The sequence below is a fragment of the Gopherus flavomarginatus genome, chromosome 1 (assembly GCF_025201925.1).
Source record: "Gopherus flavomarginatus isolate rGopFla2 chromosome 1, rGopFla2.mat.asm, whole genome shotgun sequence".
NCBI lineage: Eukaryota > Metazoa > Chordata > Testudines > Testudinidae > Gopherus > Gopherus flavomarginatus.
The window spans coordinates 166,475,512-166,539,323 of NC_066617.1; the positions used below are offsets into that span (position 1 = coordinate 166,475,512).

General features: G+C 39.6%; 1 protein-coding gene across 4 annotated transcripts; it reads left to right on the top strand.

Annotated features, from left to right (window-relative positions):
* Positions 1-1,873: 1,873 nt before the first annotated feature.
* DCBLD2 (discoidin, CUB and LCCL domain containing 2) lies at positions 1,874-60,700 on the top strand. Of its 4 annotated transcripts, none has more exons than XM_050958214.1 (17): positions 1,874-1,979; positions 19,280-19,507; positions 25,422-25,559; positions 27,150-27,201; positions 29,408-29,480; positions 30,516-30,649; positions 32,396-32,436; positions 34,553-34,768; positions 39,177-39,301; positions 40,621-40,668; positions 53,468-53,615; positions 54,056-54,196; positions 55,495-55,588; positions 56,198-56,247; positions 57,444-57,581; positions 59,064-59,502; positions 59,736-60,700. In XM_050958214.1, exons 1-16 carry the CDS (start codon positions 1,874-1,876, stop codon positions 59,489-59,491), a joined length of 2,160 nt encoding a protein of 719 aa, XP_050814171.1. In that variant the 3' UTR covers positions 59,492-59,502; positions 59,736-60,700. The 4 variants fall into 4 exon arrangements, with proteins under 4 accessions (XP_050814171.1, XP_050814163.1, XP_050814180.1 ...); XM_050958233.1 differs by lacking the exon at positions 1,874-1,979 and adding exons at positions 8,249-8,397; positions 9,463-9,614 and having other exon boundaries at positions 59,064-60,700; XM_050958206.1 differs by having other exon boundaries at positions 59,064-60,700.
* Positions 60,701-63,812: the final 3,112 nt, after the last annotated feature.

Consider the following 63,812-nt stretch of genomic DNA (forward strand, 5'->3'; position numbering starts at 1 on the left):
CAAAGTGCTTGCAACCTCTCCCAGCTTCCTATCATCTGCAAATTGTATCAGTGTACATTCTGTGCCATTATCCAAATCATTTATGATGATATTGAACCGAATCAGACTCAGGACTGAACCTGCGGGACCCCACTCAATAGCTTGATTATGATCCATTGATAACTACTTTTTGAGTATGCTTTTCCAACCAGTTGTGCACCCACCTTATGGTAGGTTTGTCTAAGCTATATTAATCAGATCTAGTAAGACTATGTGTAATGGAACATGTAAGCAGTTATATCTTGGAAAAAAATGCTGCACTAATAGTTTTGATACACTCCTTTTTGAAAGCTGAGCATTACCAGTAGAAGTTGGTTCACTCCCTGACACTCTCTAACTGGATGAATTTCTTGGATGCAGAGGTGTTGCCTATAAGGCAAAACAAAAACAGTGGTGTCAAAAACATCAAATTAATTTTTTCTTTCATTGAGGGATATGCAAATCAAAGTGCACATGTTGAGCAGTTTCTTATCAATTATGATATTTTTTAATCCCATGGAGTACTTTGAGGGTGCATTTTCTCCAAATATGTTTTTTTCCCCATTTGGGGAATGAAGTCCAGTGTGTTGCCAACTATTACATTTCTCATGATCTTTTGTGTTTTTCCTAAAGGCCCAGCTCCTGGAGTCACATGATTAGGTTAAACTTTCAGCTTCCATTTTTTTTAAAGGTAAGTTTGTAGCCCTTGTGGTTGCAGAACAATGCTTATAAACATGAACCCTAAAGGCTCAAAACCCAGAAGGCAAATAACAAGAATGGACAATTTAATACAGCATGATTCCTAAGCCAATCACAATTTTTGAATCATGACTCATCCTTTTTGAACACTTGGGATTTGCAATGCTGAGTCCAATTCTCTTCTCATGCAAATGTTTATGTGGCCGCACATTCATATTTTTCTGGGAAAAAATTTAGAAATATTCTTTGTCACAATATAGGAAATTTAAAGGGCATGTGTAAGGCACAGAGAATATATATGAGTGTGGATGGAGGAGACTTTTTATTCCATAGGAGTGTTTGGCCTCAGAGGCCTTTGAATCAGGTTAGGCTACCCTGAGACATGCACATTTTTAAATTTAGGGCATGTATTATGAGCTCCTGGAGCAGTAACGTGTGGACCTTTGCCTGTCTAGGTCTGGTGGAAATCCGATCAGATGGTGATTTGAGGTTTTGTGACCCAAGTAGATGTTTTGGGACTTCTCAAGGGAGCATAGGGAGAAAGCAGGAGCAGCAACTATAGGAGTGCAGCTACTTTAATGGGGTTCACAGTGACAAATTGACTGAAGCCAAGTCTCTTTTGCTGGCATATTGTCTGGGTTTCCTTTCCTACGTTGCCTTCCGTCTGTGATGTATTTCTGCATTGGGGTGTGTTGGCGGGGGGGACACGCGTTAGTATCTTTCTGGTCTCTGTTAATGTTTGCAGGGTGGAAGGTTGCGGGTCTGTCTGGGGGGATTCCTGGTGTGTGTGTGTTTTGTGGTTTAGGTTAGGGGGTTTTTTAATGAACAGCACGTTGGAGGGGGGCGAGGGGTGTTTACTTTCCCGTGGCACCTCCCCGCCCCCGCCGCGGGTGTGGGTGTGTGGAGGGGGCACTGGGGAGCGCCGCAGCCCCAGACTCAGAGGCGGGCAGGAGGGGGCGGCCGGGGTCGGAGCCGCAGACCCGGAAGCGGTTGCGCCCTGGCAGGGGGCGGTGCGCGGGCTCGGCGGCGGCAGGAGGGGCTGAGCCCGGGGGCGGTGCCGCTGGCTGGTCCCATCGCCGGCCGCGGGGCAGGGGAGCGGTGCGGCCCGCGGGATGCACGGGGGCGGCGGGCGGGCGCGCTGGAGACGCCGCGGGGCATGGTGAGCCCGGAGCGCCCGCTCCCCGCGGGGACCCGGCCGGCGGCCGCCGCGCTGCTCCTGCTGCTGCTCCTGCTGCAGCTGCGGGGCGCCGGGGCGCAGAAAGGTGCGTGTGAGCGCGGGACTGACAGACCCCCCCCCCCCCGCTGGGGGATGGGTTTGCCGGGGGGGGGTGAGAGGCAGGGCCCCCCCTGCTGCTCCAGGAGTCCTCAGCGCCCGGAGCCGGGTGTTTACCCTCCGCCCCCGGGGTAACGGGCGAACCAGCGGCGGTGTCTTGTGGGCAGCCTGCAAATCCCCGGGTATCTGGCCGGGTAACTGCCCAGGCGAGAGCTTGTGCCCCCCCCGCCCCGTGTTTGACGTGCCCGCCCTGTCCCAAACCCCAGGGCTGCCCCCATCCCCACTTCTGCAAATAAAGGGGGAAGGAGGTGTCCAGTGTCTGTAACCCGCGCTCTGGGGTCCTCATCGCTACTAGAGGGGGGTCTGGTGTCCTCAGCCTCAAGTCCTAGAGATTTGTCACCCCACACAGCCCTGTGTAGTGGGGATGGAGAAGAGGGGATGCCTGATGCTCCCTCTTCCCAGTCTCAGGTTCCATGAGAGTAGTGATCATCGCTATGGGAGGAGATGTAGCGCCCCCCCCCCACACACATTACCCATCAGTCACTGAGTTGTTCCCCCAAGATTAGGGAGGGAGGTGGGGAAATGCCTCCAGACTTGTCCTAATGTGGGAGGAATTTGGCTTTGGTTTTAATCTTGCTTCAGCCCAAATTAAACATTTTAATGTTGCTTCAGCCCAAATTAAAAGTTGAAGTGGGAGGCATGTAGGAGGATGGTAAATGAAAGTATAGGGAGATGCCTTCCAGGGTTTGGGGAGCAGGAATTTGTTGGCTCCTGTGTTTGCATCATATTGTTGTGTGTGATTTCCTGGTATGTTCTTTTTCTGAATTGTAAGTTACTGTATTTGTGAGGTGATTTCAAGAAACATTGGAAAATGCAAGTTCAGAAGCTGGTGGGTAAAAGGGCAATACTAATGTTGGGGTGGTGTGTATATTTGAAATGTGGTTTCTGTGGGATCTTCAGTATACTGACAACGACTTGCAGGTTTTTCTCTTTCCACAATGTGTGGTGAATTTATAAAACCAGAGTTAGACGCTAGAGACATGTAAGATAATGTGTACAGGGATAAAAGGGACATCTTTGGCAGAATAGCCATAAAATGCACAATTCTTTTAGGAAAGTTGATGAGATGTCTCCTTTTGTCGTGAAATAACTCACTGCACACTTATGTGTGCTGAAATTTACAAGGCAACCCTAATTTACAAGGCAACATTTGGTCTTTTGACAATGGTGAAAGAACCGGGAGTGTAAAATTAACTATCACTTTGATTCTATGCTAGAAAAAAATTGCTGAAGGGAATCATTACCATCTTAAAAATCTCCATTCTGTACCTAAGATTGTAAATAAGAGATTTGAGAAAAAAACATTTTTCAGTTTATTCTGCTTCTGACTGTACATTAGAAATAATGATGCTGACTGTACACAATTTCCTCTGTTTTTGCGTGTCTTTCAGATGGTAACACAGGAGAAGAAAACATTTTTTAAAAGTGTAAACTACAGGGGGACTCAAAGACAGTAGTAGTGTTAATGTACATTTAACTCATTTTTTGACCTGTATCAAAGGTTGCACAAACAGTAGTCTACAGAACATAGTAACCACACAGTTCAGCCTTTCCACCTTGTTTCCAGCTAACTGCATGAAAAGAAATTAAAAATACACAACTTCCCATGTAAAAGTAACATTAGTAGAAAGCAATTGCCATAGTAGCCACAGGAATGCCACATTGTGAATGGGAAAGCTGTTGATCCACAAGACAAACTCTTTAAGATGTCCATCCATGAAAAGGTACACTAGCTTTCAAGTTGACGGTGTCCTTTGAAATCAAACATTTCTCCTAAAATTCAGACATCTCTGTGAGGAGAGAACTAGATTAAATGGCAAATTTTGTGTAAAAGGGCAGTAAAAGGGAAGGTTGTTCTAAAGTTTTGTGGCCCTAGCATTGCTGAATTCAGTGCTGTTCAATATGAGTGATTGTAGAAAAGTGAGATATGTGTTATATTGTTTCTTTGCGAAAAATATTCTTCAGGTTTTTTGGGCAAAGATTAACATCAGTCTGTTTCCAGGGGTGGAGGGTGGAGAGCCTGTTTTATTAAAATCTATAGTAGTCCTATTTTATTAAAGAGTCTCAGAGTAAGATAAAACACTTCCTTCCTGTGTAATCCATGAAAAATTCTATGCAAAACACATGAGAAACTATTATATGCAAAACGCACAAAATGTTTAAAAGAACATTATTGAGATTGCAAAGACTAGCACAAAAAAGTCAGGAAATGCCTATGTAATCTTAATTCAGCCCCCTTGTGCATATGCATTATGATGCAGTCTTTAATTACATGCTCTTACTATTTTTTTCCGAGGACTTGTGCCTCATTCATTGTTCAGAATGGACAGTGCTCACTTCATGAGAAACTGTTCACTATTTTTTTGTGTCATTGTTCAATATGTGACCCTAGATTTTCTAATCTGCACAAACGCTGCTCTGAAGATAGCATGATTAATTTCCTCAAGGGCTTTTCTATGGTGGTCATAACTATAATATCAAAGTGCTTGAAAAATATTAATTATCTTCACAGCATCCCTGTGAGGTGAGTGGGTGCTATGATGGCCCAGAGGAGTAAGATTAAAAGTTTCCCCAATTTGAGACACCAGGATCTGATTTTTCAGAGTACTTAGTGTTATATAGCATTTTATACATTCAGAGCACAGCTTCCATTGACTTCATTTGCAGATGTGAATGCTTCTGCTAATTAGGCCCCGGGGTCTCAAGTCAGGCATGCATAAAATGAAGAACACGCAAACAGTGACCCACTGCCTTAACCATGAGACCATCCTTTCTGTCCCTGCAGTCCTCTGCCTCATTCACTACATACCTTCTGACTCATTCAACAAAGGGGCAGGAGTCCTACAGACAACAGCCTTCTTCATTACACAGTCCTGATTCATCCCCAGTGCAGGTACATCCTGTGCACTCAATGAGGCAGGGGTCCTGTAGAAAAAATAGTACGTGATCATGTTGTTAAAGACTATCGTTGTGCATATGCACAAGGGGACTGATTTAAGGTTGCACAGGTTACTCACTTAACTTTTGAATGCTTGACTTTGCAAGCTTAGTAATGTTCTTTTAACATTTTTTGTACCTGTAATTTCCTAGGTTAAAAATAAAACTAACCCTGAAAAAACAAAAATAAAACTAACCCTGAAAAAACAAATTCCATCATGTGCCATCATATTGACACTCACATGTCCTGAATCTTTAGATCCACTCATGGCCCTCTGCTACTTGAGCAGATAGCAATAGTAATTTGTCATCTTCTAGACCAGAATGAGACACTTTGCCATTGAGTTTCATGGATATTTGCTGACAGCAGAAGAATGGTGAGAATCAGTAATTTTTAGTTCCATTACAGCTGTGGAGAGAAGTGTGTTCTATTGGGTACAGAATCTTCTGCCATTCCCTCCAAACTTGACGTTTTCTGTGCCTCCCCCCATTCCATTCCTGTTGCCTCTCCCTTCTCCCCAGTTCCATTCTCCTCACATAGTCAGTCTCACTCCTCAGGCTTTGCCTCCCCATTGCAGTCTCATTGCCTAGCCAATCCTAGCCCCTTAGTCTGAACTCCCCATCACAGTCTCAGTCTCCCATTCCCTCCCTGAGCCCAGTCTCCACTACCACCTGGTATTTTGTGGCTCCTCTGCCTATCTGTGCCTCTCCTTCTCCTCTGGTGCCCCCAACCCCACTGGGTCCCAGTCTCCCTTATCTAATCTTAGTGTCTTGTTTTCCCCCCTCGCACCCCCACCAGTTTCTTCTCCCAGTTCTTCCCATACACCTGGCCTCTCATCATGTCTATCTTTCCTTTCCCATACCTTGTTTCCTACCCTAGCTCTCTTTGCCTAGCTGTTCCCAGATTCCTCCTTTTCTCCCGGCCAAACTCTAGTCCCTGTATCCCCATTCTTCCCGTCCTCCCCCTCCAGCTCCTAGGCCCAGTTTACTCCCCAAGGTCTGGCTGTTGTCCTATCTACAGTTGAATCAGGCAGCTTCCTCTTCCCTGCTGCCTGGGCCCAGCAAGGGAGTCATTGAGAGTACAGGAGACACAGGTACCCCTGCTCTTGAGTTCTGATGCCTGGCTTTGGCTCAGCTCCCAGCAGTCCAAAGATGGAGTTGCAGGGAAAGTCCTGCTTAGGCCCAGGCTGGGGCATACCGAAGGCTGATGGAAGCTTCAAGGAATTTAGCTATGAAGCTCTAGCAAGTCTTGACTGACCATGTGAAAACTGGGATTTTTCAAAGACAACAACTTATCCACCTTTGGGTGGATTTTCATGGGGATGGCAAAAGATACATTCTGGACAGAGAGGTCGCCCCTTGGCAAATTTCAAGTTGCAGCTCCAAAGTATGGGGCTGGTAGAACTTCTCGAAGGAAATGTCTCAAGAATTGTTTAACATGAGCAAAACAACATATCATACTATCATAGAATATCGGGGTTGGAAGGGACCCTGGGAAGTCATCTAGTCCAACCCCCTAATCTCATTCTCAGAAATGGCAAAAAAGTTTTGTCTGAAGTCTTCCAAAAAAATTCAGCCTGAGGCAAATACCCAGAACAAAATATTTCAGCTTAAAGAGTTACCATTTGGTAAAGTTATAAGCAACTGAAAACAGAGTTTTATAGTGAGAAGTGCTGGGCAACCTTAATAATGGGTTGTGCTGCCAGTCCCATCTATAATAATTTGAACAAGATTTGATAGTTTCCCAATGTGTTTTGCAATATAATTGTATACGAAGAAACAAAAGGTAAAATATGCATGCCATCTTGTAATGTTTTTCATTCAATATGGAAGAATGTACATTATAGATTGCCCACGTTTTAATCAGTATGACAGCAGTTATAAAATACTCAAGAGCATAATAATCTCATTCCACAAATAAGAAATATTACCAATTGCTAGAAAGCTCTTGTGTGTTCTTGGCTGTGTTTGAGTTCTGCTCTCACTTAATGGTTTCTTCCACATTCTCAGTAACAATCAAAAATTAACATACCATTTTTTGTGTTTTATGGACATTCTGGTCAGCTATCATACATTTGTAAAACAGTTGCTGTTTGACATGTTATAAACGTAATAGCGATGGATTCCTCACTAATTCCTCATTATCTAACACACAGTTTCTCAAACTGCTTTGAAGTGAGGACCATATTTTAATACAGAATGTCTCTTGGATCACCACTTATTCTATTCACAGTTGTGCAGAGCAACTCCCTTTGCTCTTGTGATTATATAACATCCTTGGGGCAATGATAGCAGTTGCTTACATGGAAAAGTAATATTGGGAAAGTATCTAATGTAATTTTTAGCTGCTTTTAATACCATTTAGCAGCTGGAAATGAGAGAGAGAGAGCACCAGCATCACGTAATCAGCCAGCTCTCCGTGGACCTCATCTTGGGAACTTCTGCACTTAACAGATGTTCAGCTATTGTCTTGTACTCAGTGTGGCCTATTCATCAGTTAAACCTAAGTTATTTTGGCTGTCCGGTAACAAAACAACCAAGTGAGAAAAGGACGATGCTTACGTTTTTTTCAACTTAGAAATTCAAAAGTGTTTCAGTAGCTTGGAATTTATTTAGATTGTTAGGGTAAGGGCCTTCTCTGCTTTTTATTAATAAAGCAACTCGTACAGTTCAGCTGATGTGTAATGGAGGTATCTGTAGTGACTCCATACTTAAGGTTGTGTTGTAATTTACACTTTAAGCAGGAATAAACTCCTATTGGTTTTTTTTCTTTGAATTTAGACTCCAAATTTGACACAAAAATGGTTGAGGATAATTGAATTTTCTTTCTTTTTTTTTTTCAATAAAATCTTTAACTCTTGGAGATGAAACATCTTAAAATGTACCTCTTTGAAATTTAGCTCCCCCGCCCCCTGTTATGTTTTCTTCTAAATTATCATAACCACCAAAATACCAAACTTCAAAAATACATATTTGGATATAAGCTATTTTGAAATTTCAAAATGAAACACATGAAGAATTATTTCCCTTTACTTCTTATAACCAGGGCGTGAAAAATCCACTTATTCAGATATCCATGATGAGTATGAATCTTCCCAGGATGCATGTCATTGACTTCAGAATGGTCTAATCTTGTATTTAAAAGAAAAAATAAGATTCTAGCCCCTATGGTTGAAAAGATAACCATCCAAATTTGAGCACTTAAGTTCAAAGCAATGCAGCAATGTCATCCCAAGCCTGCAGAGAGACAGCTCAACTGACACCACTGGTGTTGTGTTACAGAGGAGCTCCTGTGGCTGCTGCTGCTGTTAATCAGCCAGTGTGAGTGGGCTGGCTGCCACTGGGGGATACCCTCAAGCTTCCTGGAGAAGGGGGCAGTAGAGGAGTACTTCCCCTTGGAGAAGAGTAATGTATGTGTCCAGTGTAGATTGATTTCAATAATGTAGCAGGAAAACTTGAATTAAATAGTCAGATTTTTAATCTTGTTTTGCATTTATACTTCTTTGTTTTTATGAAGAAAGATTGATTCTTGTTGTTTGGTAAACATTACAAAATGTTGATTTGCAACTGAATATAGCCTTTCTACTAAATTTGGTACTACTTTTTGCTGACAAAGAGGATACATTATACCTATACATTTAAACACTTGCTTAGCTTCGCATACGTTTATTCAAATTCTTATTTTTTCATTGTTGTTATGTTAAAAAGTAGAGAATGATGCATTCCTTATTTACTAGACCATAAATGTTTTAGTTGTAATTTGTGTGAAGTGGAATTTGGATAAAAATTTTAATTGAATAAAAAATTTGCAAAAACAGCATTTTAAAAATTATTATTAGCTGAAGAAAACTACCTTACATGTGCTAGATAAATAAGATTGATCAAAACATGTTTTATATTTAAAACTAACTGATTTATTAAACAAAGAAAGTATTATCAGTAGTCAGTGAATTGAAACTGGTTGTTTCTGCTCACCACATCCTTCAAGATTTCAGAATTAGTAGATCTCATCCTCTCACGCCCAGTTTTTATTCATATCATGAAAGAGAGAAACAAACTTTCCTGCTTTTTCAATTTTCAATTGGTTTCTCAACGTTGAATGAACTAGGCATTGGACTGAACTAGTTGAATAACCTCAAATGAAGACAATATCCTGTCTGCATCTGCAGAAGAGGCTACTGTTGTCAAAAGCTGGTTTAGCATTTTAGTAAACTCTGGCTCCAGGTGCTTAACCAGCAACTTACACTAGTTCAGTGGTTTGACTTCTTTAAAATGGTTAGCAAATGTACTGCTTAATATTAATTATTTAATTTAAATGATTGTAATAGATTATAGTAAGTTTAAGCCTTAACATAAATTGTGGCCATTTCAGATTTAATTATATCATTTTTTAAAATAAATCTGTATTCAATTTAAATAAAGTCTGGGGGTTTTTTAAACAAAATTTAAATACTTGATTTGTATCTACTCTGTAGGGTTCCCAACAAGCCCGGTAGCAGACTGTGTGTGGCTACTTCCTGCGGCTACCCAGTAGAGATCTACTAGGGTGACAGAAGGGACTTCTATAGAGCCTTTTGCTTGGGTGAGTGGCAGTGGCAAGGGGCCACACCCATGCAAGAACCCTCTGGTAAGGTGGAAGGCAGGGCCCTTGCTGTTGCTAGTCCTCAGGTTGGTTGGGGCTTCCCTGCTCTTCACACCATTGCTTTCTCCCTGGTTGGTCTAGGATCTGGTCCAGGAGCAAAACCTTCATCTTCTATTATACCAACAAAGGACTGTGTGTTTGGACAGAATAAAATTTATTGAAGGGAGCAGGGGCTTGTCCAGTATTAATCTGTTTGTCTGTATGTGTGGTGTTGGGGAGCATACATTCTTTTTGTGGGTGAGAGGACAACACTAATGTATTTGATATTTGTATGGCGCCTCTGGCAATAATTAGGAGTACAAACTTCAGCCGTCAGGAGAGTCTGCTCTTTGGGCCCAAGATTTTGGGGATACCTAATCAGGATGGAGTGTAGCTCAGATATTCGGCTTGGCAAGTACCCTTATCGTTGTTGTTGGAGGTATTGAGTGAATTTTTTCAAGTCCTGGTCATAAACTTGGCAGAACTGCATTAGGTTAACTGACAGAGCTGCTGATATCCATCAGCTAATTCTGTTTTGACTCTGCCTGTCTTACTCACCATCTGTGTCTTGTACATTCTCTGGTGAGACATGCTGGATAGCAGGGTTGTGGGATGAGGGGGAGGGATGGAGCTTCGAGGAAGTAGAGTAATAGTGTGGTTAGCAAGGCTGTGCAAGAGTCCTGGGGAGAAACAAGTTTGTATTTGGAGGCTATGGTAGAATGGACTATGGAAGAGGATCCCAGTTCTCCTTTTGTGGGTTAATGGCACTTGAAGGGCTCCCCTGGTACTTCTGGTCTGTCTCTGGCATGCTGAAGCAGCAGCTCTATGGGCGCGCTTTACCCACTGATGTGAGAAATTTTAGAAGAGGTGCCTTTTAAGAGCAGGAATTATAATTGGGTAGTTTTCCTTTTCCTTTTACCAGTTAGTGGTAGCCCTATTGGAGATTTCTGAGGTGTTGGATAGAAAATGTATGTGTTCTATAGGCCCCTTTTGTCTAGGTTATCCCTCCTCCAAGTAGTGATCCAACCCAGCTCTACTCATCTTTTGAGGCCAGATGAGATCAGGCCTCACTAGCTTAGCACAGTCCTCTTTGAAATATTCATCAACTACTACTTCATTTATAACTTCTTGCGATTCTTCTAATTAATCCCAGGATGCATTTTACGGTGAATATAAATGATATAGCAAATGTATACTTCACATCCACAACTCAAAATGTTAAATCAAACTGTTGAGTTATGCTCAAATGAAGTAAGTGAAAACATTCTTAATTTTTTTTGGTCACTGTTGCCATATATCACCTAAGTCATTTGGCCTTTGAAAACATAATTTCCCTCCAGTCTGTTAGTGGCATTGCCTGGGCTGACTTTTGCAGCCTTCTTTATACTAATAACATGAATCAACATTTCCCAGATTTTGAAAGCTGAGTCCTCCCCTTTGGGAAAATGGAAATAATCACCCATCCTTTGCAACCCCACCATGTGCCCTACACTTGGGATAATGCTTGTGTAGATCTTCGTAATATGATCACTACTCATTTGTTACGCGTTTTAAATATGAAATAGCTAACAATGGTGACATTTAAAGTATCATTGGCATCTGTGATAGCATCCACCAGTATCAATGTGGGCTGGTCAGGGAAGGTGCATAACGCTTGCATCTTTAAGAACACAGGACTGCTCAGAAAGCTACGAACAGGGATTTTATTTCTCATTGGTGATGTAGAAATGCCAATCGGGATCCTAGGGGACCCAGCCTCCCCCTTGCTCCCCTAGCTTATGAAGCTGTAGACTCACCAACTTGACAGCATCATGGAGTGATTCAGCTACTGACTTGGCTGGTGCAGAATGACAGTTGACTGCACTTTTGTTGGATTGAAGGGACACTGGTATTGTTTACGTACAAGATTGGATCTCAGTGAGAAAACTGTCCTAATAGTTATAGATGCCTGCTCTGTTCTGCATAACATCTGTGAAGTAAAGAGGGAGAAGTTTCTGCCAGGGCATAGGTGGAACATCTGTCTGCTGAGTTTGAACAGCTAGACACCAGGGCTATTAAACAAATTCAATGCGGAGGTATGGGTACTTTGAAAGAGCATTTTAACAGTGAGCCACAGTAACATATTGTGGTGTACTGTGCTGTACTTGGCCTCCCTGTTTCGCTGGCTGTTAGGAATTGGTGGTGTTTGGTGAACATCTATGAATATAACACTGTCAGTGCACCTATTAATTTTGTCTGTCACTGATCCTGCGAGTTGTCATATTGTACAGTAACAAGTAATTGATTGCTTTCAGAAATGGTTGGCATTCTGTAGCATATGGTGCGAGCTAATAAAGGTGAATTATGTTGCAAGTATTATAATTTTATTCTGTAACAAAATCAGTGAAAAGAAAAATCTGTACAATTTTAAAGCAAATACATCAAAAACTTCAGAAATCCCATTCTTTTAATTTATTAAGGGGAAAGAACATTCATGTCCATTTTAACTACACATACACCAGGCATGGCTCTCACAGGTCAGTGCATGTGAAGCTGTGGTTGTCCTTAATGACCCCTGGGTGAAGTGGGAGGGGTAGTGCAGCGGTCCTTGATACCACATGGAATATTGTGTGAAGAGGTGTAGGGAGTGCTGCAATGGAGTTCTCCATAGACTGCAAAGAGAGGCGAGTCTGGGATTGTTGAACCTGTAGGTTGTCATAGTATAATTCCCAATTCTGAACCTTAGCGTCCAAAATATGGGTACTAGTATGAATTCCCCTAAGCTTAATTACCAGCTTAGATCTTGTAGTGCTGCCACCAATCAGGACTTAGAGTAGAGTGCCTGATAAACTCTGGTCTCCCCCAAAACCTTCCCTGGGGACCCCCAAGACCCAGATTCCTTGAGTCTCACAACAAAGGGGAATAAACTGTTTCCCTCTCCTTCTCCTCCCCTCCAGGTGTTCCCTCCCTGGGCTCCTGGAGAAATATACAGATTCAAGCTCCGTGAATCTAAACAAAGGGATTCCCCCTTCTCCTTTCTTCCTCCCAGATCTTTCCCGCCCTGGGTACACTAGGAGATCACCGTGATTCAAACTCCTTGAATCACAACACAGAGAAATCAGGTGGGTTCCCCCCCCTTTCTCTCCCCCTCCCTTCTCCTTCCCTGTTAAGTACAGACTCAATTCCCTTGAGCCTCAACAAGGGGAAAAATCAGACAGGTCTTAAAAGCAAAACTTTTAATAAAAGAAAAACAAGAATAAAGAAAATCACTGTAAATTCAAGATGGAATATTACAGGGTCTGTCAGCTTCTAGAAACTGGAGAAAAAGTCTCCTCCAGCAGAAATACAATTTAAAATACTTCCAGCCAAATACACGTTTGCAAATAAAGAAAAACAAATAAAAAGACTATACCGCCTTTGTACTTACAAAATTGGAATAGAAGATTAGAGAGCCTATAGGTACGTGTGGTCACTCTCAGAGCCCAGAGAGAACAAAGCAAAACCCAAAAAACACAAACAAAGGCTTCCCTCCACTGAGATTTGAAAGTATCTTGTCTCCTGATTGGTCCCCTGGTCAGGTGTTTGGATCCCTATTTGTTAACCCTCTACAGGTAAAAGAGACATTAACCCTTAACTATCTGTTTATAACATAGGTCCATAAGAGTCTGCAGCATTTTTTTGCTGCTGGAGAAGCCCCATTAAGTCCTAGTGCATCTCCCTCTCCTTTTCCTGCTGGGACTTCTTGGACTTTCTCCTTTCCACTCTTTCCTTCTCCAGACCCTTTGCTTATGGTTTGATGTAGCACTGGCTTGCAGGATTTCATTGAATATGTCATCTCAGGTCCTCTTCTTTCTCTTCCTTTTCTGACTCAGACATTTAGTGGATGTGGCGCAGGAACCCCTTAAGGCAGCAGTGGCAGATAAAACACACACAGGTACCATTGTCACTATATACACAACGGAAAGTGGAAGTTAAGATTCATAGCTCCCTTTCCTTGCTCCCCTAAAGTTTTAAATGACCTGCTCATTGACACGTCTGCTTCGGAGTGCTTGTGCATAGCGCCACTAAGCACCAGCCAGGGTGAGTGTGACCCGCCAGGTATGAGGGTAATGTGGAGGGAATTGCATTGTTGCATGAAACTATGAGTATAGGGCAATGGTACTGAATATTGGCACAATTTTCCAAAGGAGGTGGTGATTTTAGCTCGTATCTCGCTCCTGAGGGTAACAAAGGCAGAGAGAGTGGCATGGGAAAGTGTCTGACTTCAGAGGAAGTTAGAAGTCTGACATCCCTAGAAAGCTTCGGGAGAGGATTGTGGAGTACCCCCATGCAAGTTTCATCAAGAACTCTCAGGAGGATTCAGGTGCCACCCCTGTGTACATAAACTGCTCCGTGTGACCCCTTTGCCTAACTTTACAGGACAATGAAAAGCAGATGATAATTCTACCTCTCTTTGTTCTACTGCTATGTCTTCTAGTATGAGTAAACTAATGAATAGTCAGTAGCTGTATCCTGTTAAGTCAGAGGTGACAGCACAGTAATGGGAAATAAATTTACACACTGACCCCACATTCTCCCCACGCGTTGCCTCTGCTGTGAACCACCTCTGGAAAAACTACCCCATACTAATCTGAGGTTCCTTCCCCTGCATCAGGCTTGTCCGTACTTGGTTTCTGGGACTGAGTGGACTGTGGTAGAGTCTCAGATATGTTCTGGCTGACTTCATAGCTGGACCCCCAGTCGCGTGTCCCTTATCGTCCCACATATTTGGAGACATATTTGCTTCAGATGAAAGGAATGAGAAGCTGACACAGCATCTTTGCTGCATGTAAACAGCAGAAAAATTCTTTACAGAGCATCTTATCAAAGCAAAAGGGATTATGGTAGCCCATCAAAGTAGAGGGTTGCATATTCAGAGTTAAAATGAGCAGCTTGAAATTCCTTTCTTTGCTTAGATTCATCTAAGAACTCTGGTGCTGCTGTCATTCCATTCAGTTAAGAGAGAGTTAATTTTTCATATTCTCCCTTGAATTCCCATTATTTGCTTTCAGAATATAGTATTTTATGCACACAAAATCTCGTCAAGAAGCCTAACAGTTAAATTCTTTCTCCAAAAATACACTGCATATATTTAAAACGCATATCAAAATATGAATGTGAATTTTTACATTTTGCATCCTGTGTACTTTGCAGACAGTAATCAAAGTGTCTATAGACCTGGTCTCATGCTGTTCCCTTCTCCATGTTAGGAATGGGAAGAGTTTTTTCTTGTATTAAGTTTCAGATTTTTAAAAGGATTTTGATAGCAGTTTACTTTGTTCTCCAAAAAAGGTCTCAGAAGAAAATTAGAGTAGGTTAACTGTGTAATGGAGATTGCTTTCAAGGGTGGTCTTTAATTAAACGCCCTATTCCACATGAGTACACTCCTCTAATTTGCTACAAGGGACTTAGCAGGCTTTTCATATTTTGTGTTGGGCCCCATGCACCATGTGGTGGTTATGGTTTTACAATTACTTTGTATTGATTTCACAAATTTCTTCGAGAAGTTGAAAAGTTTAATTGTATTGCAGATTACTTGTTCAATCACTTGGCCTGTGCAAATTTTCTGGAAGATCTTTTCAAATGTCAGAGATGCCACTTATTAAAGACAATAGAACTTGTCAGCTCATTCAAGAAAAATGTGTTATGTAGGACTAGACGTTAAGATTCCCTGTCTGAACTCTAGTAATCCAATGTAATGTCCGTGTGTCCAGCTCACCAGAAGCTCGATCCTATGATAATTGAATTTGATAATGACCTTCAGATCAATAAAACAGATGTCATCGTAGATATGTGCCTGGAATGCAAAGAACATTTGCAATGAGTGTTTCCTCTTTCTTGAAGAAGTGGCTGATGGCTGTAGAACTTTTCCCCTTGATCAGAGATGTCTGTCTGTCTGTCTGTCTGATCATCTGCAGACAATGTTATATAACTTAGAAACAATGACACACTTTTTATGCAGGTGAGGTTCAAGTACTCTCAGAACCAATAAAGCAAAACGATTCCCTTGTTTCGCAAATCTCAGTGGAAGCAAATACAAATAATCCAACTAGTTCCTGAATGATGATGCTGTCCTTGGCAAACTGTGCATTGGGTACTAGACATGCAGCAGTAATCTGTAAATTCTTCAAGCATAAAAATCTGACATTCCCATATTGCTATCCCAAATGAGACACCTAACAAAAAGACAGACATAAAATATGTGACCAGTGTGAGCCACCAGAGAAATTTGACTTTGACGCAATGATCCTAGTTTGGGCTGCACATGCCAGGTGGCATAATTTAGACCTTCCAAGAATACCTTGAAGATCTCCTACTATTTCCACTCCTGTCTAAAGTCTGTAAAGCAACTAAGGCCTGGTCTACACTGGTTAGAGTGGTACAGCTTAAAAAAATAAAAATTTCCCACCCCCTAACCAACATAATTATACTGGTACAAACCCTTAGGTGGACTCAGTTATACTGATATGAAGGTGCCTTATACTGATATAGTTATTCCCTTTCCCATGTGGCAATATTTGTACAGGTATAAAGCACCTTCATATCAGTATAACTGCATCCACACTAGCGGCATTGTAGTGCTTTATACCAGCATAGTTAAAGTGGTACAACTTAGTAGAGTATGCAATGCCTGAGAATGGTTTTGGTTCACTTAATTTTCAGAGACTCTGAAGCAAAACGTAGACTTAAGTTCATAATTCTGTATTCCCAGCAGGTCCTCTACCAGTAAATAGGAAGACGTTACTTCAGGCCACTGTGAAACAAGGCTGAACTTTCCATACTTTGACAGGGTAAAACTGCTAAAACATTTTAACCTGCATTTTTTAAAAAGATTGTGTTTAAAAAATGCATGTTAACATGTTTTAACTGATATATTTTAAAGGTCAACCTAATAATTTTGGCCTCCCTGTTCAAAGCTGGTGCTGGGTGTTAGGGTAATTATGGTGACATATCTATTACTATTTTGAATATATAAATAACTAAGCAATCACCAGTCCACATGACAGAACAGGAAAAATGCAGGTAGGAAGTATAGAGGATCAGCTGAATTGTTCATTACCTTAATTAGAATACAACTTGAAATCAGCTGCCATTATGTTGAAAATTAATTTTTTTTTAATGTCCAGGATTTTGAAATGTTGGCTATAGGTCTGAAATATGATCAATATGGATTGGCTAAAGAGCTAGGTATTTATTATTATAGTTATTTTAACCCACTGAGTTTCATGCTTTTGAACGATAAACATTTTGTCTTTACTTCTCAGCAGAAAACCAGGAAATCTTATGACTTTACTCATTACTAGCAAAGGAATTGGAATATTTTTTCCGAGTTTCTAAAATATTCTTAACAGCCAAGATTTTGACAATTAAGGGCTGTCTTTAGTCTATTTGCTGTAAAGTTTCTTAATAGTAAATCTTGCATTCACGGTCTTACTTTTACTGAGATCCTGAAAAATCCTTTTACAAACAAACGATATACAAAGTATACATACTGACCCCCTCCATGGTAAAATGAGGCAACCATTTACTAGTATACAGCAATGCCTATTAGGGTAGTAAATAAAGAAGACTTTGTCAAGGGGGAATTTAGTTAGAGACAATGTAATTACTGACCTATTACCAAAATGGAAACAACAGTGTTTATGGTATATAGTGTCAACTAATGATGCAACAAACAATTTTCAAACAAAATGCTAAAAATAAGATAAAGCAAAGCATTGTCAAATGAGTGCTTTTATTACAGAACCTGTGACTACACTGAAATCAGTTTTGAACATGTTAACTTTTTTTCCAAAAGAAAATATACACTATTGTTTTAAGACTACTGGCAGAGGCGACTTATAACTACTTTCTGTTTGGAATGCTAATCTGTATACTAGCTCCACCAGCAGCTGGGATTTTAAAACATACACTTATCTTGCCTTTTTGATGTCCTTGGGAGTGCAAAGAAAACAGTTTTTTTACAATGAAGGGTCTCTGTGGGTTTAAATCACCAAATATTATTAGTTTTTTGCAGTCTTTTCAGTGCAGTCAACTTGCTGCTACAATCGTTCTAGCAAAAGGCACTGTCCGTTTTAGGATGAATCTTTTTTTCATTTGTGTAGTCATTACGTAGTTCTTAGACTTTTTAGCATGGATTGTTTTTTAACCTTAGGACACAGAGTAGAAGGTTAGTATATAAAACAATGGCATACCGTGAAAACTGATAGCTGTTGTATCAAAAAGCTCTCTCCAAGGGTAATGTTGATTGTTATGGAGTGCTAGAATTTGGTACCTGAACATACTTTCTAATAATGATGATGTTTTCTGTTAAGAAAAAAGTGAGAGGTTAAATGAATCTCTTGATGAGGAATATAGTGTGTGTGTGGGGGGGGGGGGAAGAATGCTTTTAAACAGAATGTTGAAGGCTAATACTTGTACTTTGAGTGTGATCTTGTGAGCTGCTGAACACTTCCAAAGGGCCCCTCTGGAAGTGCTCTACGGCTCACAGGGTCATGCTCTACAAGAGTAGTGCAAACCCTAACACAGTAATTTGATACAGCTTACTTCAATGGGTTGGCTCCTTTGCTTCAAATGCTAACACAGATTCCAGTTTGCAGGAGGTGGTTTTATTCCAAATGTTACAATTTAGCTGGATTGAAGTCTTACAGTCAGAACTACTTCCTTCCATCTTGGGAACAATGTTCATTGAGTCCTTATTGCTACTTATGTGGCACTCTCATGTTCAAAGCAGTTTACAAATGCTAATTGCATCTTAAATTGACTGCAGTTAATATTCTTCTATTGACTAAATACTCTTAGACTTATTAGTTAGTTTGCCCTTGTTATGGATGTTATGCTAATACATTTGATTTATGCTTGTAAATTTATAATCACATTTGATTTTTCTACTCACAGATTCATAGATCTTCCTTATCATTGTATTATTTATTTATTATGTAGTAAGTGATAGTATTTTTTTCCATTTATACAGAGATGGTGCTTCAGAGGCCCCCTAGGCATTACACAAACATAGAAATTGCCCTAAAGAGCCAGTAGGATTAATACAAATATATTTTACTGGCAACCAAATACTGTCACCATCTTAAAATTAAACAGTTTACGATCACACTTCTCTTCAGCTATTTCCAGGGATTTGTTTTGCTCTCCACTCCCCCAAAAGATCATGTTGTGCTTCTGCTCCTATTGCCAAAATGCTAAGAATTCAGAATCAGCAATTAAACTGATGTCTTCCTATTTAAGATCACAATTACAATAGGGTTGGATATCCTCTCCCCTTTTTGTTAAAATCATTTTTGTGTGTGTGTCCATAAACCTGAAGAAACATTTATCCCACTGTTTGTGCTATGTGCTTTTAAAAATAAATAAATAAAACCATCACAGAGTAATCTTCCCTATTGGGGAAAGTTGTTGCAGCTCCCCATATGCTCAGGAACTTAGCCACTGGGTAAAGTTGGTTAAATCCTATTTTGTTGCAATTATAGTTTCACCATTGCCTATTTTTCTTTTGAGCCTTACCACAATGTAGTTAGTAAAACTTTCCTTTCAAAAATCTTCTGCCATTCCTAAAGACCAGGTTGACTACTAATGACCCTTTAAAGGCACATGCTATATGAATAATTTATTTGTGATAAAGCTTTTCTCTTTTTAAGGTGATGGTTGTGGACACACTGTTCTGGGCCCGGAAAGTGGAACTCTTACTTCAATAAACTACCCACAGACGTATCCCAACAGCACGGTGTGTGAGTGGGAGATTCGTGTAAAATCCGGACAGAGAGTGCAGCTCAAATTTGGTGATTTTGATATTGAAGATTCAGATGCTTGCCATTTTAATTACTTGCGAGTTTACAATGGAATTGGACCCACCAGGACAGAGATAGGTAGGAGCTTTTATGTCCCTTTGTTTTTTAATGTTTGAATACTGTTGTGTGGGGTAGAACTTGAAAAATATTCATTCCCTACTATTTGTTTGCTTTCAGAAATACTTCTTAGTACAGTGTACTGACCATGAACTAATGTGTATTTAATGTAATACAATAATTCTTCCCAAAACGCTAGAGAATTGTTACAATTACATTGAGTTCTAAGCAGGCTGGGACCTTGTCTACCTGTGTGTATGTTTGCAGTACCTAGTACAGTGAAGGCCATCATGTAATAAATTGATGAAAAGGAATGAGATGTGTACTGTATACAAGGATCTCAAATAGGGGGAAGGAGTGAATTTAGTGTAATAGAGCTATGGTATATTTTCTCCTATTCCCAGAGCAAGAAAATCATGCAAAATTTTTCTTACTGTGATGTCATCTGCTCTTCACAATATCAGAAGAAAATGGACTAGAATGCAGTCAATTTGCTAATGATAGCACTGTCCTAAAAGCGCTGTTATGGAAGCGTTAACTTGTCACTGTACTGTATGGTTTTCTGTTAGAAGGAAAGGGAGGGTAGAAGTAAAAATCTAACCGTATAAAATTTAAAAGTAATAACCCAAAGAAAAGGAGTCTCCGGATTTTCTATGCAGATGCATTTTGGCTGTTTTACACTGTATTCTACAGATATTTCTTTCAGCAATAGTGTTTTTGTTTTTGTATAATCCAAGAATATTGAAGTGGCTGAACCAAATCTTGCTGTAAAGGCACTTGTGGAATGCTGGCTTTTTTCAAGCTAACTTGTCTTACTGTTGTTACCTAGATGACTGTGTGAGAATAAGTATGCGCTCTGAGCCCTTGAGCCAGACTCACTCTAAAATAACAAAGCACTGAGGTCCTTAAATGGCAAGAAACGTCCAGTCCTGATCAGTCTGTTACTCACTTGTAAAAGTGAGTTAAGTGACTTAAGTAAATGTTCTTCATTTGTTTCTTTTCTTTCGTCTTTCAGCTGTATCTAGCTGGTGTGAGTATAATACGTTCAGCAGTATGTGTCTTTTTCTGTTACTAGCAGATTAATTTATGGAACTAATAAGGATGCTAAAAATTGCAGCCATGGCTAACACAATTTCTTGAATTTACATATTTGAAACAACAGATAGGGGAGATATTAGACAACTGACTCCCATTTTTGACCCTGTCTCTTGATGTTGTCTCGGCAATTATCTCAGGTAAAAAAAAATAATATAGAGTTAAGGTGGAAGGAATCTCCATTCTGCCAAAAAACTCACAGGAGAATGTTCAAGATTTTTCCTCTTCCCCACTATCCCCTAAAAAACATTCAGGAAATTTCAAGTTAAATTTCAGCTTTGCAAGCTTTGGATTTTGGGTTTTATTTATTTATTGCACAATTAAGATCAGTCAAAGAATCTTAACTCTGAAGTGTCATCTGAGAACAACCCTAAACTCTGAGGCAATTTTCTCCATCCGTGTGTGTGTGTTGAATACCCTTACCTCTAAATAACTTTTTTGGGGTCATGAAAGAGATGAAGATGGATAAAGTTGTCGTAAGGAACTAAGGGATCAGATTTATGGATGTTTGTGACCCTGAATGTATTTTGTGTACTTCCAGGTATTTTGTTTGTTTTGGTTTGGGATTTTTTTGGTAAATTGAATCATTCATTTGCAATTTCCAGGCTTTCAGTGTTTGTCTCTTTGGAAAACTACAAAATTCTCAAGTGTTGTTTAGCTGAGGTGTTAGTTTTTCAAACTTAACTTTCAGTTAACAATCTATTTGCTAGGGAATTCTCTTATATTAAAAAAAATAGCATTATTCAGTGAAAGGAGTCCCTGCACAATTTGGAAGCTCAAGAGGGACTTGGTGAACCTTACAAGCCTTTCATTCTTCCTAGACAACCTTTAATCTTCATGTGGCTTGATATCTCCTATTGCCATTTAGCCTCCTATGCCTTTCCTTTTTTCACCTCTTCAAGTTTGGGTTGCTCCCAGCGATCTATATCTGGGCCATTCACACTTTGCATGTATTATGCATATTTAAAAAGATGCACACATTTTGAAATATGGACGTGTATATAATATGGTTTTAAATGTGTATATGTTTAATGCAATAGTCTTTGCATTCTCATAACTCTGTTCATATCTGTGTAAGTGTATGTATACAAATGCTAGAACTCTAAATGGTAAGATGGGTGAACTCAAGTGCCTGGTGTTAAATCAGGATATTGATATAATTGGCATAACAGAAACTTGGTGAAACAATGATAATCAATGAGACACGATAATACCAGGGTACAAAATATATAAGAATGACAGAGTAAGTTGCGGTGGTAGGATTGTGCACAATATGTGAAAGAAAGCATAAAATCAAACTTTATCATAGAATTTCTATGGACAAAAACTCCATGCTTGGATAATAAGACTATAGCAGTAAGAATATACTCCTGACCGGAATGGTGCCTGTGATCATAAAATGCTCAGGGATTTTAGAGGGGCTACAAAAACAGAAAACCTAATAATAATGGGGGATTTCAACTATTCCCATATTGACTGGATACATGTCACCTCAGGATGGGATGTAGAAATAAAATTTCTGGACACTATTAATGACTGCTCCTTGTAGCAACTAATCCTGGAGCCCACAAGGGGAGAGGCAATTCTTAAGTTTATATGTGGTCAGAAACGTGACAAGCCAAAATGTAACAGGAAAGCCTTAGAAAAGTGAATCAGAGGGAAACTTTAAAAACTGCATATCTCAGAAGACTCTTCATTTATCTTGCTCCAAAAATATTCTATCCTATAATGAGATTTGGAATGTGAAATGTCAGGTGTGTTGATTTATTTTTGGTGGATGTAGGGGTGGGTGGGACCGTTTGAAAATCATACTTATCATGGGAAGTTAGCTTTGTTAGCACTTCTTCATAATAGTGTTCAATCCAGTATATGAGTGCTGTATACCACTAAATGAAAATAAATGTTTCACAAATACATCTTCCTGCAAATTAGGCCCATATGAGTTCCACGTGCATTCTTATTTTGTAATTATTAAAAGATATACAATACTGTTTATTGTGATGAGCTGTTAGTTAATCTCTGCACAATGACAATAAACTTATACTGTGGATCTTTCCATTAACAAGGTAAAATTACAGCTGGTCAGCGAATACTGGGGGCTTGCATTACCTGAAAGAAAGTTATTTTTACAAAAGTCTTCAAACTCAAACCACAGTGGAAATTCCAGTCAGAAATTCCATTTCTCTACTAGAATTTGTGGATCTGTGATCATTTTGCAGAACATCTTCGCCTTGCAGCCAAAGATCTCCACAAAACTTGTGGCATACCTTAAATGGAGAGAATCCTCCCTGAGCCTCCCACCCCACTGAGCCCGAACTAGCTGCATCCGGACCTCAACCCACCAAGTCCCACTCCCCAGCATCCAGACCTCACACCCAGACCACCCCAGTGAGCCCCACCACCTTCACCTTGGACCCCCTTGAAGAGTCTCATTGTCCCTGCATCCAAAACCCTCAATGAGTTCCTGTGCATCCAGATCCCTCACTGAGCTGCCTGCATGCAGATTGTCCCACACAGAAATCTCTCCCCTCCACACCTGGATCCCCAATCCCCACTAAGCCCCTCCACACTTGGATCCTGTTGGGCTGAGCCTGTATAACCATGTCTTGTGCGTCTGATGCAGAGGGGCAGGGCCCTGGGGTATTTCTGGGACAGGGCTAGCCCTTGCACTGTGTCAGGTTCAGGTGCAGTCTCACCGCCAAGTCCCTGTCCGGGAGTGTGGGGAAGGCTGCAGGGTGATCTCCCATCTCCGTGCAGCCATGCTGGAGCTTCCACATGTATTTATTGATTGATAAAATTTGAAGAATTTTGCAGCATTTTAAAATATTATGTGCAGACTTTTTTTTTTTCCTCTGAATTTTTAGGCACAGAATTCCCTTAGGAGTAGATTTTGGAGATGTAATGTAAAGTGTATATTAAACCAAACTACAGAGGGGGCATTATCTGGGGGTTAATGGTCCATTAGGAAGATCTGATAGCCTGAGATGCTCACTGTGGGACATCAGCTCATTCCGACTATGAATTAGTACCCAGATATGGATTAGGTGGCTCTTGCTATTAAATATAAAAACTTGCTGAAAAGAAACTTTCTTCTGGACTTGTTCTAACTTCAGGGCTCTATGCATTTAATATAACTAGTATGATGTAATGTGAGTGGGATGTTGTATCCTTGGTGTCTGCTTTATGTCCTTTAAATAAAAAATGTTGGAAGATAATATCTGAATGCTTCAGATACTGTTCAAGATGATTTTAGTGAACATTAAATGAATTAAAAACTGGATAACTTGTCATCTCAAAATGCAGTATTTCATGGATTCATCCTCAGAATGGGGGAAGAGTTTCTAGTGGAGCCCTAAAGAGATTAGTTCTCAGCCCAGTTCTGTTTAATATTGGTATAAATCACTTGGAAAAAACATATAAAATCATTTCTGAGAAAGTTTGCAGATGGAATCACACAAGCACATGTATTTTTCACCCTGTCTAGTAGGCTTGGCAGAATTTGAGCTAGTAGGTACTGTGGAAATTTTTCAAGCCCTTTTTCTAGGTTCATGGCTGGTCTTGCAGTATACATAGGCTTGGCAGAATTCAGTTTTTATTTTATTTTTTATAATTTTGCTAGATATCTATCTATTTTAAGCATTTTTTATTTTTATCTATTTAAATTTTCACACTTGTGGGAAACTAGGGGGAGAAGGGTGTCAGACAATAATTATTTAATTACCATAGATGTTTAGATTCAAGAAGTTAAAAGCTATATAACTGTTGAAACACAAATTGTCAGCATCACATGTCAAAATATACAAAGTAAATATCCTTAAATAAAATTCTAATAAGTGTTTATGCAGCATTTTTCTTGATTGCCTATCTGTACATTTTGATGATTGATGGAAATATTTTGTCATCACTTTGTGTATGTTTGGTAATTTGACTTTTACTGACATTTTTAATAAAAATCTAATCCTTCCAAGCCGAGGGTATACAGTGTTAACCAGGAGTCTGTGTCTATAGTAAACATTGGACTTTGCTTCCAATAAATGCTTTCTCAGGGCTAAAACCAGACAATATTTAAACCTGTTGTGTGCTCTCCAGGTCTTAATAGTATAGGAACCTGTTGTTTTAGTCTTACTGCTACTGGGACGTCATTCTCATGCAATCTGTCATGTTGTTGTTGTTGTTTCCCATTTAACAGTGGTAAAAGGTTTAGAAAATGTGACCTGAGGAAAGGTTAAAAAAACCCTGGATATGTTTAGTTGTGAGAAGAGAAGACTGAGGGGGATATGATAATTCTTCAAATGTCTGAAGGGCTGTTTATAAAGAAGATGGCGATGGGTTGTTCTCCATGTCCACTGAAGGTAGACAAGTAGTAATGGGCTTAATATGCAGCAATGGAGATGTCGGCTAGATATTAGAAAAAACTTTCTAGCTACGACGATAGTTAAGTTCTGGAATACGTTACCAAGGGAAGTTGTGGAATACTCATCATTGAAGGTTTTTAAGAAGAGGTGGGAGAAACACCTGTCAGAGATGGTCTAGGTTTACTTAGTCCTGCCTCAGTGCAGGGGGCTGGATGATCTCTGGAGGTCCCTTCTACCCATATATCTCTAGGGTTCTCTAATAGTCCTATTTAATTGTTATGCTGTTTAAGCTCATGTTCATAGGTATCCCTGATTGAATCAAGAATTGAAATGCATATGATGTCTGTACTCTATTCATCTCAAATACTGAGCATGTTCTTCACTTACAATCAGTTCACTTTAGCCTCAATATAATTAGAAAACTTAATGTGAGCTTACATTGAACATAAACAGATTTTTTTAATGAGTTTTTTTTTTCTTCCTAGGTAAATACTGTGGCCTGGGCTTTCAGATGGACAGTTTAATTGAGTCAAAAAGTAATGAAGTCACAGTACAGTTCATGAGCGGGACACACCTTTCTGGGCGTGGATTTCTTGCCTCTTATTCAACCACCGACAAATCAGGTATTTGTCAGATTCAGTTAATTATTCTGTCTAGTGATTAAAATTAAAGCTTTATAAGAAGTACAAACTTATTTTTCTGTGTTCTCAACATGAGCAGTGGATATCTAAAAATGCACACTCTTTTAGGTGTCATCGTAACACTTCTCAACTGTCCTTCCCCCTGGATACATTAAGTTACTGTTCAGAGTGGGTTAAGCAATGCTTTAGATAAGACTAAATACGTTTGTTTGGAGAATAACAACCAAGACGCTGGATGAAGGGTCCTGAAAGATTTTTAGTGTAGATCACCTCTTGATAGAGTGGCAGTACCATGGAATTCTGATCCCATTCTCAGTCTCCTATAATCCCTGTGGTAACTGTTGCATTTTTCTACCTTTCTGTTTTCACACACATCTATCAGTTCCAGTCTTTTGTCAAGTATCAGAGGGGTAGCCATGTTGGGCAGGATCTGTAAAAAGCAACAAAGAGTCCTGTAGCACCTTATAGACTAACAGACGTATTGGAGCATGAGCTTTCGTAGGTGAATATCCACTTTGTCAGACGCATGGCTTATGCTCCAATACATCTGTTAGTCTATAAGGTGTCACAGTAATCTTTCTGTCTGATCTGCTGCTCCTTACCTTACCCCTGCATCATATCCTGTTTCCTTGCTCTCTCCGAGGAATCTTATGGCTAGGGCCCAGCTAGTGACTTCTTGTCAGTTTTTGTACAAACAGCATCTTTGTTCCCCTTCCATGCTCTTATGGTGCAATGACCTGCAATGGAGGCGGCTATACATGTTCTTCCTCTTTCTTTACATTTGGTTCTACTTGTGTTCAGCCTCGACACCAGTAGAAGTGGAGGTAGAGCTACACATGATCTCCAGTTCTCTGTGAACCACATGCAAGTGTTCTGCAGGCCACAGTTTGAGAGCCTTGTTGTTTGAGTTAATACTACAAAAAAGTGGATGAGGTCGTCTTTCCGTTCTGACATTTTATTGTGTGTTTTCTAATTTGACTTGCGTAAATGTATGTGTATTTAAACTTGACAGTTCAGATTGACATCGTGGACAAACATGTCAGATTTTAGTTGTCACTCTGATAATGTGGGAAAGGCCCTCCTTGGGTTCAGTACTTTATCCTGCTCCACTTGTGCAAGACTGTCATATGTTAAAACCCAGAACCCAGTACTAATTTCATCCTCTCTATTCAGTTTCCTCTTGTAAGCAGAGTATAAGAATTTCTGACTTTTTAAAATATACTACAGTGCACTTACAGGCATTCTGTGAAGCATTACCAGGAATAATTAAACTTAAACTATGCAAAATAAATTAACAAGATCAATTTTGTAATGTTTACATGCTAAATTCTCAATGGATTTCCAAGTCATTAGTACAAATTATCAAGGTTCTACTGTACCATAAAAGATTCACAAATTAGTATGTTGTTTAACAAATACCTCGTTTTTCATTCAAAGACTTTTTTGTTTGAACCACACATAGCTGATGAGTCTGAGAGATTCAATTTCATGGGCTTCATGTACTTTTTAAAAAGTTGGCTAAAATTGGTTGTCTCTATCTTCTTCTTGACTTAATATTTTTTTTCTTTCCAGACCTAATAACCTGTTTAGACAATGCAAGTCACTTTTCTGAACCAGAATTCAAGTAAGACTGCTCTGCTTGTTTTTTCCCCCCGTTACTATGGTTGTTTTACTGTGGTTTTATTCATACTGTTACACGCATCATCTTCCACTTTGCCACTTCGTTTCAAACAGAGTCCTTTGGATGGTGAAATTTAAATGATTAAATGACAACATCGTAAGTTCTGACCTTGCAGTTTCCAAAAATGAAGATAATCATTTTATTATGCAGTAGAACCTCTCTAATTTGCACTAAATGAACACACAGAAAAACCAGCAGTGTCCTCACTTTCCAGTCAAAATTAGTAGTGCTAATGAGGGCTCATGTTACTAAGAATTCATTGCTTTTACAAAATAAATTACAAAATGTGCAGAAGTATTACCTTTAATACTCATGTCACTGTTTACAGTCTCAATGACCACCATAATCACTCCCCCCGCCCCCCCCCTCTCTTTTTAGTTCCTGGAGAAACTGTGGTAACTCTCCCCCCTGGAATAGAATACAATGCCTAAAGATACTGTGTGTGGTTGCCATATCTGTCACAACTTAAATCTAACATACACTTGTCAGATGATAAAAGCATATTTTGTGATGCATTAGCCCTTGCTTTTCTATTATTTATTCACTTACTAATTTGTAAAATTAATTTGCCATTGGTCTCACACTTAGTGTGAATTAATGAGGTTCTACTGGGACGTAATAGACAGTTGTGTTCTTTCAGGTAAATGGTAGACAAGGCTGGACATCAGGAGACATGTTTTTTCCCAAATACGTGCATCATTTAAAGCTATAAAGTATTGTAAAGCCAATAAATGAATTTGGGTTACATTTTGGAGGGCCTATAAACTCATGGCACCACCACTCTTTCAAGGTTTGGCCTGTGCAATCCAAATCAACAGTTTGCCCCTATTTATTCCAACTTTCTTCCTCAAGTATTTGCTTTTACTTATTTTGTGATAGAAACTGGCACTAGAAGCTGAACATGTGCTTTCATAAGCAATTCAACTATCGTGCCTCCTGCCTTCTATGCTCTAAAAGCATTAGCTGAAGTCAACAAGTTTCTTATGATTAAAGCACTATATGAAGATATTCTGTAATGTACACTTTTCAGAGATACAATTTAAAATATAACATATATTTATTCACTTATATATTAATATTATAAACTTTTAAACTGTGTGTGTGTTATATATATATATATATATATATATATATATATATATATGTGTGTGTGTTATATATATATATATATATATATATATATAACACACACACAGTTTAAAAGTTTATAATATTAATATACACACACACACATACATACACATACCCACACAGTTTAAAAGTTTATAAAATAAAAAAACACTAATGCTAGAGTTCTGGATTCTGATTTGAAAACTTCAGAATTTACAAATGATTTATGTATGCACACCAGCCATGATACCAGACATAGGGATATTTACTTATTAAAAATGTAGTTAAAGCACATACTTTCATGACATTCCTCTCAAATGCCTGGTTTTTACTGTTCTAAATATTTTCTTGAATATATATTTCTGATTTATATGCAGTGGTGTTGTAGCCATTTCAGTCCCAGGATATTAGAGAGAGACAGTGGGTGAGGTTATATCTTTTATTGGACCAACTTCAGCTGGTGAGAGAGACAAGCTTTCAAGCTTATACAGAGCTTCACTTCAGGTATGGGAAACATACTGAGTGTCACAGTTTAAATACAAAGTAGAACAGATTGCTTAGCATAAGTAGTTAACATTTTTCAAGGGGCCATTTTTAAGGGACCACTTCACCTTGAAAGGCCCCTTGAAATATGTTCTCTTCTTATGCTAAACAATCTGTTCTACCTTGTATTTAGCTGTGATGCTCTGAGTACATTTCCCAGACGTGAAGAAGAGCTCTATGTAAGCTCAAATCCTTGTCTCTCTCTCTCACCAACAGAAGTTGGTCCAATAAACAATATTACCTCATCCACCTTGTCTCTATTTCAGACTTGATAGAGTCTCAAATCTATCTACTTGATGGCTGTCTCAAATTATGACGTATTGATAGGTGGTAGTTTTAGACCACATTACGGTACAGTATTACAGTCCTACCAAATGGTAAATTGTCTGTTCATGGTTTGAGATGCAAAACTTTAAATTACAATGTGCTGCTTGCTCTTTTTAAAATGAAGTGTAATGGCATGCATATATTGACTTCATATCTCCTTTTCTTCCAGTAAGTATTGTCCAGCTGGATGTGTGATTCCTTTTGCTGATATTTCTGGCACTATTCCTCATGGATATAGTGATGTAAGTAAATTTAGACAGTACAGTATATTCATTTTAAGTTTGATTAAACTCTGCACTTTTTGATAAAAATCTGCTGCATATGTTTTTCTGTCAGCTCTATTTCCTTGACTCTGGGAGTAGATACTTACTAATGTGACATGCTGCTGATTTTGCTCAGCTGCTTCATGGCTGGAGCTCCAGATGTTGCTGTCTCTAAGAAGTGGTTAAGCACTCCACGCTCTTACATTTTGATATCTGTTGAGAAATGTGGATCACTAGAATAATCTTCATTACTTCCCATTTTATTTCTGTTGGCTGGCTGTCTCAAGTCTGTAATATTCAGCTTCCTAGAGAGGAATCTGTCTTCTTAATGGTGTCCTCTGATTTCATGACACTGTAATGGATCTCAATAAACAGCAGCCATATTTTAGCTCTTCCTCACAGAATGGAGATTGATTGTGTGGACTACATTGTACTCTGGCAACAAAAATAGCTGATTATCTAGTGTTTCCTCTAGTAATGTGTATAAAAACATCTAAGTTGTGTGTGTTTAAGTGCTAAAAAGTGTATTGTGTGCTGTCTGTCAGAGATTAGATAATGTGATGAGTGGTACTCTGTCAACAAATAAGTATGTAGCTCCTCAGAATTGTATAATGAGCAACTATACCCTTCCTGCACTTTCTGTTAAGAGAAACAGGTTACAGTAACCAGTTTTTTCCTACTTGGCTTTTAGCATATGTACATATGTCTATTCTCCTTACCTAGTCTAATCTAAAAGATTCTCAGGAAAATAAACTGAAAGTCACTTGCATCACCTCAGTATGTAAGTTCCAGCTGAAGACCTTATTCGAGCATAATGTTGTATTTCATACACTTCCATTACACTTCTCTTTCAGAAAACAGAAAAATGCATTTCATGTCTTATACATTCAAAAATGAATGGTGCCTGTGGGTAGTGGGGAGACAATTAAATAATAGCAGTTTCTTTATGGCATAAAAATTCTGAAACACTTTGGAAAAAAAGAATGTGGACATTATTTTCTATTTTCTTCAAAGTCCTCGTCACTTTGCATGGCTGGTGTGCATGCAGGAGTGGTGTCCAATATTCTGGGTGGCCAAATCAATGTTGTAATCAGCAAAGGCATTCCATATTATGAAAGCTCTTTGGCTAACAATGTCACCTCAAAAATGTAAGTATATTTGCTCTGTTGTTTTCATATATTTAATGCTTACCTCTTGGTAATAGGAGATGTAAATTTATCTGTGATCATCAATTGTATCAAGGGAAAACTTTAAACTAGTGGAGTTACCCATCCATAGGAATGGTAGATTCTGTTCTAAGTAGGTTCTTATGCTGTACTCATTTTTGTGGTATATGATTTCCTGTCCAAATTATTGTAACATCTAGGCCATAAGTGAAAATTAAGACTTCATTGCAAAACTAGGGAATCTACCTTCAAAAATATATGGAACGGCCATAAACTCCTAATAGTTTTTCTTCTAAATAATAATTTGATTGAATATATGCTAGTCTTGACTGCTATTTTGTAGTTTGTTGTCATTCATGTATATAATGAAACAATATCATTTTTGTAATTCTTTGTTCAGTTTTCTTACAGTGAGGTAACTTTTTTTTTTTCTTCTTCCATTTTAAAAGAATAAATAGCCAGGGAAGGATTTTTTTAAAAAATTCTTACCTATTGCAGTGTAAAACTTCAGTTTGAATCTTAACAGCTGATCCTATAGCACGTCCTATGGCTGATTGATACATTGAGGAAAGAGCAGGTGGCTGCTCTTTTTGGTTACTTGAAACCTGTTTTTAAGGCTGACTGCCCAGACCAACCTGAAACCCATTGTGGTGTGTGTTTGGACTAGTAGATTATTGTCCGTTTTGAGACCCCCATCTACATTTGGGAAATTTTCTGAAAATTTTCTGCCATTGCTAACCCGCTGTTCAGTCCTGTTGATGGCAGCAGTGTTGGGAGCCCTAATGTAGAAAGATTACTGGCTGCTCCTGGCATTTTGAATACTGTATCATGTAAACGTCTTCAGAGCAAGTCCAATTGGTATGGTGTAAATGCCAGTGTCTGTTCTACTCTAGGGCTCCCAACATCACAAATAGCAGTGGAGCTGAACCAGTGTTGGTAACAGTGGGAATTTTTTAGAAAAATTTAGTTTAGACAGGACCTGAATGAGCAGTGAAATAGATTTTTTTTTTAATGGATTCATAGTCATGTTTTCTTCTGAAGCATCAACATACTGTGTTACGGAGTCTGCAGGACTTTGAGTATTAAAGGATTATATATTGTTAGAAGATCACAAACTGAACTGGGTTGCTGGTACCTTGTCTAAATTTGAAGCATCAGTGCTGCAGTGCTCTTTGAAATATCAGAACTCGTAGAACAGAGCTTAGTTTAGTTTGATCTGTTGATGTTTCAAGTGTAGCCGTGCCTGGGCATCTGGTACTTAGAACAAGGATATTGCACAATGCAGATTGTGAGTAACGTGGTGGTCCTCTTGATTTAAAGCCTTCTGGTCTTACAAAACCCCAGTAAATGAGAGAGGGTTTGGGTGGAGGGAGCTGACCGTTGTTTTCTTATTCAGCTTCATCATTTAGATAGCCAAACATTTTTAATTTGCTCTTCTTCTAGATATATCATTAGCTGCACTTTTATATTTCTAGTTTACATCTGAAATCTTTTAAACTAAGTGGTACCTTCTACGCCAGGTTTCAGCCTGAAGCAAAGGTGTTCATACAGTGCTGAAGCCATTATCCATAGTGGTGGTAACAGGTGCTACTTCAATAAGTAAAAGTATTTGGCCATGAATAGGTTTCTGACGGGATGCAGTAGTAGGGGGAAAATAAAATTGAGAACAATTTGCCTTAAATGTTTCTGTGACAGCCACAAAAATAGCTTTCTTTTTGTTTTTTGCAGAGGACTGTTATCTCCAAGTCTCTTCACGTTTAAGACTAGTGGTAAGCATATTATCTATGAACCGCATATTGATTTTTGATATAAACTTAGAGTGGGACACATTTTTTAAAAAATAAGCCTGATGTGCTTGCAATTTACTTTTTTATTTTTATTGTGTTAATCAAATAGTACCATTTAGATCTTTGGATTATTGTGAGGATTGGTCAGAGTTTTAGGACTTTGAGTATACAAATAAGTGATGAGTATGGTTGGTATCAATGCTTTGTCTAATTTAATGAGACCCTTTAATTTAATTCAGTTGCTCTGAGTCATATTTCAACTTATGCATTCCTAAATGAAACCTCTCCATTTCTAGGTTTGAGGCATTTAAAAATGTGTTCCCTCCAGCCTCCAAAGTTATTCTTTAGCCAAGTTATAATTATTTGGCCCTTTAAATCTTTCCCCATATGCCGCTATTCAAGAAGGTTTATCTGTCCAGTTACAAAAAGAGACATTCTTTTACCTTTTTGTTGCTTTCTTAATATAGTTTACAATATAAGAATAAAATTATCTAAGTGTATTCTGAAAAGTGGAAACGTCAGTATTTGCTCAGTCATTCTATATTTATAGCAGTTTTTTACATTCTATTTCTCTGTTCTGTTTTACTTCATCCTTAAAACTAATTTAAGCTTAAAGCTCAGCCTCTTGCTGAGTGTTAACTGAGTTTTAAAAAATATATAATTCTCAAGCCCCTTAATTTCTATTCTTTTTTGTTCTTGTCTTTCTGGTATTTTGATGCCCAGAACTGAATGTAACATGCCAATCCAGATTCTTTCTTGCCAGAGCCTTACTAAGAAACTGTCATATCCTTGCTATGCCAATGCGTAGGCCTCTGCACATAAAGCCACAAATTCCACTGATCCTTTTTGTTGGTGCATTGCACTGAAAACTCTCATTCAATAGCTGTCCAGTATAATCAGTCTTGTACCTTTCAGACCATTATTGCTTTCCATGTTTTACCCTTCCTTCCAATATCTCCTCCAGATTATTTTCTCCAAGATACATTAGCTGATGTTTTCCAAACTGAATATAACTTTTCTGTAGGTCACTTTTTTATTATTTCTTTCTCTTTATTGATATTTGTAACACCTCCAACTTTAGTTTCCTCTGTAAATTTTATTGGTGTACTATTTACCCCCGATCTAACTCCATTAATTAAGTGATTAATGTCAGACTAATGTTACTCAGCAGCCAAGTAGACCAGTGGTTCTCAAACTTTTTTTTTCGTGGACCACTTGAAAATTGCCGAGGTTCTTAGCAGACCACGTAATGATCTTTCCAAATGTTGTTTGTACCGTAAAGTGCTTTGGATAAAAGCATTATATTAAAAAAAAAAACTTAATAATAAACTTTTTTTGTTCTACAAATAAAAGCACAAAACTCATATTTTAATATCAGTAGTTTTACCTTTCTAATGTGATAGATGTGCCCTCTCTCCCCTGCTGTGGCAGCCCCCGAGCTAGGGCTGGGAAGGAAGGGGGTCTCCCCAGCCACAGAGATGGGGCTGGGAAGGAGGGCCATCTCTCCCTGGCAGCCACAGCCCTGGAGCTGGGGGAAGTCGCCTCTTTCTCTGGCCTCCACAGCCCTGCACATCCCAAATTCCCCCCACCCCCTCTTCTTACCCCACTGCCCCCTCCCATCTACCTCCTGTTCCCCCTCAAGGCCACCACATCACCTTGTATGTGCATCTTCTCTAGGGTCCAGGCATCTAATTAGTGGAGCTACACCTGCACGGCTCCACTAATTAGGTGAATGGCCCTTCATTCTCTTGTGTGCAGCTGCCCAGGTGCGCACCTTAGAGGGAACTATCCGCGGACCACCTGAATGGAACTCGCAGGCCACAGTTTGAGACCCTCTGCACTGGACAACTCATCTGTAACTGAATATGTTGCTTTTTATCATTATCTTATGTTTATAGTTTTCCAATTTGAATTTACTTTGTGAATTTTTAGACACTGAGGTAGATAGTTTGCCATGGTATAAAATTAAATATCAGACTTGCAAAAAACAATATACTACACAATATAACTTTAATTTAATAAGGGAGAATTCAGAGCAAGAAAATTTGATTGTGTAACTGGATTTTGCACCTGAGTCCTCATCTCTTATGTTGTTCAGGTTGCTATGGGACACTGGGAATGGAATCTGGAGTAATCCCTGATTCTCAGATTACTGCGTCATCAAGTCTAGAGTGGCCTGACCAAACAGGCCAGGCACACATCTGGACTCCTGAAAGAGCCAGATTGAAAAGGCCTGGACCTCCTTGGGCTGCTTTTACCACTGATGTGTATCAGTGGTTACAAATAGACCTGAATAAAGAAAAGAGAATAACAGGTAAGCAGATCTGAGATGGCTTTTAAAATTGTATTTGGAAAGGTAGGAATAGGGTAGTTTAATAACTGATGCAGTTTTAATCTGGGATTATATATGAAGTTCAGTTGGCTTCTGACTGTAATCAGAGCAATGATGTTTCCATGATCCCTACAGTTAACATACCCAAGAAATTCTAGAATTACAGGTGGACAAGTTAGGTTTTACTCTAGGGGGTGGTTTTGCATAGAATCTTTCCAACAAGTTTTGTATAACTGATTCCCACCTTTATATTGTTTTTTCAGCCTTGTCCTGTTTCTGCTGATTGTCCTTTTGGATCCACAAGGCTTTTCTGGCTTTCTTTTATCCATGTCAATTCTCAGTTAATTCTCTTTAATGTAGCAGTTTGCATTCTTTGAAGAGGATCACCCAAAGGAGGCGTTCCAATTTTACATAATACTTACAAACTAATTTTTGACTGCTGACTTCAGTCTTTTAGTGGTAGCCATATCTTAATCTTCCTTTTTTTGTTTGTGTAACAATATCTAAAGTGGTATCTGTTAGTCTGCATTCTTTTCCTAGTCCCCTTTTCTGATTATGTAGTTAGATTTTATATCAAGTGACCTTCCTGTGATAAGGTTTTTCCTGGAAACTGTAACTACAAAAACTGAAGGGTCATGCTTCTGCTTATAATCGTTCTTAATTTTAAAAATGATGGATTCCAAGACTCATGCCTCATGTTGTTCTGATGCTTTCTTGTGTGTGTGTTGAAAGCCCTTTACTGGCCTTGTGCATTCCCATCTGTCATCTCATCATCTCTTCCATTTTCCTGTGCATAAAGTGATATCCTTCTAGTACAAAACTGACGGGTGTCACCTTGCCATCTCTCATTAACCTGATCTCTAGCTGCTGTCACTCATGCCTAATTATATTAAAAGTATGTAAACAGAAGTAAAAAAACCCAGGAAAATCACCACACTGAATCATTGTCCTTTTTAACTGTTCTCCCAACAACTATTTCCCTTTTGTTCATACCATGTGGCCCTTTGTCACTTTTCCCTAATTGTTATATTAAGATTAGAAAGATGTTTGAGATGAGGACCTTGCCAAATTCCTGCATATTATGGCACTATAGAAATAGTTATGTTCTAAAAACATTTTCTATCCCATTTGCATTATGATGCCTTTTTATTGTTTCATACCTTGGAACTCATATCAGTGTTGCAGACCAGAGTTACCTCATTTGATTACTCAGACGATAAATTCACTTTTTATTTTTTTGAGCTACCAAAACCAGCCAAGTTGGATTTTAGTATGTTCATATGCTCTCCTTAAGGGAATTCTTTTGTCAGTGTTGCAGTTTTCTATCTTTAAAGATAACTAAAAGAGAGAAATAAAAGGCAATGCATAGTTAAACAGCATTAACTCTGATTCCGTTTCCCACCACTCTTGTGCCCACTTCATCTTGCATACAAAATAAAAGAGACAGAATCATAGAACCATAGAGTTAGAAGGGACCACAAGGGTCATCAACTGTAACCCCTTGCCAAAATGCAGGATTTGCTGTGTCTAAACCATCTGAAACAAGTGGTAATCCAGCCTCTTTTTGAAAACCTCCAGTGAAGGAGATTCCATGACTTCCCTAAGAAGTTTGTTCCATTGTCCTGCTGTTCTTACAGTTAGGAAATTTTTTCCTGAGATTTAATCTAAATCTGCTATACTGTAGTTTGAATCCTCCATGGCAAGAGAGGACAAATTTTCTCCATCTTTTTTATGGTAGCCTTGACATCTTGGAGGAGCTTTTAGAAGACTGAAATATCAGTAAATTTACTAAATCCACTTTGTGTATTTTGCCTGTGCATTTGGGGATCTTTGTACATGTTATTTTATATTCATTATTTATATGATCCATTGCTACCTCATGTATGGAGAAACAGCACTTAAAAGGTTTTTCATTTCCAATTAAGTAGCTAGGGCTTAATATTATGTCTGTACTGCATCTCACATTATGATACACATTTGCATTTCAAACTCCATAGGCTTTCAGGGAATTTTTCCCTAAATGGTCATTTCTTGTGAAGAGATGTGAAAGCCTGTCTTGTTCCAGTGCCTATGTGTGATCTTAAAGAAAGCAGATGTATTTTGTAATTATTATTGTTACAAGTAAGGTATACTTCAGTATAAATGCTACATTTGTGTACAATCAGCCTATCATTAAGTGTAATCCAATCTGGTAGATTTCTTCTCAGTTTTCCTTGTCACTGATAGAGAACAGACTGTGATAGATATTTCAGGACTGATCCTGGTTGAATATATGCATCCGTAGGCTTAGATAATCTTCTCAGTCCACAGGCAGCCATGTGCTGAGTACAGCTGTAAGGTCCATGAATCACAAAAGTATAACGTCCTCATGTTGTACACCCATTTATGACTGCATGGTTTTGAGTGCATTCCCCACACTGTGTACATTGTTTAGAAGGCAAGCTGCCCTTTCTTTGGACATGTGACCACAGAAGGAGAAAGTAACCATCTTTTATTCTTGCATGTTCTGTGCATGTTACTAATGTCTGTGCATGTGCTCTTTCAACATTCACATGACTCATCAAATTCATCTCTGTGTGCTTCAAAAATATTTAATTTTTTAATATAGATGACAGGAATGGCAACACTAATTTAATTTATTTTAATCTGTTTACAAAGCAGGAAAAAACCGTCAGAAATTTCCTCCATATTTTCACTAAGATATTTGGGCTGTGATCTAGCACAGCAGATATGTGCAAGCTTAACTTTTATGAATTGTCAGGTAGACTACTTGTGTCATAAAGTTAAGCAAGTGCATAGTGCTTTCCTGGATTGAAGCTTTGATGAGTGGGATGTGTGTCACAGCTGGTGCTCAATAATTATTCATTCAGTAATACAATAAGTTTTTGCAGTTTCACCGCATATTGAACAGCAGTGGAGTTTGGAGCAGTCAGGTGGGAACCGTTGCATGAAGGGATTGATAACTATCAAACAATCTTACATTGGGATAACAATTAGTGTGTGCTGGGAAATGGAACCCCTGACACTCATTGTGCCTTAATTCAGAGGTTTCTCATGACTTTGCTGTTGTGATCACGGGGCCTCCCCTTGTGTATATAATATAGCTGGCTTTTTTTCTGTTGCTGCTGTTCCATCTGTTCTTAGTATTTCCTGGGAGAAAAAGGATTAATTCATGTTGATTAAATCAGCCACCCATCTCTGAGAAGAGCTCTTCCCTAATTTTGTTCAGAAAGGCTGCTTGTACCTTAGTACCTGTAGTAAATATTAATCTAGAGGGAGAGTTGTATCTGCTATTTTTCTCAATTCCACCATGGACACACTGCTTTCTATTTGTGGAAGTGGGTGTGTTCCTCAGAAAGTAGAGGACAGGGTACTTCGGAGGTACACTGCATTTGCTCCGTCCAGAACACACAAGCTAAGATCTTTAGGTCAAATCATGGCCATGTGCTTCAGTGGATGGCAGCATGTGTTCTGTGTGAAGTAGCAGAGAGCTGGAATACTGGCTTGTGGTGTCTGTCTTTGTCATAGTCTGGGGATCTCCCTCTCATGTAAACCCAACTGTAGGGCAACCATTGCATGACAGGTTGCATTCACTTCTATTTCCTCTTCTGCATTAATTCTTCAAAGTTGTTTCACCTTTTCCTTATTGTGTGTGTTTGCAATCTGCCTCATGCCAAAAATGACTCTAAGACCTATACTTCAAGAGGACAATCCTAAACCATCCTCTTTTAAGTGATCAGTTCAATCCCACAGCCCTCTCAGAGATGGTCTTTGTAATCCCGGCTAATAGTCTCAGTGCCAGTGGCAGTACTGGTTCATCAACTTCCATACAACAAACTTTTGTTCTTCTTTCCATCTTCTCTCTGGCTGTGATTCACAGTTTTGATCTTATACTTTTCCTTTAATTTCGTGCCTGTATTAATGCTTTCTATAAAAAAACCTTTCTTAGACTATTATAATACTATAAGTACCTGCCTAAGAAAGCTTGTGGTCTTTCAGTGCTGCTTATATATAGCCTGGGAATCCAGAACCAGGGTGGCTTTGGTTTTGTCTTTGTAAATCCAGAACACAAGGTCAAATGCAGCAGCCTGATGCCCCATCAAGAAATGCAAAGAAAAAAATGTTAAGGACGTTTTCAGAAAAGTAACTTAAAATAATGATAAGGAGACAGTCACCAGATGTGGAAGTTATAGATCCTGATGGTTTAATATTTTAAAGGGTTTCCTCTTAACTGACACAGAGGAGAACATATGCTTGATTCCTCTACTTAAAGTTGCCATATCCTGGGTATATGCTTCGTATTATAAATCATTGCATGAAAACATTGACATAAACATTTTCAAAGAGAGACATTTGGCATCTATGTAAATGGAAACCTTCATATTCACAGGCATTATAACTACTGGATCCACCATAGCAGAGTACTACTATTACATCTCTGCCTACCGAATTCTATACAGTGATGATGCACAGAAATGGACAGTATACAGAGAACCTGGTGTTGATCAGGATAAGGTAAAATTAGTACAGACTTTCTAGATATAGTCATAGATGAGTGTTTAGATAATGTATATATGACCAGGCATAATGAGGAAAATTACCAAGTGATTTTTCTTCACAGCATGATAAATTACAGTTTTGATCCTTGGCCCAAGAATAGCATATAAGCAAAATTAAATCTGAATTCATACAAATATCAACATTCATGAGATGTGGAAAATATACAAATATCGAGTAAAGATTTGAATTACAGAAGTGATATAGGGAGAAAAGATCTCTATTAGAAAATTGCCTTCCTATAATTGTATTCCCTTCAGAATATCTAGACTTTTCCCAAAATACATTTTTCTTCATATTTAATAACATAGACCAGAGAGATTTTCTTTCCCCTGTGAACATAGTGTAGTATTTGGATTTCACCTTTCTCTATGCTGTTTCTGTTCATCTCCCACTATTTTCACAAAAATATTAGCACATAATCTTTTTTCCTTCATGGCATTTAACCAATTAAATTCCATAGTAAACATTTAATTTTTAAAAGTTCTCACTGAGAATGAGTTATTGTGATATGTAATTTCAAAATAAATCCATATTAAAAATGTGAGATTATTAAACACATGGTATATCCTGCACTAAAAAAACTTTAAAGGTATCACTTGAATGGCTGTAGGTAACAAAAATTAGATAAAACTAATAATCTCCTTAATTCTTCCCAGTGGTCTAAATTCAGATTCTGTTAAAATAATGGCAAAATTCCTGCTGACCTGTCTGAAACGAGTGTTGGGTTTATTTTGCTGCAAATTTGTAGGCACAATATATGTTACCTGATGGGTTTCATGCAGTGTCTAGAATCCAATAAAGTGCCTTTTCTAGACCCTAGGATAGACCCTAATGTGAGTACAGTTTTTTTTAATTTTTAAATTATGTTAATTTGCTGTGCTTGTTTCCATACACAGACAAAATTATAAAGAATCCAGCTATGTGTGGGAAGTCTGATCATTTGGCTGAACATGCCAATACTTTCCTTGGAAAAAAGCTGCTATCTTATGCAGTTGAACAACCAACAGACTGTCACATTTCTACTCTGTTAAGAATACTCTTTAAAATTACACTAATAACTTTAATATCAGGTTTAGGAGTATTTCATAATGAGATTGTCCTACTTTGTCTCTTTGTATTGCTGGTATTATACTTTGAGTGGAATTGCTCTTTTTTTGTCTTTCCCAAAATGTTCATGTAATTAAATAAGATTCCAAGAAACGTTAGAGGAGACGGTGGCCAAACTTTTTAAAACCAAAAGTTAGAAATATTTAATTGTTTTTTCTTATATCCAGGCTTACCATTCCAACACTTGCTTCTTCTGGGATCTGCAGCTTCAGGAGGTAGGACCAGACTTGTCAATCAGCCGAAAGGAGCTTGGTTCACCCTTCTAGAAAATGTCCTGGTTCCCTCTGCCTCCTAACATGAGAACATAGCAAGCACTTAGAGGAATAACTCAGAAGCCACACTAGAATTCCTTTGTTTCTACTACCTGGGAACATCTCTGTTTGAGTGTTCAGTATCTTGTGGTCTCCCCAACCCCCCTGGCTTCAAGCGGAGCCAGAGATAGAGGCCTTAGATGGGCAGATCCCCTGCAGACATTCTCGGCAGAGAGATCCTGTTCTTTCCATATCCAGGAGGAGCCCTTCCCAGGGAGTGCAGTTTTGTAGCCCTTCCTTCCGGTACCACCAGAAGTGACATTCCAGTTGCTCAACTGAAATGAGGAACCTAGCAGCCTGAGTTCCCAGCAGTAGCCAAACAGGAAGGCCCAATCAAGAGGGTTCAACAGTTGTGAGAGCAGCACCACGATAAATAAGGGTGTCCTAGTTACCAGAGTTAGTTATACATCTACAGACATGCCAGTAACCAGCTCCAGTGCTGCTCCAGATGTCTCTTCCTGAACCTAAGGCTTCTTCAGACAGTCTCCTGGATGCCACTGGCAGATTAGGGGCTGCTTAGCTGAACTCTGCTCCAGAGCAGAAAACCCTGCCCATGACTGACCAGTCATACCCAAACAGCCACCAGTGCTTTCAGCCAGCCCTGGGGTAAATAGCTCACCATTGCTAAACTCCCTAGTTATCCTAGAGATACCCTTCTGCAGAATTTATCCAATGGTTGCTGCCAGTCTCAGACAACCAAACCATTTTGTCGTCATCCTCCACCTCAGTCATCAGTATGACTAGTGTAGGATAGCCTACCGTCTGAGCTGGTCCTAAGAGCCTCCTCTTCCCCGCTGGACACCAAATGGACTTTTTTTTCAGGAGAAGGCCAACAAAGGTCAACTATATCACTCAGAGGGAATTTCAAATAAGGTGACATTGACCCCTTCTGCTTTGGACTCCTTTCTCTTGGAGGAGGTGAAAGTGTTCCTGCAACCTAGGAGAGGAAGCAAAGGAATTCTTCGTCCTACCCTGCCTAGCCTCCACCAGAATATGACTGAGAGAAACTGGATGTAGGTCTGAACCTCTTGGAGCTAACCAGTCTCACGGATCCTTCTCTATAAAGGATTAAATCTATAGCTCTGGTGGTGAGAAGCCAAAGACAAGAAAGAGCCATGTACTGAGTTCACCTAAGGACTCACTCATCTGAGAATTTCTTCTTCCAGACAACTTGCCTGCCTCAGGTTTGGATTCAAAGGAAGAATCCCAGGAATGGCTCCTCTTCTCTCTTCGCTTTCTCTCCTGCCAAATCTCCACCCTGTGTATTGATACTCACGTAGTTTCAGGGTTAAACACAGGACAGTCAACAGAGATGTTCTTTCTTTAAGATTGCAAAGTAGAGCTCTTGATCCAGTCCTGGAAAATATTTAAAAACTGAGTGAGGCCTACCGAACGGGTTTAATCAGCACTCTGAAATAGCTCAAATTTAACACAGCCTCAGGGTTGAAGTCAGACTGCTACCCTCACAAAGTGTTTACTCAGCCATCAGTAACTATGAGAATCAGTCATCCTTTTAGAAGGCAGTGTTCTACCTAAATTGCTCAGTGATCACAGGCAAGAGTCCTCCTGGTGCTGTGGCCATATCTGCAGGACTTAAGCATCTTCTCTTCTTCCTCTGCTACATACTTTGCTTGTGCCATTTTGGCCTGTAAGCGTTTTCTCTCAGAAAATACCTGGCTGGGCCAAAGGACCTGAAATCAACTACTAAATAAAATGGCTCTCTCGGAGCAGCTTGAGTATCAGATTTGTGCCTTCTTCCATTTGCTTTGTGGTACCCAGGAGCACAATAATAAGGCATTTGGGGACTGTACAATGGAACGCAGACATCCGAAGACTTGATAGTTTCTTTACTGAGCATTTTATTTTTGAGTGCTTTGAATGCTTAGACAAAGCAGTCCTAGAAGTCAAAGATTAGGATGAGAAAATCCTGCCATTGGCAAGGTACCAGAAGAAAGATTTACAAACCTCCAGTTAGGAACAAACAGTCTTTTGAGGTTTTTCCTCATCTAACTTCTGCTGATGAGACAGTAACTTGATGGAAAGGGTGTTGGAACAGATCCTGCACTAAAAATCCCAGAAGTATTTTCTCCAGATATCCACCCTGAACAACAAAAATACTTTGCTTCCCTTCTCTCTTGTACCCATCCGAGGGGGGAGCTCGATGGAGTCATGCTTCTCCAGTGTCAGCCAGTAGCCTGCCACCTCCTTGGATCAATGGGTGACAGAAGTAGTTGGTAAAGGTTCTGTAATAGGATTCAAGTCCCTTGAAGCTGATTCCTGCCTCCTCCAACTCCCTTTTCTTCTTTTCAATGCCTGATAAAGTATGTTCAGATGATTTGGGAGGTTGCTGTCCCACTTGCCGGTCATTGAACCAGTACAAGACTGGAGAGGATACTCAGAGACCAGTTCCACATTCTTCTTCATCCTATGCAGTCACAAGGGATCAGTGTTATCCTGCATTTGAAGAGCGTGAATGTGCACCCACTTCAAAGATTCTTATTCCTTCTCTCCCATGTTCACCTTCATGCTATCACAAATTGTTTCCAAGAAGAGCTCTTATCATTAGCCTGGACGTAAACCAGGAATGGATTCAAATTGGGACACCTGGTTGAGAAACTGGACCGGATAGCCCATCACATAAGTATTTGCAATCTTGTTGCCTTTCATCTTGCAATTCTAACCCATATTTTGATGGGAAGTCTTCTGTTGACAGTTGAAACATAGGAAAAGGTGTCTTCATTACTTTTATTTTGTGTGTCAGAATTCTTAGGATACCTCTAAGCCTTGGAAACAGTCACACTGGGAAGTCTTCTGGAGAGGGGAGTAAGACACTCCCTGATGACTGACAGGACTGGTCCTGCCTGCTGAAGCTACACAGGAAAACTGGCTAGGAACTATGAGTTAGCTTTGAGCAGTCTGAGAAGAAACATAATCAGCCATTGCTTTTAATTCTAGCTTTGACTGCCATCTTCTGGCCTTTAAGGTAAAATCTTCTCTCTTTAGCCTGATAATTAGACTTCATGATTATTGTCAAAGATGTTTAGTTGGATCATTCTCCTGCCTGAGAATAGAAAGGTTTTCTATTTTTATACTTAGATATAAGCCTCTTCTGTAGTATATTTGAACTGTATGTTTTTGTCTCTAGTATAGTGACCACCTGCAAATTCCTGAAGTGGAATGCAATGTGTAGCTTGAAAGTCCATTGTAGTTAATAAAATAAAGTCTTAAATAAAGGAAGAAATATTTAAAAATACATTTGTAGAAATGTACTTAACCAAAACCTGCCAGTTGTGATGAAAAAGTATATTTAAATAATTGGAGTAAAAAAGGAATCTATAGTTATACTAGTATACTCCCCTCTGCTCCTAGATCACCTTCTATACAGCTGTGCTTTTCAGTGGCCCCTTATATGTGGATGGTTCTCCCTTTGATTCTTAAATATCTGCATAGTACACGCATCTGGAGGTTTTATTCCAATTTACATTGTTAAAAATAAGTTTAAAAAGTCAAGAGTTGAGCACTGTTGCAACTCTTGCTAGTAGTTTTGTAACTCTTGCAAGTTATAAGGAAAATTGTGAGAAGAAAATGGCGATGCAACCAGGGCTTTTTACGATTATGTTTCTGCTATTGCTTCTAACCTTTTATTCTGAAAAAATCAGAAGGAAGCATTTGAAGTGATGATTAATGAGAAGTGAAAGATAAAAGCTAACCTGTTGTGGCTCATTTGCTTTCTGACGGGGAGACGAAAACAGCAGGGGCAGATAGGAATACAAAGAGAAGGCGGAAGTTTATTTTTATCTAAAAAAAACCCCTTTGCTTCCCTTACATGTGTTTTCATGTTAAAAAAAAACAAAAACCAAGTTTAAGACAAATCTGATTGAGAGACTACTTCAGTGCTTGGTACCATAAATTTGACCTAAATAGAAAGAAGCAGTGAATGAGCAGCAATACTGTTCATTGTTGATCTTAGTGAAGACGCTGGCTAACATTATCAAAAGCAACTAATGATTTTAGTTGCTTCCATTCTTGGGTGCCCAGTTTGAGAGAGCTTAAAGGAGATTAATTTTCAGAAAATGCTGAGCACATGCCTGAAAAATCTGTGCCTAATAAGATGTTAAATTGGGTTCACAGAACCTCTATACACATTAGGAAATTTTGGCCACTGTTTGGCATATTTAAAAAAACAAACAAACCACATTTTGCAATTGGGTCTCTTAATCCAAGAGCAAAGAGCTGTTTAGCCAGTTGCAGACTAATTTTGTGCCATTCAGTAGTGTTTATTGATTAGCATTACGATATTAAACAGTCTAGAAAATTGAAGAAAGCATTCCTTTCTATTGCTGCTATCACATTATCCTAGCAATAGAAACTGGCATATAGCACAAACAAGAATACAAGTGAGCAGTTAGGAAAACAGATCTTCGTGCATTAGGCATCAGCCCACTCATATCTCTCTCTCCTGAAAGTGCTCTCCTTCTGTGGGGCCCATAAATGCTACCTTATGTCAGTAAGAACTGTCAGCACACTATTAAAAAAGAAAATCGTCCTAAATTAAAGCCATCTTCGATGTCTGTCTGTTCTTGTGATCTATCTGTTTAGATTAGATTAGATTATAAGCATTTTGGGATGGGGACTTCCTCTGAATTGTACATCACAGAGTACACTGTCAGAAGTTAAATACCCTACTGTTCAATTATTTTAAAATAAACAGAATAGACTCCCTTTACCAACATACTCTCTGAGCAAATGAGGCCCATAATATATTTGCAGGCTTCAGTGTCTAGTTCATGCACTTATAAAAACAGTCTTCAGAATGATAAAACTCTGGAGCCTGGTGTGTAGTATACTGAGAACGTCTTTGACTTTGTCTTAACACACACACAACTCTGTTACGGTATGCTATCCATGTACTAATGTTGTTTATTTTAGTGAATGAAACTACTTTCTGTCCCTTCAGAAAGTAAAAGTACAAATTAGAAAGAAAGTTGATCAGTATTTTCAAATTTGAAAAAATATACTTTGATCCCCAAGTATGTACTGCTAAACTAAAAGCATAACACACACATCATAATTGCATGGATGTAGTTCTAAAACAAGAGTGGAGGCAGATAGTGTATTTTTTTGTTTTTTGTACAGCACCTTACACAATGGGGTCCTTGCCATGACTGGACTAGATGCTATGATAATACAAATAATAAATAACAGTAATTGTAGGGAGCATAGAGCCTACAAGTCCAGTCAGTCCTCCTACTTGTTCATCCAATTGTTAAGACAAACAAATATGTTTACATTTACGGGAGATAAGGCTGCCCACTTCTTATTTACAGTGTCACCCGAAAATGAGAACAGGGGTTCACATAGCACTGTTGTAGCCTGTGTCGCAAGTTATTTACGTGCCAGATGCGGTAAAGATTCATACGTCCCTTCATCAGGGGCGGCTCTAGCTTTTTTGCCGCCCCAATCATGGCAGTCAGGCAGCCTTCGGTGGCTTGCCTGCGGGAGGTCCCCGGTCCCGCAGATTTGGCGTACCTGCCGCTGAATTGCTGCCGAATCTGCGGGACCAGCGGACCTCTTGCAGGCAAGCCGCCGAAGGCTGCCTGACTGCCGTCCTTGCAGGGACCAGCAGGGTGCCCCCCGTGGCTTGCTGCCCAAGGCACCCGCTTGGAGCGCTGGTGCCTGGAGCTGCCGCTGCCCTTCATGCTTAAGCCACCATTCCAGAGGACATGCATCCACGCTGATGACGGGTTCTGCTCAATAACAATCCAGAGGAGAACCGATCGGTGCATGTTAATTTTCATCATCTGAGTCAGATGCCACCGTGTAGCGGGGTGGTCACCCGCTCCTGCCTGGAAGGGCTTAAAACAGCCCTTTGAGAGGGCTGTGGCAGGGGAAAAGCTGGTCTGATGGGGGAAACCAGCCTCAGCTGTGGCCATGCCCTAAACAGACCCAGCTGGCCTTATAAAGGCCAGGGAAGCCAGGAGCAAATACTCTCTCTCTGCCTTTAGAGGGAGAAGGGCCTGGCTGCTAGGGAGCGTACCTGGGTACCTAAGGTGGAGCAGGGCTGGGGGAAGGCAAGAGGAGCTGGGGAGCTCTGGCCTGGAAACCCCCAAGGTTACAGGCCTAGGGTAAGGCCAACTGGGTACTGGGGTTCAAAGGGGCAGCCCACGAGTAGGCAAAAGCAGCAGGTCCAAATCCCTTTGCCTGTGATGAGTGGCTGATACACTGCAGTCTGCCCCAGTGAATGGGGGCTAAGTGATGACTGGCAGTAGCCAAGACTGAGGCAAGGTGGGGATAGGGGGTGGAGGTTCCCCTGGGAGGGGAGATCCTGAGATTAGGGGTTACTGCCAGAGGGGCAGCACCCCAGAGAAAGGGGCACCGGGGTCCTGGGAGGGACAGAGTGCCAGCGACAAGGTGGATCACTGACCTGTAGAGGGTACTCTGACAGTTGGAGAGCTAATTCCCAACAGAGACCAGCAGGAGGCGCTGCAAGGGTGAGTCCACTCGCTTACACACCAGCAGATGGTTGATTTTCTTTTTTGGTGGTTCGAGTTCTCTAGTATCTGCATTGGAATGTTGCTCTTTTAAGACTTCTGAAAGCATGCTCCACACCTCGTCTTGCTCAGATTTTGGAAGGCACTTCTGATTCTTAAACCTTGGGTGAAGTGCTGTAGCCATCTTTAAAAATTTTACATTGGTACCTTCTTTGCGTTTTGTCAAATCTACTGTAAAAGTGTTCCAAGACTGCTATAACATGAAGTATATGGCAAAATGCAGGTAAAACAGAGCAGGAGACATACTATTCTCCCCCAAGGAGTGCAGTCACAAATTTAATTAACATATTTTTTTAATGAGCGTCATCAGCATGAAAGTAGGTCTTCTGGAATGGTGGCCAAAACATGAAAGGGCATGCAAATGTTTAGCATATCTGGCACGTAAATACCTTGCAATGCCGGCTACAAAAGTGCCATGCAAATGCCTGTTCTCACTTTCAGATGACATTGTACGTAAGAAGTTGGCAGCATTGTCTCCCATAAATGTAAACAAACTTGTTTGTCTGAGCAATTGGCTGAACAAGAAGTAGGATTGAGTAGACTTATAGGCTCTAAAGTTTTACATTATTTTGTTTTTGAGTGCAGTTACGTAAAAAAAAACCCTGCATTTGTAAGTTGCACTTACACAATAAAGAAATTGCATTATGGTATTGTATGAGGTGAACTGAAAAATACTATTTATATTGTTTAGCATTTTTACAATGCATATATTTGTAATAAAAATAATATAAAGTGAGCATTGTACACTTTGTATTCTGTGCCGTAATTGAAATCAGTATATTGATCATCCAAAAATATTTAAAACATTTCAATTGGTATTCTGTTGTTTAACAGTGCGATTAAAACTGCAATTAATCATGATTAATTTTCTTGAGTTAATCACGAGCTACCGTATATACTCTTTCATAAGCCGAATTTTTTTTAGTAAAAAAGGGAAGCACCAGAGACGGGGGTCGGCTTATGAACGGGTAGAGAGAGAGAGAGAGAGAGAGGTGGGACACAGCCCCTCCCCCCAACAGAGGGAGCAAGGAGAGGCAGCACAGCCAGAAGGGAAGAGGCAGGGCCAGAGTCTCTCCGCTTCTGGCCACGCTGCTTTCCCCCAGCCTCCGAAGCAGCTGCAGCTCCGGGGCTGGCAGTCTGCAGCCATGCCACTTGGCCCCGCCCCCCAGAGCAGGCTGTGGCCACGCTGCCCAGCCTGCCGGAGCACATTGCAGCCGTGCCCCCCAGCCCAGCCGGATGAAATATGCTGCGGCTGCGCCACCGGGTCTGGCCCTCCAGACCAGGCTGCGTCTGCGCTGCCCAGCCTGCCGGAGCAGCTCCAGCCAGGCCGGAGACTTCCTCCCCTTGCCCTCCCCAGATAAGCTGGGAAGAGATGGGATGAGGAGAGTGTGGGGGTCCCAGGCTAGGCGTGGGGTCGTGAGGGGGGTCACTGGGGTTACTCCCCTGACTCCCAGCTTCTCGCCCCACAAAAAAAAATTTCCCCACCAGTTGCTGTCCTGGCCTGTCAGGGTAAGCAGCTGGCGCGCTGGGACATTTTGTTTACTTAGGTTTACCTCCGTGCCTGCGAACGCTCGAGGTAAACAAACCATCTTGGCCCACCAGCAGCTTATCTTCATGACCCGGGAGCCAAAGTTTGCTGACCCCTGAATTACAGGGTCGGCTTATGAACGAGTTATAAAAATTTTCCATTTTTACTTATCCATCTTGGGAGGGAGGAGGGCGGTCGGCTTATAAACGAACCAGTTTATGATCGAGTATATACGGTAACTGAGATTAATCAACTGCCCTAGTTTTAACGTAATGTGAGTTATGGAGGTAAGTGATATCTATAATCTTATATATGAAGTAAATTGTGAAATTAGAATTTCAGCTGAGATTCTTGCTTGTTTGGACCCAAAACTAGAAGTGTTCTACACAGTGTTTGTAGCTGCACTTCCTTTATGGTGCTGTAACAATCACTGATATTGGTCTGAATCTACTGAAGTAGGAGGAATTCATTGCATGTTTTTTAACACATTACTTTTCTGCCGGGGAAGCATCTTAGACATTTCTGATATTGCCTATGCCTATAATATCATCTAGGTGCTATCACAGTGTGCAGTCATAACTCCACCATCGCATACGTCACAGTGTGCATTTAAAAATAAACCTGCACTGGTCTCACTGTTGTTCACTACATCATTGTTTATGTTCCCTCCATCATTGTTCATGTACTATCTGTATTCCTGTAGTGCCTAGGACAGTGATTCTCAAATATGGCCAGCACAACATTTAGGTCTTGGAGCCCTTTTCCCAAACTCCCTGCTGCGGCCACCTACTCTACTCCCTGCAGCAGCCATCAAAGCCCACGCTGGGCCCAGCAGTATTTCACTGTAGTGTAGTAGGGCTGCTGCCTCTGTGAATGAACAACTGAAGCGCCCTCTCTGCGATCCCTGTGTGACACAGCTGAGAAGTTTTGGTGTGCAAAGCATTCAGATCACTTCAAAGAACCTGTGCATGTGGCTGTAGTGGTGCGAACCATGTTTCCAACAACTGTTATACATAAGTGTACTTTCAGGGCACTTCACTTTGTGAAGAGCAAATACAGAAACAACTTACTGACAAAAACCCGGAGGCTGTGCTCTGACTTGTACCGGAAGAGAGGAGTCATGATCAGTTCCCTTTCAAGAACCGTTTGAAATTAAAACAAGTTCATATTTACAACTATTTGGCTACAAAAAAATGAGATTTTTTAAAAAAGTTTTTAACAAAATTTGTTAGTAATTGACAGTAATGTAGTTAATAAAAACTATGTAACTTTTGTGGTATTATTAATAGTACATATTAGTTTTTACACTGAAAAGATGCATTGTTTATTTACATGACACTTTCAAATAACCTCATGACTAGATTATCGCTAGTATAATATTTTTACGTTCAAAACTGTGGCCACTGGTAATATGCTTTGGCCACACATTTGGCCACAGTAAAAACTCATTTGAGAATCACTGGCAGAGGAGTTCCCTCCACAGACCAGGACCTCATCCTATTAGGTACACAACAAAAAGACTGTCCCTGTCTCAAAGAGCTTGCATTGATCCATAGTTTAGCAGAGAATACAATGCTATACTTTATAGGGGGTTTGGCTTTACCTAGACTCTATTCCATCGTATGTAAAGAAGTGCAAAACTTGCAGACCAGAATATGTGTACAAGACTCTATTGTGCATTATAAGATGACTGTACCAGTACCATAATTTTTTCTCTGGAATTAGATTTTTGTATGAAAGCAAAGATTGTATCAGCATATGCATATCTGAGCAATGCGTGAATGAGGACGTTTGGGGTAAGTGCTCTTGCGGTAGGAGGCTGGCAATGACTTCTATTCAAGCACTTTTTAATCCACTGCAAATTGCTCTCCGTTCTTTACATTAATATTCAGTGACATACAAGTTCCTGAACTAGAGATCTTATGTTAATCATGTCCAATTTACAGTAGATAAACTTGTGATACTGTATAACTAATCTTAATTAAAGTAAGAATGGAGGAACGAGTAGAAATTTGTTTTCTTTCTTGATGTATGGATGGTAAAAGGGTAGGTGTTTTGAATTTCAATAGGAAATTAGCTGTCTTTGCTGCCTTTTTCCTGTAGATGGAGCTAAAAGTCCATGTGATGATCTAGCATTATCTTTTCCTTTCCACCCTTTGCGTTAATAGAGGATTATGAAAAATACCAGTCATGAGCTTGGGGCTGCATCTAGAAGGTTGTGACAGACAAACGCTGCAGTAACCAAAGCCCTTGTGCATTGAGGCTCTCAGGTTGGCCTTATCTAATACCTGTCTCTAATTCTGGCAGAAAGAAAATGCAAACAATACATAGATACATTTCCCTTGATTCAAATGCAAACCATGTCATCCTCTAGCTATCTCAGAACCTTGATGAGATTGGCTTCTGGGAAAGGCAAAGATTATGCTTGTGGATAGAATACACTTTGAAGAGCTATAGGGGACACTTGCCCTAATCCGTCAAAATAACTCTCCATGTAGTTGTCCTGGACTGATCCTAGAAAGAGCATCTAGAAAAACTTTCTTCCACTGTCAGCTGATCAGAATACATCCTATCCTGCCAGACGCAGACTTGGCCACACTGATAAACTTAGAGCAGATTGTTGTAATTCACTCTTCATTTGGGCACTAAAGAAAGCACAGCTGGTGCAGGGTGCACCTTCTGGCTAACCTGGGTTGATAAGAACACAGTATGTTTGTGTCCAGATAACTCTGCTGGCTGCCAATCTAATAGCAGATCAAGTTTGAAACTCTACCCTTGATCTAAACGATCTAACAAGCTGGGTCAGTAGATCCTCTAAAAAGAATAGGACAAAGTGTGTCTGTGGGGACCCTAGCGGGCTTATGGAAAGTATTGTTTCCATGTCTTTCTTTTAGATATTTCTGGACAATATGAAGAAGTTGCCTCCATTCCCAGGATTACTCAGTAGCTGTGTTGTCAACCCTACTCATCAAGCTTGCTCTCTCAGGGTTGCTTATGATAGGCTGCTTCAGTTGAAATGCCATATATGAGGGAATTATCCCATTAATATACCAACAGGGAAGTGCAGGCTCAAATAGACCTTGGCTCCCAGGTATTTGATTCCCCCGTCTCCCCCCCCCGCCAAAGAGGGTCTAGTTACTAGTGTTTTTCAAGGCCTCCTTCTGCTTACACTGCAAAGGAAGGAGGGAAGTAACTTTCTATTGGGATTTCATCCCCTCTTGTAGTTTGGACCAACCAGCCCATGCCTGACTTTCCGGTCAAAGTTGTCTGATCATGTTCAGTACCTTCAGAGACACTGAATTTGGTTTCTCTTTTTCCATCACACATTCAAAATAGTCTTTCTAAGTCAATAGCGTGTGTCAGGCTAAGTGATGGTGGTCAGATAGTAACTACACCTCGACCTTCATATAACGCTGTCCACGGGAGCTAAAAAATCTTACTCCGTTATAGGTGAAACGGCATTATATCGAACTTGCTTTGATCTGCCGAAGTGCACAGCCCTCCGCCCGCGGAGTGCTGCTTTACCACGTTATATCCAAATTCGTGTTATTTCAGGGTAGAGGTGTATGTAATAGCTGGCATTTGTTTGATTTGCTATGTGAAAATAATTCGTGGCCCGTAAAGTTCCATGACCAAAAAAAAAAAAATCCACAATTTTTACCTTGAACAAATATAAGGAATTGTTGCTAAAGGTCTTTTTGTGGGTTTTTCAAAATTCCAGAGTCCCTTTTGTTTTCATATCAAGATTTACAACCTCTGTAGACTGCAGCCATACAAGCACTAGAGTGTAATGTTGATTACATATTTGAGTGGGTTTTGAATTCCATTTAATAGAGGTTTTATCAATACGCATGACAACCTAAAATATAAAGGCATCAACAATTTTTTGGCATTCTGTTGATGCATCTGCCTGCTATATTTGAGGTATAAGTACAAGACTGATGGATATAAGATGCATAGTTTATCTATCAGTAAGATTAGACTCTTGCCATAGGCATTATATGTAAGATGACAATGGAGTAATGTCATGATAGTTGGCAGATTTTATTCTGAGACAAAGGTACTGGAAAGGAGGTAGATGACGGGCACTAAAGTTTTAGGCCTGGTCTTCGCACAGCTACGGGGGAATACCGTAGCTGAAGTCGAAGTATCTTATTCCGATTTACCTCCCGTCCTCACGGTGGAGGATCGACGTCCATGGCTCCCCTATCAACTCCGCTACCACCGCTTGCTCCAGTGGAGTTCCGGAGTCGACGGGGAGCGCATTCGGGGATCGATATATCGCATCTAGATGAGACGCAAAATATCGATCCAGGATAAATCAGTTGCTACCTGCCTATACGGCAGGTAGTCTAGACGTACCCTTTTTTCTACTTGTCTAATCTGGAGGTAAGATGTTGAGGTTTTGGTTCATACTTCACTACAATTAGTCGCCCTTTCTCTTTGAGAAGCTTGGTCAGCAGCACTGTTCAGGGAAACAGGTAATCAGTCCTAATTACACAATGCCTTGGTACTGCATATTTGGTTAATTGAAGTTATAGGGCATAGTTAGCAATGAATTGGTATAGCATACATTGTAGGAGCTAATAATTCAGTTTGAATGTTTTTTGTTTTTTTTCCCTAGATATTTCAAGGAAACACTGAGTATTACCAGGAAGTTCGCAATAACTTCATTCCACCTATTATTGCACGTTTTGTTAGGGTTAACCCGTTAAAATGGCATCAGAAAATTGCAATGAAAGTGGAACTGCTAGGATGTCAGTTTAGTATAGGTAAGACCATTAAAAATGTCTCAGTCACTGTGAAACACTGGAATACATTTGTAGCTGTCACTTAATTTAACTTTTGGCCTTGTTTTCCATAAGAAATCATGACAAAGCTTTTCTCTAAAATAATATTTTTGGGATCAGAAAATCTCATCTTCCTGTAACGTCCACTGGACTAATATTTTCTAGTTTAATTGACACTCAAAATATTCTGGGACTTACGTGACTTGGAAAATACCTGCTTGAGGTCCACGGGTAAGCTCCTTGTATCAATGATACTATCAACTGGCTTTTTCTTTTCATGGGCTTATGTCCTTTTCTGACTCAACAAAATGAACACGTTCTTTGGTAAACTGGCCACATTTCCCTTTCCTATGTAGGGAGCTTGTTAAACTTAAACCAGCATCAGGATTGGGTAAACGTTTTTCCTAAATATGTTTCTACAGGTCGGGCTCCAAAACTTACTATGCCGCCGCCACCACCACCACCACCACCACAAAGTAACAACGACTTCTCCCTGCAGACTGATAAAACAACCTCCACTCCTGAGATCAAAAACACCACTGTGACTCCAACTGTAACCAAAGGTATCAACGCTTAAGTGGTGGTAGTGTTTGAGAACTGTAGTAATAGGTCTTATGTTAACATATCTTTCACTGTTGTTTGCAGTGTTGTTGGTCCCAGGATATTAGAGACAAGGTGTGTGAAGTGTTACCTTTTTGAGGGGCCAACTTCTTTTGGTGAGAGACAAGCTTTCAAGCATCACAGAGCTCCTTCTCTGTGTAGCTCACAAGCTTGTCTCAACAGAAGTTGGTCCAGTAAAAGATATTACCTCTCCTACCTTGTCTCTCTTACGCCAACATAGTTTATCTAAATGTAAATTATTTTGGATTTATTCCCTGCCCTTTATGGTCCTCTGAACTTGTACCTGCTGTAACAAATCCTATCACTCTAACTTTTTCCTTTTAAATATTTATTTTACTATAGTAGAGACCCATATGATGGGTAACAATTTATAGCTACATTCTGGCCTCAGATATGCAAATCCTTCAGAACAGCTTCTTTGTGAAAGATTAAAAAGACTGGATCTGAAGAAGTTGGTTTTTTACCCATGAAAGCTTATGCCCAAATAAATGTTAGTCTTTAAGGTGCTACCAGACTCCTTGTTGTTTTTGTGGATCCAGACTAACACGGCTACCCCTCTGATACTTAAAAAGACTGAGACAGTTCAGCTTAGAAAAGAGATGACCCAGGAGGATATGATAGAGGTCTATAAAATCATGACTGGCGTGGAGAAAATGAATAGGGAAGTATTTATTCTTTCACATAACACAAGAACTAGCGGTCACCCAATGAAATTAATAGGCATCAGGTTTAAACTAAAAGCAAGTACTTCTTCACACAACACACAGGCAACCTGTGCAGGCAGTGATGAAGGGTGTTTGGGACAGTAGTCCAAAGAGTAGGCTGCTGCCAAATGGTATATGAACACTGTTTAAATGTCATTAACACCTTCAAGTCAATATAAGTATTGTAAGTTCAGAAGTGTGTGTTCCTGTGCTATTCTTATTTCTTTAGGTTGATACTCAGGCAAATTGTAATTTGAACTGTTTTTATATATACAAATAATAAGAAATGTTCTGACTCTGATACACTAGATTGGAAAAACTACTGATAGTACAGATATGTGGAAAAATTGGGTGTTAAATCTATTATTATTTAACATTTACATTTAAGATAGTGCCTAGAGGCCAGGACCCCATTGTGCTAGGCACTGTACAAACATATAGAAAATTGTGGTGTCTTCCCTAAAGAACTTGTGAACTAAAAATGGATGTGCAGAAAGTTATTCTGTCCGACACCGCTTTTGTTTAATGGATTTCAGATGTGGCACTGGCAGCAGTCCTAGTTCCAGTTCTGGTGATGGTCTTCACTACTCTCATTCTGATCTTGGTGTGTGCATGGCACTGGAGAAACCGGTAAATGAATGGATGAGCAGCGCTCATGTAAAGTATTTTAATTTAGCATGTAGATATGAAATACATGGCATATGTAAGTATGGAAACTGTAGTTAAACCATTTCCAGAATGGATTTATTGGTTCCGAAGTTTATTCATGTACGAAGAGGAAATGTTCTGCATTCTGAAGATTCCGTATTTTATTGGCTAGCATTATGAAGGTTTGCTCTATTCTATTGAGTTCTTTTCCTGAAATTTTGGGAGACGCTAGTTGGTTGGGAATTATATTTTGAAACTTGAGCACCAGCTACAGCCAAGGGCATAGTCAAGGCATTCACTCCCCAGTCAACTCAGAGGGATCCACCCTAGTACATGATCCAGCAGTCTCCATTCATGTTGTCCAGGTTAGAAGGAGCTTGCAGGAGGCTGAAATTGGAAAGCTGCAGCTTCACATCCTCCAACTACCACCAGCTATCAGGATTTATAATAGAAATCATTACTAAACATTTCAGTGCTATACCTTGTCAGGATTTTTCTTCTGAAGGAAAATGTTTGCTAAATCAGTATTCATGTGGTTTTGCATTTGAATATGGTAGTTAAATGTGTCCAACTTTTTATTTTTTTTTCCAGAAAGAAAAAAGCTGAAGGAACATATGACTTACCTTACTGGGATCGCGCAGGTAACAAAATGGTGGCAAAATCTCTGCACTTAGTGCCAGCCTTAATGAGCATCGGTGTTTTAAAGCATGTGTTTTAAACAATGATATCTGTAACTTCATCTCTACCAGCTTGTTGTAACACAGTGGTACTGAATTCCTTTTCCATTCAGATTGTAACTTTTCTTTCTGTACGTTGGCTTCAAAAATAGGAAGACTCATTTTTTCCGAAGTATGCTATTAGATCTCCACTCAGAATCATGTAATACTCCCTTGAAATTCTATACAGGAAAGGTTGGAATCTTTCCATTTAAACAAACAAGAAATCTCATTTTGAGCAATAATTTTGCATATATAGTAATCAGATATCCTGTGAGTTCTGAATATTGATGAACTTTTGTAGGATTATTTAGTATTGAAAGCACTTTAGTGTGCTTGTCAACTTTCTTTTCTATTTCCCCATTGCTCTTCTAAGTGTGTGAGATTTTTCTCAACCTTCCATGCCTATAATACTATATCTGATTAGCTTCTTGTGATTTTTCACATTGTGAAAATCCCCAGTTTAACTCACACTCCTGTGACACACAAACACCCACCTTGTTTTGAGGGGCGGGGGAAAGATGGAGGGTGGAGTTAAAATCTATAGCCTAGAAGTGCTAATACATGGGGCTTCTTATTCACAAGAATGCTCACTGTTGTTCAACACAAGAAGTTTGTGTTTAAAACTGTCCAGATGGCCTCTGGAATATTTTCCATGCTGTATTTTGAGCCTAAAAATAATTCATTTACTGAACTGCTTACATCTGTAAAGTAGGACCAGCAACAGGTGGTAACACAGAAATTCAGGGCTAGATTCTTCATTCTGTCCCTGTTGCTTTGGAAATGGTATCAGTCAAAAATTGAGTGGAAGCCTTATTACTGAGCCTCCAGCCTTTTGTCAGACAGATTTGTTGGACATCAATAACGTATTAAATGTAATTTTATGGTTATCTGGTAAAATATCCTATAAGTTCCAGGTGTTCTGTGAATAGTGATAACTAATTTTGTGACCTGTCATTTCTGGCTGGGGGAGGAGGGAGGAAAGGCAAACCATTTTCACAGAGGCTAAGAAAGGTATGTGATACTTTTAGCATCTTTAGTAACTTACGTGAATGAATTACCACTGACTTTTTATTATGCATTGTTGTAAGTTCTTACTTTTTATTTCTAAAATCTTGAAGGGTGGTGGAAAGGCATGAAGCAGTTTCTTCCTGCCAAGTCAGCAGAGCATGAAGAAACCCCTGTTCGCTATAGCAACAGTGAAGTGAGTCACGTGAGACCAAGAGAAGTCCCAACTATCTTACAGACTGAGTCTGCAGGTACCTGTTTTTTTTGTTGTGGACTGTGTATTTTGACTTTGTGTGTGAAATGATTTATATTGCATGCATTTTCTATAGCTGAAATCTGGTTTTACCCCTCATCTCCTATTGCTTGTGCTGGAGAGAGTACAAGCCTTTACTTTGGTATATTCCTGCTTTCCTCCCTACCTGTTCTGTCTTCTCATAGTTATGAGAAGCAGCCTTAATTCTGGCATATCCTAATTTTTGAGTATTTGATTTTGCAACCTTAATGTTCTCTCTCAACTTAGTTTTGTGTGTAACTTCCTACGGCCAGGTCTACACTATAAACTTATATTAGTATAACTGTGTCACTTAGAGCTGTGAAAAATACACACCCCTGTGCGATGCAGTTATACCAACCTAATTGCTGGCATAGACAATGCTGTTGATGGGAGGGCTTCTCCCCTCAACATAGCTACTGCCTCTTGTGGAAGTGGATTAACTACACTGATGGGAGAAGCCCTCCTGTCAGAGTAGTAGCATCTTCACTAAAGAAGCGCCATGGTACTGCAGTGTTAAGTGTCGACCTGCTCTACATTTTTAAATAGGCAAACTGAAAAAACAAATTCCGTCTTATGGAATCCTATTGACCCCTTTAACAGCAGGGTTGGAACCCCTACCTCCACATCACAGACCTCTGCTACTTGAGCTAAGAGTGACTGGGAGCAGTAGTAGGTTTCCTCCTCTTTGTAGACCAGCCCTGGAGGAGAATGAGTGAGACACTTTTTTCCAGTGGCTTTCACAGCTATTTGCTGACATCAGAGCAATGTAGAGATTTGGGAATCCTGGGTTTAATTCCAGGTTCTGTAGAATGTGCTCTAGTGGGCACAGACCCTTCTGCCTGTGTCCCCTCCAATTTGTCCCTGTCCCGTCTTCCCATCTCCTGATCTTAGTCTCTTCTCCACCTGTTGGCTTCTCCCCTAGCCAGTCCCAGGGCTTCTCATGCCAGTCTCTCTCACCCCGAGGCTCCTTGTCTACACCTCAAGTAACCTGTCAAACTAACATAACTCTACTGAGCGTGTATAAACTCTGATTTTTCGTGGGAGAGCAAAAACCACATCCTTGGCATCTGGGTATTGGAATCAGCTAAACAGTTTTCACTAAATCTTAGACATGCTGGGCAGATACCCAGCATGAGAAATTTTCAGCCCAAGCAATTGAAGTTTGGCAGTTACAAAGCAAGTAAAATCGGACTCTTATAATATGAAGTGTCTGTCAAGCTTAACTGTAGGTAGTATCGGCTCAGACTGTAATAATTGTCTACTGTGGGGTTTCTTGCACCTTCCTCTGAAATATCTAGGACTGGTAAAGACAAGATATTGGCCAGATGGACCATTGGCTTGATGCAGTGTGATAATTCCAATGTTCCTAATGAGGGCTTCTTATTTTAATACAATGCCACCATATTAGAGTGTAAAATTTTCCTGTCTGTAAAATGTTTTTTTTTGGGACATTGCACAGAGTATGCTCAACCACTGGTAGGGGGAATCGTTGGCACACTTCATCAGAGATCAACCTTTAAACCAGAAGAGGGAAAAGAAGCAAGCTATGCTGATGTGGATCCTTACAACTCACCTGTACAAGAAGTTTATCATGCTTATGCTGAACCATTGCCTGTCACTGGACCAGAATATGCAACCCCAATAATCATGGACATGTCAGGTCATTCCACCGCACCTCTTGGTGTCTCTTCTATTTCTACTTTCAAGGCTACAGGGAACCAAGCCCCTCCCATAGTGGGAACTTGCAATAAACTCTTAGCTAGGACAGATAGCTCATCATCTGCACATGCACTGTATGATACACCAAAAGGGATGCCTGGACTGGGTTCCTCGGCTGAATTGGTGTACCAGGTACCACAGAGCATGCCACATTTTACAGGAAGTTGAGGAGAACTGAGGTAAGTTATGAATGAGCTAGGGGGTGGCAAATGTGAATTCTTAAAAAACAAAATTCTTTGAAGGTGACTACATTAAAACGTCACTTTTGAATCACATTGAATTTTTTTTGTATTGTAAGTTGTAGTAACATGGAGTTGAACAAAAATGTGATGTGATATCGGAGGTCTAGGAAACTAACAATCCTGCCATTTCTTTGAGGGTATATACATATGATTTATTTGTTGCTGTTCAGAAACCATGGACACCCAGTTTACTACTGTACATGAGAGGAGTTCCCTAAGATGAACTTCAGCAATTGATAGTCACGCTGCATGGAGAGGAATGATACATTGCTATAGCCTGAGAGCCAATAATTTAGACCTTGCTGAAGGTACTGTTCCTGAAATACCAAGCTTTAACATTTCTGAAATCCATGTATAAGAGATGCAGCTGAGGGATTGTACCCAACATCTAGCTTCCCCAAAGAGAACTTCAAAAACTCTTGATATTCCTGGGACCACTCCTGCTCCTGCTGTAACTGAACTTTAGGACAAACTCCCACTGACTTCATCGGAAGCAGGATCAAGCTTGAATGAGTACAAGTGTTCCACCTTTTCTTTGTGGGACCGGCAATGCAGAGTTGCTGGAAATCTGTAAGGCGAGCTACTTTGGAGGAAACAATTTTTCTACTGTTCTTAGCTTCCTTTAAAAAAACTAAACCCCAACATCTGTTAGCTTTGTAATGTAAGTTACCTTTGCCACATCTTCTCAAGTCTCGTGGACCTTAAGGTCAGAAGGGACCATCAGGATCACCTAGTCTGACCTCCTGCACATTGCAGGCCACAGAACTTCACCCTTCTCTTTTCTAGGGATAATTTCTCTGTATTAATTCATTGGGTGGTCAGACTCTTTTCTAAACAGACTACAGTGTGATCAGTGTCCTTAACAATTGTTACTTGGGAATTTATCCCTAGTAAGTGAGACTACTGAATTATCCTAATTTGAATCCTCTGAGGTTCCCAATTACCTCTGCAATGAGGCTGAAAACTTGGTCATTCTTTGAGGAAACTGCAGGTCTAAAAGAGTGACTCTCTTGTTTTAAAAGAACTTGTACTGGTTTAAATCAGTACGCAAGTACTGCTGAGAGCTTTTAAGATTAAGGGATAGGTTTTCAAGCTTGTGCACAAAAATGGCCAGCATAATCACATGAATAAAATGATGACTGCATGAAAGTTGGAGTTTGTGCATAGACATCAGTTTATTTACACAAACACTACACTTCAGGGTAGTTGTGGATACATTTTGGCACAGGTGCATTTGAAAATTTGGTCCTCTGGACTTGTAAACGTGACTGCTCATCTTTAGAATGGAAGGGTGAAAATTACCAAGTCTTAACAAATTGAGATTTATTTTGAAGCATGCAACAGTTTAAAAGCTACTATGTAACCCACTGGATTCATCATATACTTGATTGTTTCAACTGACCATGCAGTATTTTTATTTTAGAATTAAAGCTGTGCTGAATTTCATATTAAGAGAAATGGTTTTCTGAAAGCGATTAGTCTACTTCTACCTACATGTTGATGAGAGAGAATGCTCCATAGCTTAGTTTAATCTTGGCAAATGAAAATTAAAACTTGTCTGGATGCTGTTTAAAAAAATATACCACCACCAAATTGTTTTAATCACTTAGACATTTATCTTGTAGAAACAACGCATACCTTGTTTTGATTAAACAAATAATGGTGACTAGTGAAAAACTTCTTTAAATAGCTTTATTTTAATAGTATAATGGTACTGTTGGGAGGCTACTGAAAAAGTTTATAAAGGTGACATCCTTACATACACAGTAGCCCAGTTTTATGGAATTTTCTTTTGATTCAAAGAGCCTTGTTTTTTGCCCAAGGCCTGTATATTTGGACGTACAACTACTAAATATAGATATAAACTAATGCTGGTAAAGGTGACTGCCAAACCCAAATGTTAGACAATTGTATTTAGTAGTATCTGTCTTCATTCTTGCTGCAAATTGAAAAGCTTTACTCTGCCTTTTCCCTTGATACTGAGTTTTTACAAAAATGTGATACATAACTTAATTTTTCTACCGTTACTGAGGTAATCACATTTGTGATAGTAACCATTTGGAATTATGTGCACTGTGTTTTAAGGCCTGATCCTGCAAACTCTTACTCATGTGACTGGTTCTACTGATGAGAATAAAGTTTTGTAGGATTGGCCTCTAAATGTGAATATTTTAAGTCTCAGTGGCCTACAAGCCTCTGCCTTCCACTAAAAGTTTCAGTTACTGGCCCTATTACTTATTTGTACTAGTCCATTATTTAATGAAAGTATTACATAGATATTTGTTAAAATTCCCACAGCTGGTGATTGTTCTATCTGTGGTATTTTCCTAAATGTATTTGTTTTTAAAGTTTGGAGACTCTAGCTCTTAAATACATCTGACAAACTTATTCTGGATAAAAAAAATATTGTAGTGCTACCTATGGGCAATCTGCGCACATCAGTGCTTTGAAATAAATTTGACAAGTGAATTGTCAAAATTGAGATCAAAGCTTTAGCCAAAAGAAATTATGACCCTTTTTTAAAGAAAAAGCTTAGCAGAGCTTATTTCACAGTAACTTCAGAGTGGTGCAGGGAAAAAGGTAAAGATGTGCTTTAACCAGCTGCCATAGGAAAGTGGGGTTTAACATGTCTTTACCCCAGCCATAGCACGGGAATTTATTCAAAGGCACTCATTTCTTAAGGCAGATCAGAATTTCAGTAGAAAAACATACAGAAACAAAATCCCTCCAGTGCAGTAAGTTTGTTTATAAAATAGTTGATGAAGCTGTTACTGTCTGTCTTAAAAATCAGGACATCTTTTAAAAAAAACAAACCACCCAAAATATTTTATACTTCTCTTTCCAGGTTTACAAAAGCTCAGTTTAAGTTGATTTTGCCACTTTTACTCTCTGCCTCTTGCATGAAATATCTTTGTACATCTGCTCAAATTAAACATGTTTATTTTAGTCATTTTTACCCTGCCAGGATTATGTGCCTAACATACAATTCAGCATCAAACTTGAGCTAATGGCCTGTATTGTAGATTTTAACTGAATGTAAGATGCATAACTACATGTGGCATTGTCCCCTGTACAGTAAAACCAGAGGTACATTGAGGAGTTCTTTATTCTATAGCAATAATAGAAAATCACTGTAATGACTATGAAAATGGCTGTTCTGTTCTCCCAGAATGTACTTTACCTCAGCCTGTACTGTAGTTACTCTGTATTTGTATATATTGCTAGACTTTAGATTGTATAAACAGTGAGATTTTTATGTATTTTGAATAAATTGTACATATGTCTCATGCTCAGGAATGATTATGTAGAACTGATGAGTAGCATGTACCCTTGTCTTTCTTGACTCTAATACTTGAATGGCTTGTATACTGCTTGTGTAAGGTGGAGTCATTTGTAGCTCTGTTAACCCAAAGCTGGGAGTCCATTACACTATTTCTGGCCTATGCCTCTAATTTGCTCTTTCCTCCATTCTTTGTAGGATGCTAGTGTAGCATCTACTCATGTGACAACATGTATTTACTTTTTGATGAATCTAGTTCTTCCATGATACATTTAACAAGAGGGGGCTGATGCTAGTTTAGATAATTCTGTATCAGGGAACATGTTTGTACATTTAAGACAAACTCACTAATAGAAACTATTTCCATTAGCTGTGCATTTTGTAAAAACTTATTTTAATATGCTGAATGTAACTAGAAATCCTGCTCTGAGGCATTAGTAACTTATTAGCACCTGCTTTAAAACAAGTTTTAATTCCCCACCCCACCATTGTACACAAGGGGTAATTACAAAGCACTACCCATCTTACCTAGGAATTAATTTTAGATACAAAGTGACACCAGGATTATTAAAGAATAATTTAACTCAGCTTAAAGGCTTTAGGAATTTTGCACACTGGAAAGAGTTAATTCCTTCTCCTAGGTGACTATGATTAACTGTTTCAGACCCAGTGGTTTGAACACCTTAGTTTCCTTACTTGAAAACAGTAACAGAAAAAAACCTGTATTTACAGTGTCATTTAAAACTCAACTTTCACATACAGGACTCCCAATAACCATTAACCCCAAATTTTATCTTCATGATTCTGGCTGTATCTTAATTTATTAATACTGCAGATTTGTTCACACTTTCAACACAGACAGGTTACAGAATTTGGAAAACTCAGGTGCCCAACAGGGAGAGATCTGTATGTACAGTGGCAGCCCTAAAAGCCTCTTTGACCTAGTGATCAGATTTTTGCAAGGGGG

What these genes read in the sequence shown, in the direction of transcription:
- DCBLD2 (XM_050958206.1), top strand. Translation starts at nt 1,874, where the DNA reads ATGGTGAGCCCGGAGCGCCCGCTCCCCGCGGGGACCCGGCCGGCGGCC. An exon ending in GGGCGCCGGGGCGCAGAAAG is followed by an intron (nt 1,980 to 19,279) that starts GTGCGTGTGAGC and finishes TCTCTTTTTAAG; the next exon opens with GTGATGGTTGTGGACACACT. An exon ending in AGGATGTCAGTTTAGTATAG is followed by an intron (nt 53,616 to 54,055) that starts GTAAGACCATTA and finishes ATGTTTCTACAG; the next exon opens with GTCGGGCTCCAAAACTTACT.